Genomic DNA, 72,089 nt, shown 5'->3' on the forward strand with positions numbered 1-72,089 from the left:
TTAATTTCACAGCAATGGATGGAGAGTGGGCAGAAGTCAGTGAAAATAAATGAACTTCAAATTACCTAGCTCTGTAGTCAGAGGAAGAGAGCTGGGCTCCGGGAGGGAGGCAGGCAGTACCAGAAGAGATTCCCTGACATATTTCCTGTGAAGGGTTAAAGACTGAGCAAGATCCCTGTACAAAGAGAGCTTTAATCCAGCTCCAAGGGGACTGGGTGCTTCCTCTGCCCAGATCTCTCCCTGGAGCTGGCTCAGGCAAAGAATTAATTAGAGTAATGCTCAATCATGTGGGTAGGAAGACCAGCCAGCCAGGCCTTCCTGGAGTGGTATGACCTCCTAATATGGATGCTCTTCCTTGAAGGCCATTCAGAAGGCTCCCCAAGAGTACTGGGTATGAGCCAGTGACCTCAAGACTCTGCAGCGTAGTACCAGCTGAACCTCTCTTGGCCCTGGGGGTCACCAAACCTGGTGAGGAGTCAAATAAGTAAGGAAAGAATACCCAGAACTTTCCATGATGCCCAGCCAACACAGAAAAACAGTCAAGGAAGCTATGGGGCCAGAGAGCACCCAGTCTGACAATAACACATGAAGCACCTAGATCTCTGGGATTTGCTTCCAAGCAAGGACAGAAGAGTGACTCCCTTCCCTGGAATGTTATGGTCCAGAGAACAAGTTCTATGACACCTAACTCAGAGGTGTACTGAGGCTGTGTACAAGTCTGGATCAGGACCACCTCTATCAGGGCCAAGGACACTACAAGGGCAGCTGCCCTGGGTAGTCCTAGAATCAGCATCCCTGGAGGAGCAGGTGAGTCCTCAGCCACTGCTCCTGGGATGTGATCAGCTCTAAGCTCAAGGGCCCCTTGGGGTTGCCAGCAGAGAAATGTACAGTTGAAGGGGTGGAGAAGGAGAGGGAGGAGGGAGACAAGGAGGGAGGGAAACAAAACAAGGAGAAGAGGAATACAGAGAGGGAAATGGGGAACAGGAAGAGGAGAAGAAAGAGGAGGAAGAGGGGGGAATGAGTGACAAGAAGAGCCAAGGGAATTGTAAGGAGACTAGCAAAACACTCTCCTTGAACTATACTCACCAGCTAGACAGTTTTCTCTCAAATCTTCCAGATGCCAGCCTATCCAGATACATGAGTCCACATCACATGAAGTCAGGGGCCCCTAGCTTTGGGACCAGGACCTGTCCCTGATGCATGAGCTGGCTCTTTGAAACCTATTCCCTGTGGTGGGATGCCTTGTTCAGCCTTGATGCAGGGTGGAGGAGCTTGGTCCTGCCGCAACTTGATAAGCCATGCTTTGTGGATTCCCAAGGGAGACCTACCCCATCTGAATGGAGAGGGAAGAGTGGATGGGGGGGGGGTAGTAAGAGAGTAGGGGAGGGAACAGGAGGAGAGGAGGGAGGGGAAAGTGTGGTTGGTCTGTAAAATAAAATAAAGAAAAAAAAAAGGAGTCAGTGTCCCTCACTACGATTGGACTCTTGGCCATCTGGGCTCCTCGCCTTTATTTTATTCAGTGACCAGCCTTGAACCACAGAATCTCATGCCACAACATGCCATTATGAGATGACCTTTAGGACATTGCCTTGTGATTTGGGTGGTTTTGCTCTGGGGACTCCCTGGTATCAGTCACCCTGGCATGAACTGTATGCTGATGACTGACCAGGAAGTCCCCAAAAAATTTCATCAGGAAGGTGATCTGTCCAGCAGGAGGACACTGATCCATGGAGCAACCCATCTGGTACCCTAGCCCATCCAGGGAAGCTCTGGGAAGGTGGCATCTTCTCATCTGTGTCTAGGGTTCCTGGGAGGGCTAGACCTTGGCCAGGCAATTACCACAGCTGAATAATTCAAAGAGAGACATTGCCTGTGTTCTCTGTGGTAGGAGGCAGGGCAGAGAAGGGAGCTGTGATGCCTAATCTTGATTACCAACTTGATAAGAATTAGTCACTATGGAAACAAATGTTTGAGCATGAGTATGAGGAAATTTCTCAATTAAGCTGAGGTAGGAAACACACCCTGAATATGGTCAGTATCATCCAAGGGTCTGGGTTCTGGGGATCTCAAAAAAAAAAAAAAAAAAGGAAAAAGCGAGCTGAGCTCCAACTTTCTTCCCTTAGCTATCTGGCCTCATACTGGGTGTAACCAGCTGCCTCACACTCCTGTTACCATGCCTCCCCCACCACAAGAGACTGTGACCTTAAGCTTTGAGCCAAAATAAGCCATTCCTTAAGTTACTTTCATCAGTCACCTTGCCCTAGCAACAAGACATGTTAATATCACAGCATGTGTGAGAGAGACAACCAGTATGGGACAAAGGTGTTCCCATCACCAGTGTCTACCTACCTACTTACCTACCTGGCAAAAGATGACCGTCAGGAATTGGTGTCCAGGAAGACAGTCTCACGCCCAAGAGCAGAGATATCCTGGGGCTATGGTATCCTGCTATCCATCTGCCCCTTGCTTGTGGCTTGCTAAACATGTTTCACCAAGCTCCTGTCATCTAAATTTGTCACACAGACACTCATAGCAGTACCGACACACATAGACATTGATGGCAGAACCCAGACACACTGACCCTGACAACGGTACCCAGACACAAGGACAATGGGAGCAGCAACCAGACACTAATGACCAAACTCAGTCACACAGACGTGGACAGCAGCAACCAGACACTGTCGGCAACACCCAGACACACTGACACTGATGACAGCTCCCAGACACACAAACACTGATAACAGCACCCAGACACCCCAATGAAATTTGAAGAATCAGCATGAAGGAGAGTTCACACCCTGGCCCATGACCATAGCCTCCAACCACCTCCCAGCTGGAGGTGAGCCTTGCTTACCAGATCACACTGTCCAACCTAGGGACCCTCCATCCTTTTCCCTGAACCTCAGGACAGGCTCCACAAAACCACAGGGGTAAGTAGACTTACAGAGAATACCCTCTGTCTCTGAGTACTGATGAGGACCAAGGAAGGACCCTGGGCAAGGAGGGATGTTGCCCCAACATCCCAGAAATCATCCTAGACTGGCATCTAGGTGAACCGAAAGGGAACACAGAACCCCATCTGGGGTCATTATCTATAATGGATCAGCTCCATGCAGGGCAGAGCCACTGCCCCCAAGTACAGAGGATGTTCTAAGGGGCTCTGCCCACCTGCTTCCTTGAAAAGCCATCTTTGCTCTCTGGGCCCCTATTCTGTCACTGTAAAGTGAGGACAGCCTCTCTCTCCCACAGTTGTTTTGAGAATGAACCAGGGAACAGGGAAGAGCCCACTAGCACAGAGAAGGCCCACACATGTTTATTTTAAGAATCAGAGCGGAGCACTTTACCCCAACAGACAGCGGCCAACGCTGCCATGGGTCTGCTCATGTGATTCTAATACCCCACAGACAGAGCCAGGCTTGGAACTGGACTAGGTTGGAATTAGTGATCCCGTCACAGCCGAGAGCTCTATTTCTGGAAGGAAAAGCAGGAGATTAAGAGTGACTCTTTGCAGATTGAATACTGCTCTTTCCTCAGAACACAGATGGGTGGGAGGGGCCATGTCCGGCCGGGGCTGCAGGTGGCAGCTCACTAGAAGGGAGGAACAGACACTGGTGGCGGTGGGTGTCTGGACGTGAAAGGAATGGGAAGGTGAGCCCAGACCCACAGTGAAGGGGCCTCTGGAGGCGTGGTGGTCCCCAGGGGACGTCACTCTTGCAGACAATTAGGAAGGAGTCAGGCCAGGCGAAACAAGCAATTAATTACCACTAGGCTGGGAGAAGTAAGTCTCAGAGCAAACAAGCAAGATGTCACAATCTCACTGGGAGGCACTAAGCAATGAGCAGGGCAATGGAGTGGACAGGGGCTAGGGCAGGGGAACAGAGGCCGTGAGCGGGAATTGCATGTCAGGAGCAGGGGCCCACCAGCAAGAAAATGGAGGCAAGTGGGAACAGAAGGAAGGGGGCCTCACTCCAGGGAGCCAGTGGTTCAGCCTTCCAGGGAAATGCCACGGTGGTTTGAGCCAAGGCAGAGAGAGAAAAGAAGTAGGATTCATAGGGTTGACAAGAGGAGGTTGCTGTGGAATTCCAGTGGGATTTTTGCTGGGAAAGAGAGAGCACTTATGAGCACACACAAGCATGTACTCAAATGCATGCACATACACAAACATGCACCATACGTGGGAGCACACACAAGCATGCATCTGCGAGCATACACACACAATCATACACCCACATATGTTCATGTGCATAAGCACACACCCACATATGGGAGCATACAGAAGCATGCACCTACATGTATATACATGCATGTAACCATTTATGTATATACATGGGAATGTGGATTCATGTGTACCTCTCAAAAGCATGCATCTGTGTGTATACACACACACACACAAGCATGCATCCACATGCACCCACACACATATACAAGCATAATTCTGTGTTTACACATACATACCTACACATAAGTCTATCCATTGAGGCACACCCATAGAAGTATACTCCTGTCTCAACTCCCAAGTTAGCCTGACAGAGAAGGGCGGGGTGGTGGAAGTTGGGTGGAACTCTTAGAATCATGGACATCCCAAAGAGGGGACAGGATGTTGTGGAGATTGGACCCGTGCCAAGGGAGGAGACTTCAGAAATACGAACCAAACTTAAAGGAGTGATTGCACAAGCTGGAAGATGCAAGTGACTGGAGTAGAGGCCAGGCCCCTCTTGTCAGGTGGACAGGGCAGGGGGTGGACCTGGTGCAGGTCTCGACAGCTAATGCTGAGGTAGTCTGAGGAGAGCAGACAAAGGGAAGGGGCACACAGATGGCATCAAGCAGCTCGTGCCCCAGCGAGCACCTAAGAGAGGCTGCCCTGGGGTTGCAGGTGTGCCCTGGCATGGGCAGACTCTTTCTAGTTAGCCTCACCCCAGGGATGAGGGAGGGATAAGAAACCAAAGTGGGGAAGATGGTGATGCCTACCAGGATGAGCCTGAGGGTGTGGCTTTAGCAGAAGAGTTTGCCGAAGTGGGAAAGCACTCAGGGGGAGATGGCCAAAAGATGAGCAAGTGGTTTTAGGGAAACTGTAGCCCAAAATGGCTAAGGTCTTGTTCGAGGACGACCTACCTGCTGGGGTATGAATCCTTGGGGCCTTCAGGTCCCTTCTGGTCCTAGAGCTTGAATTGTCTTAATCCTTGTGAAAATTTTCTCTGGGGGCTCACTTCTCAGAAATTGACAGGATACATGGATACCTTCCATGCCCACCCTCCTACATGGTGAGGCTCTCATGCTTTCCTGCATGACAGTTCCTGGATGCTGGGATGCACAGCTGACCTCTGAGTCAGGTCCTTCCTCCTCACACCTGGAGACCACCTCAAGCCAATTTGCTGCAGCAGCATCCGGGATACTGACAGTGGCTCCCCAGACAGACAGGAGGCAACACGGGTAAGACCTGGGGACCCCATGACCCAGCCTCACCTGTGCATATGGATCCATGGTCTCCCAGGAGGAGGCTAGCCTGGAGACACTGGGGTCAGCTTCCACATGAGCTTCTGGGGAGGCTGTCCCTCCACTGCAAGACCCACCTTGTTGTGCTCAGAATTGCCACTGTGAGCTGTCAGAAGCAGCCAGAAAATCCCCACCCTGCTTCCTGCCTGTGGTTGCTTAGAGAGCAGAGTCCTCAGCCAGGTCACACTGTGTGACCTGCCTTTCCTCCTCAACTCTCCTTGTTCCTCCAAGCAGTGGAGCAGATGCAATACAGGTGGCAGGGCAAGGTCTCCAGGAGGCAGGGCAAGGTCCTGATGCTCTACACAGCCTTCTGGCCAGCCAGCTCCCGAACGAGGGCAGTGTGCGGCCCAGAGGAACCCAAACACACTTCTGGAAAGTCCTCATAGCCATTGGCATGTGTTCTTAATACCCCCTTAGCCAGGGACCTGCAGCAACTTCCGGAAAATGAATTGAGAGCTGCCAGCTCTCAATTCCAGCCCTTAGCTGCAGTAGCCTAAACTGTCAGGCTCTGCGAGAACTGTCCAACAGTGCCCCCTGGTGGCTACTCTCACCTCTGCCTCTGCGACCTGCCAGCCCTGGGTAGGGTCATGGACACCTCTGCCCTGGACAGACGTGCACAGCCACAAGGTGGATTAATTGGCACACAAGCTCAGTGGGTCTGTTATTAGCCATGAACAACAGTCATTCTCTGCTGACTCGACAATGCCTTTCTCCTTTTCATCAGAGTTCAAGATAGAAATCCCCAGCCTAGAGGAGGAGACTTGGGATGCAATGTTGTGAGTGCAAACTGCTGAAGGCATTGGTCAAGCACAGACCAGGCTGTGTGGGCCACCAGAATATAGTTAAATGAGTCAGGGGGCTTCTATGCATGGAATAACTCCCAAGTTCAAGACAGAGAAGAATTGTGGAGAAGGTAGAGGCATCAGGGGTTATGAAAGAGGATGGATTTGGGCAAGACATGGAGATATAGAAGATACAGAGACATAGAGGCTCTAAGAGTGACTGTCCCATTACCACATGACTGGCAAGTTGGATGGTGGCTTTGAGTTTTTCTTTACCCTGGGAATTTAGTTCTGCTCCAGAGGATAAGACACCCCAGCCAGTCCTGGGAGGCAAGCCTGAGTACACATGACCCCAACAGAATGGCCCTTGGCACTGAAGTTGTTGTCCCTGGTGAAGAGGTCCACTGTAGGATGTCTGTAGGTCACCATGGTGAGCTTCTCCTACATATCAGCCCAGTGAAGATTGGGGATGAGTTTTGGAAAGAAGTAGCAGGCGTAAGTGGTAGGGGGAAGTGGGAAGGAAGAAGAATTGGGAAGACAGGGAAGGTTTGGGAGAAAAGGGTGCTGATCGGGAGGATGTGGGAGCAGGACCCATAGAAGTGTCTGCATTTGGGATAATTGGGAAAGTGTCATGAGATCTAGAAAGTGAGCTAGCTGGTCCACTTCAGGAGTCTAGTGTGGGGGAGATGACAATCCAGAGCTCCTCCCTCCCATGGGTGAGGCATAGTTCCCCCAGAGGACTCCCCAGACAGGCCTTACATCACTGTGGGAGGGGGTCATTTGGTTTTCTTTCTTAAAACCTCCCCACAACACACTCAGCGAAGTAGCTGTGAAGTCCTACTAAGCCCAAGAGTTGTTGACAGTGAGGAGCCCTGGTCTCTTCCTAACTTTGTCTGTCACTCTCCAATGAGATGCCAACATGGGGACATTGAGGGTGGGGTACCAGAGGCTCAGTACAAAGTGTGTACACTGTCTACTAATCTCAAATGATGCCAAAATAAAATGGCTGTTGTAAAAATTTCCTACCGGCTGCCATACTGAGCTCTCCCCATTAGGGCACTCCTGTGCCCCTCCAGGAGACACCTATGCTCTATCCAGCTGCTTACCACAGCTCCAGCAGCCCCAGGGGCTCTACTGAATTCCCCTCCTTATCACCTCTGGATGTGTGACTCCACCATGGCCTGTCAGTCTGTGCATCAGGGACTCGTAGTGTGGTCACCACTAGCCTGGCCCTCGCTCCCCACACTACAGCTCACCCGGCTTTGGCATTGCGCAAAGTATTTAATAAATGTTTAATAGCAACAATAAAAGATCAACTTGGCAAGACTGAAGATTTTTGTTCAGGGACTTGGGGCTGTGCTCTAGGTCAGTAGTAAAAAGCAATTTGGCAGATGTAGAGGAGAGGCTGGGGCCACTGGGTGCTGTTCAGAGCCCTCTTCAGGGAAATGACAGAGACACTGATGGACCGGTGTCGTGTCCTTCCCAGGAAAGTCTCTCCCACCAGGACCTGAGCACTCATCTGGGATAGCCCATACCCCACATTCTCGCTTATTGAAGAGCGGCCACAGGCATGTATTTCCTACAGGATGGTTACAGATATGTTGTACATGTGGCAGAATGTAATGAGGTGTACAGCCATGTATCCTAGTCCCCGGGCTCTGTGGATACAGCTGCCTCTCCTGTCCACTTGCTCACCTTGTTCGCTCAGGCCTGGAGATGCCAATCTGGAGATCCCAGCCTAGGGGCCAAGGTAGGAGTATGGAAGCATCAAAGATGCAGTAGACAGCAACAGAGGGTTGTGCCTGAGCAGGGACGGAGGTAGAGCTTTCCCAGGACATGACTGTGTCGTACATCCAGTTCAAACACACCAGACAGTGCTCCAAACCCAGGAGAGTGGTAAAAGGGCTGGAGGCAAGATCCCGAGAAAGCTGCTTTCAAAACAAACACAGCACACACACAAAAAGCACGAATGAAATTTGTGTTTAAAGGTGATATTGGCAAAGATGAGTGACATGAGAGTTCTGCGAACAGAGGATGAGAATAGAGGGGGGATCAGAAGATCAGACACATTTAGCCAAATTTCACTGGAGAAAGCAAGCCAGACACAGTGTCTCACACTGGTAACCCTAGCACTTGGGGAGCTGAGGCAAGTTCGAGGGCAGCCCAGATGACATACTGAGTTGCAGAACCATGTAAGCTACAGAGTGACACCATGTCTCAAAAGAACAACACAACAAGCAAAGCAAGGACAAGAGAGAGAAAGAGAGAGGTGATAGCTGAATGAATAATGAAAGACACTTCTTTGAGTGAAGAATCTGCAGGTCGGGGCAGGAGGGGCAGGTCAGAAGCCTGTGGCTTCCGGTGGAACTTCTAAGTGAGGGTAAATCAGAAGTGCAGATGTGCCCACTTGTGGGCACAGAAACCAAACACTGATAAGGGAGGAAAGAAAGATGGCCTGGCACACATCTCAGAAATGCCAGATAGCAGGGGCCAATGCGAGACTCTCATGATGTAAGAAGGAAGGACCACAGTCAAGAATACCAAACCCAGCCCAAAAAGATGTCCACACAAGACAGAACAAGCAGATGTCTTAGTCTGTCTTCTGTGTCTATAGCACAACCCTCAAGGCTGGGTAATTACAAAGAGCCTCACGTAGGCTCATGAGGCTAAGAAGTACAACATCAGCCACTTCTATATTAGTTAATCCAGATCCTAAGAGCCAGGACTACTGAGAGAAAGAAGAGAAAGAGGCTAAGATACCTGGAGGCTGTGCCTCCAGGGTCCAGCTCCTCTTACTACAGCCCATCCCTCACCTCTTCTCTTTGAGGAAGGGATGTTCGGGTGTTCATTGGCAACTCCCAACAGCTTTCACCCACTCAACTCAGTTTACTGGGAAAAAAACACTCAGCAAAGGGAACTAGTAAAGAACAAAATGTGGACTGTAAATATGCTGATTGGCTGATGGCTAGGCAGGATTTTGGGGGCAGAGAGAATTCTGGGAAGGAGGGTGGAGTCAGAGGAGTCACCAGCCAGACACAGTAGAGCAGGACAAGTACAAAATGAGATATCAAGTCATGAGCCATGTGGCAACACATAGACTTATCGAAATGGGTTAATTTAAGTTATAAGAGCTAGCTAAACCCAAGCCTAAGCTATTGGCTGAGCATTTATAATTAACATTAAACCTCTTTGTGGTTATTTGGGAGCAACTGCTGGGACACAGAAAAACTCTACCTACAACAAAGGTACACTACCTGAGACTTCAGGGAAGACTAGACATTCTCACTCCACAGAGGCACCAACAGAGTCCACTTCTCACAACCCCCCCAATCCCCTCCCAAAACAAATTCATAACCACATGCAGAGTTCAAATTCTCTACTCTCTCTTTTCATAAATGGTAACATCATATATATTCTATGCTTTTCTGTTTTTGCTTAAAGTTCAGCATTGAGATATTTCTATGTCATATATAAAAAGCTTCAAGCAATATTCACCAGCTGTGGGGTTCAGTCGCATGAATGCTCTGTAATTTATATAATCAACTGCTATTGGTGGACATTTGGGTCATTTCTGGCAATTAACATTTACCAACCATGCTGAGATGAACAACCCAGCTCCTGGAGCATGTCTTATATGTGAGTCTAACTGAAGCCTTGATAAATACAAATGCAATCACAAAGCAAAAATGGAAATTCTAATAATGGTCAGAGAGGGTATTTAAAAACATCTCAGCAGATTCTAGAAGGTTGGGGAGAGATGTAGGAAGAAGAAGAAAAGTGTCGTTCCTGGAAGGAAAGTCATGTAAGGGGGATGCAGGCTCTCAAGGGTCTCACACACTGGAATGAAAACTGAATGCCATGGAGAGGAGATGTTAACACTACATAAAAATTCGGTAATATTAAGGGCTGAAGAGATGATTCAGTGGTTAAGAGCACTTGCTGCTCTTCCAAAGGACCCAAGTTCAGTTCCCAGAACCTATGTGGGATAGTTCAGAATGACCAGTACTGGGGATCTGGTGCCCTCTTCTGGTCTCTTTGTGCACCTGCATTTATGTGGTACACACACACACACACACACACACACACACACACACACACACACATTAAATATCACCTAAAAAAAAAACTCTAAAGGAGAACTCCTAGTGTTCTAACATCATCTCAGTGTTGGGAATGTGGTAAGAAAATACAGAGTGGCGGGTTTAACAAACAATGAAGACAATGGAAACCTATACCTGCACATAACCCTGTAGAATCCACCCCCCCCCATCCATAAAGCATGTGAAAAGCAAATCCAGCCTGTATAGAGCCAGAAAAACAAGGGCAAACCAAGCTTCTAAGAATGTAGAAGAGGGACAGAGGATCAGCACATGAATCAGGGAGTGTGAGAAGCATGGAGCACATTGAGCGTTGGCTGATATACACGTTAGTACATCAGCAACAAAGAAAAAGCACTTCTTGCTTGAAAGCAAATTTGCAGAGCTGGGGAGATGGCTCTGCCGGTCAAGGGCTTACCATGCAAGTGTTAGGACCTCAGTTCAAGCCCCAGCACCCATGAAAATAGTTAAGTGTGGTGGTGTGTGCTTGTGGTCTCAGAACTGGGAAAATGGAGATGGGATGATCCCCAGGGCTCTCTGGACAGACTGTAGCCTCTTTGGTGAGCACTATGCCAGTAAAAGAACTTGTTTCTAAAAGTGAGGTAATACCTCATGAGAAAGGACACTTGAAGTCAACTTCTGGCAGACAGACAGACAGACAGACATACAGACACAACACACACACACACACACAAACACAGCAAATTAGTAAAAGTAATGAGAAAGTGATGGTTGAAATACTGACAGGCATGCAGAGGACCAGACTTGCATAAAGTGAAGCAGATGCTTAAAAAATTGTGTTCTGAGATATATATACACACACATATGTACATATGTATGTATATATATATATGTATATATGTATATATACAAGTATATGTATATATACATATATGCATATACATGTATACATATACATGTACATACGTACATACATATATATATATGTATATGTATATGTATATATACATATATATATTGTATTGAAAAGGCCAAGATAGTGCACAGGCTCTAGGCCACTTACCTGGCTCTGGATGGGAGCTCTCACTTACTCTTTCAAATTCAGAGTCAATGACAGCCACCTGGACAGAATCTCATTATCACTCACTAGCCATGGATCTTCCACCCGGGCTCCTGTGAGAATCGTAGGGCCCCATCATGCTCTTTGTATATGGCAAATGTGTGATTCTCACAGCAAAAGCTTCGAGAAACAAGGGAACTCCCCCAAGCCGGGCCTGTGCTGAGACCTCTCCAGATGCTCCACTACAAGGCTGATCTGAGTGAAGAAGAGCACAGTAGGCAGGGATACAAGGGACCTCATCAAGTGTGACCAAGTCCACTCACAGCACATAGCCACTCTTCCCACCAGACGCTTGAGGACTTGACCCGTTAAGTCTTCAGAATCCACCAGGTTTAAATGAATCCCCAGGGGTTTCTTGGTCCTGGAGGACATGGGAATGGAGGGGAGGGGCTGGGGGGAAGATCGGGGTGTAGGCGGGAGGGGGGGAGGACAGGGGAACCCATGGCTGATGTGTAAAATTAAAATGCATAATAATAATTTTTTAAAAAAAGAAACAACTGTCAATTTTACAGGAACCGCTTGCAAATGCTAATTATCTAAGACCTTCTTCTAACAACTGAAAGTCAATGTTGAGGGCTGGAAAGATGGTTCAGCTGTTAAGAGATTGGGTGCTCTTTCAGAGGACCTGGGTTTGATTCCCAAAACCTACATGGAAGCTCACAACTGTCTGCAACTCCAGTTCCAAGGAATCTGATGGCCTCTTTTGGCCTCTGAGAGCACCAAGCACACATGTGGTGTTCAGAGAGCCATACAAGCAGGCAAAACACCCATACACACAAAATAAAATAAATAAATTTTCATAATGCGGAGTTAAAACTCTGCTAGCCAACATGTCCTGATAACAAAACAATAAAAATCAGAATTTATACAAAAAGAAGCATCAAGTAGATTGAGTACTTGAAAAGTTACACAAGCACTCCTAGATATGCCTTGAATCAAAGAGTTAATTGAGTAAGAAATGATAATGTACTACAGAGCTCTGGAAAGGAGGGCACTTCACACCCAAAAGAGCTGGACACAGGGAGCCTTGCAACACACCCTGCTTCAGAAGGAAGCAAAAATGAAAGGTTTGGGTGTTGAGCTAAACATGTTGTGAAAATGGCAACATGAACTCAAAGAATAAGAGCAGTTCATTTAATAAACATGAAAGCCCAAAAGATAAAATGTAAACAAACAAACAAAAAACAACAAGAAAGCACAGCTTAATCCAAATTCAATTCTTTGAAGTTAAATCTTTGTGAGTTAATTACAGGATGGAGAAGGAAGGGAAGTGGAAGGGGTGGAGAGAGACACTGCGGGAATAACGAGTCAGACTGAAAGTGATCACATGAAAAGAAGATTGTGGGAATTGTAGGGAAATTGTATGTCTAACTCTATAGCAACGTATTTATAAACTCAGAGAAGCAGATAATTTCTTAGAAATAGAATAAATTATCAAAATATGTCCCGGGAGCAGTGAGATGGCTCCACAGGTAAAAGTGTTTGTCATATGAGCCTAGCCACCCACGTTTGATCCCTAGAACCCACAGGAAGGTGGAAGGAGAGAAATGACTACAGGACTGACCTCTGACCTTCACACACGAGCCATGGCATGCAATTCCCCCACATACTATTACTTAATTAATAGTGTCTTGAAATAATGTGTCCCAGAAATGGAAAACTGGCTCATCTAATTACCATAAAAATATTAAAAATCTGATCAGCCACTGGAAAAGATTGCCAAGATTAGATGAATTCAAAGAGAATGTCATGGAATCTTTAAAGGAATAACAGATCAATCTATGTCATTTCTAAGTCCAGGACTTAGAAAGCACTTAGCAATACCCTCCTTTGAATTTTTCTGACTATAGCTTGAAAACGAAACTGAAAAAAGATACACTAAAGTTATTAAAACTGCCCAAATCCTTCATGAATAGAGATACAAAATTCTATTTGAAATTAGTGCCAGTCATATTTACCAAAAATAGCCCTAATAACTTATTATGACCAAACACAGCTCATGAGAGTGGGTCATTTGTGGCCCTCCAGGTCTCATTAGCATGGACTTAACTCATGGCTGCATCAGGATACCATCCTCCACAAAGTCTGATGACTAAAGCACCTTTTGAATCTACCATAACAGAAGCAAGAACTCTAAGTCAGAATTCAAACACACAGAATAAAGGTGTCCCCTGAAAAGACAACTGTAGGGCTTCCGCATTGGTGAAGGTAGGGAAAGGCATTTGGAAACTCCATGGTGTCATAGTGAGTGCACAATCAGTGTCAGCATGCACCAAGGACCCTAGAAAATGCTAAGTACCTGTGCCAAGAGAGTGTGCACCTGCTGCAGCATGCACAGCTGGATAGCTCAGCTCAAACATGTGTACAAGTCAACTGTGGCCCATCAGCTTTGCAAAGGACAAGAGAGGTCTGAATGACGTGGTGGGGAAGGCTCTCTCTGTCCTTCAAAATATCAATAATAGCTTGCATTCTGCTGTTTCTCCCTGAGTTAGAGAGAGGACTCTTTCAATGAATGGATTTTGTTCTTCAGTCACAGAACTAGTGGAGCTGCATGTTTGGAGCTAAGATCATTTCTACTGGTCCTTCTTTGGGAACTAATCAAGAAGTTTGGCCCATGGACTCAAGGCACTGATTCTATTCATGTCCACACTGTGCAGCTGGCATTTACAATCTGCACACACTCATTTAATCTCAGACTCTGGGAGTAACAATCTTCAGAGACAATGAGTTCTCTCACTATGGACTGACCCTGGCAAGATCCCCCTGGACCTCTGGTGAAGTCCTAGAATGGCACCCACCATGCACATTGGAAATGAACATTCAGAATCCTGCTTTGAACTCATTATTCCTATGCTGAATAAACATTTTGCCTAAAGACTTGCATTTTCCATGGTGGAGGTCAAGATGCTCACCTTTCTTACTTGCTCAGGTTTGACTTGTCACATAAACTGGGTCATAGTGCAGCAGGTTTGCTGTCACTCTCCCCATAAGAGGACCATGACTCCTTAGTGACTCCCATTCACAGTCTGATTCTGGCCGTGTTGGGGAGATGTCACACACTCTTTACCATAGGGGTTGTCAGCTCTGCAGCATTTGTTATACAGCTCCACAGTGACAATGTCACAAAGCCTAGCCAAGTGGCCCCATCTGATCCCTCAACCAGAGGACTTGGGTTGGAATAGTATTCTCTCCTGTTATACAGTAGGAAAGAGTACCCCAGGTCATCTGAAGGACTGGTTACTTGATCACTCTACTGGTCCTATGAATTAACCTCATTCTCACACAGAGAAGTCCTGGTTCTTCAGGAGCCTCCTCAGAGCCCAGTTGAAGATGGCATTTCTGCCCTGGTTCTCAGCCATCACTGAAGATTCCAGAAGTAACCCCAGGTTTGCTGCTGCCAAGTCAAGTGGAGAATGATGAAGTATTGATCCCGCCCTCACAGAGAGAAGAGAAGACTGTGTTCCCAGTTTGTCGGTTTTAGAATGGGCAGTTGACTGATGTCTTGGATCAAAGAAAAGCTTGCAGTCTAAAAAAAAAGAAGGGTCTTAGAGGGGCAGGGTGGGAACTTTTGCAAACACCAAGATGATTGCAGCATCAGAAAGTTCAGTAGGCTGAGGAGATGGCTCAGTGGGTGAGGTGTTTGATGTTCAAGTGTGAGGGCAGGTGTTCTGTTCCTCAGCATCCCTGCAAACACCAGATGGGCCCACCTGAAATCCCAGTGCTCAGGACTTGGAGATTGGGGTCCCTGGATCAAGCTTGCTAGATAGACAAGTTGAATTGGCCACTCTCATCTCAAGTGAGAAACCCTGCCTCGGTGTGTAAGGTGGAAAGTGATCATCAAGGAAGGTACCCAGTTTTTACCACCTCTGGCTTTCACAGCCACACACACGTGTCACACACACACACACACACACACACACACAGAGAGAGAGAGAGAGAGAGAGAGAGAGAGAGAGAGAGAGAGAGAGAGAGAGAGAGAATGAGGCATGCTGATTTGCATGGTTAAAGAAAGATCTACAGTAGTCTCGTTTCTGGTTTTGAATAGATGGCTTATTAAGTGTTTAGCAAACAAAGGTAATAAGCTGAATAGCAAATAGCAGATAGAAAGAAGCAGCAAAGTGCCACCACAGGCACTCATGACACACAGCAGAAGTCAACTAGGTAAGGTCCAACATCCAGCAGAAATCAACTGCTATCCTGTTGAGGCAGCAGCTGCAGTTCCCCATAGAGAGCCATGGACAGAGCAGAGAGTCCCCTCAAGTGACGCTCCTGAGTAACACAGCAACAGAAAGTTAGCAGCATCAAATTAGGGACTTACAAACATCCAACAGAAACCAACTGGGGAAACTGAGACAGCCAGTTGGAGTTCCGGATTGATAGAGTCCTGGTGGAGGGTCCCTTCTTTCCTCTCCATGGATGAGCTTCGAATTTCCAATTATCCCCAACGCAGTCATCTTTTAAAATTATTTTTATGCTTTAAATTAGCATGCAAGGTATATAAACTCATTATGGCATTTTTAAACCAAGTGTGTTTCTGTGGCTCTCCTTCACCCTCATCTTCCCCATCTCCCACAACCCCTGATTCCCCAAAGTCTCTTTCCCTCTTTCAGGTCCCATGTGTCCTTTTGCCCTCACTAAACCACAAGCGTTTTTATTCTGTGGGACAAACGATAGTGACCTCAGTTGTAAATAGTTTGCTTTCATGTCCTCCTCAAGGACACAGTGCTTCTAATGCCCTCGTCTGCTGCTGCTTCCCATTCTCTGTTCTACAGAGGTAGGAGGCCACCCTGCCCCTGGTCAGGGAGATAAAGAAGAGCCTCCTCACTCCCAGAGCCCACTTATAACAAGCTCAAACAGCAGCTGATATTTTATCAGTTTAAAGTACAAAACACTTGCATGCACAGACACACATACCACGCACACATACACATGAAAAAAAAAAATACTCAGAAGGAGGATCCAGCTAGCATTTTCAACAACTTCCTCAAGGCAGAGAATGGTCTGTCATGAGAGAGTACAAAGTCCAGGCACAGACAGGCTGCCTCAGTGTAGACCTTGAATGTCTCAAAGGGGCTCAGCCCTACTGGGAGAGAGTTGAACCTTTAAGGGATAAGGCCTAGTGGGAGAAAATTATATCTCTGAGTACCTGGAATTAGGATACCAGTATGTCTCTCTCTCTCTCTCTCTCTCTCTCTCTCTCTCTCTCTCTCTCTCTCTCTCTCTCTCTCTGCCTCTCTCTTTCTCCTTTCTCTCCCTCTCTCCCCCTCTCTCTCCCCATCTCTCATTCTCTCTCTGCCCCCCTCATCTCTCCTTCCCTCCCACTCCCTCTCCCCCATTCCCCTTCCTCTTGCCCTCCCTCACCCTCTCCCTTCTGGCCTAAATCCTTGAGGTGTAAGCTGCTCTACAGCTCCACAGGTCCCAAAGCATCAGAGCTGGATCATCATGGATCAGTAATCGTAAAACAAAAGAAGTCTCTGTTCCTTGTAAGTTGATTTTCTCAAGTACTTGTCACAGTGATGAAATTTTGGCTAAAACACACAAGGAGCTTTTAGGGCCCCCAGGAACTGTGACAGCCCCTACTGGAAGCCAAGAGAGAGACAGAACACCTGCTTCCCGCTCTAGCCTGGGCCAAGAAGCAAGCCAGCAATCCGAGACCTTATCACCCACCAGTGATCAGTTGCTGCACCCTGGGGAGATCTTAGAACCTACTCTGCCTCTGGGAGAGGAGCTAGGAGCATCCTGGCAGGAAAAATATTAGAAAAATAACCACAATTGAGACAAGGAGGAAGCAACTGGCACATTGATCTGACCCAATGATGGTGACTGGCTCATCAGATTCATGGTGTAAAATCAAACAAGCTGAGACGGAGACTATCTATCTAGTCTATCAACTACAGCATACTGTCTTAAGAGAAGACAAAATGAGATTAGAGATGTGGAGAGGTCTCCATGGTATGAGAAACATAAGCTCCATCATAAGAGCACTGGAAACCCAGAGTAGCAAATGCAAGGCAGATTATTTTATGATTTTGCAAAGCCAGTTATCAGTGTAAAATGTCAGGTTTGCTGGTTGAGCACAGAGATTATAGGGTTTATATAATTCTAATGCAGACCTCTTCCTCACTTTCCCCACTAGCTGAATAATCTGAATGGTTAGATCTTATATGTCAATGGAGTCTTGTCTCTTCTTACCACTCAACGTGTCTTTTTTTTTTCAATGAAGACCATGTGTGGGCTCATCTATATGTCTAACATACTGCTTATCTTAAATCTTATCAGATGTGTGACTTCATCATGTCTATAGGCAAGTCTGGCTATTAATCATAATTTTCTACTCAAAACTTTTGGTTTAGGGTATAGCTAGAGAGAGGTGCAGATATTTCAGTGTTTTCTGTTTATTTGTATCTGAACCTAAGGTGGCTCAAGAAACTTTTGAAAATGGAGTCATTTTATTTTTTATTTTGACGATGGAAAGACTGTTCCCCATATGCCCTCTTCAGTGGGCTGCAGGCTCAGCCCCACAGATCCTGTCTGTTCCATTGTCTCTGGCTTTCATGGTCTCCTACTAAAAATCAGTACTCCTTACTTTTCCCTTTGTAAATCAGTGGGTCTCTTCCGGCAGGTAAGGGTCTCCTACTTACAGGCTGTGTCTGACAATTTGCTGAGTCTTCCTATAGGGCCACAAGTGGTCTTGTCAATCATTTTGCATTTTACTGGGTTCAAATTTCTTGAACATTTGGCTTGATTTCTTTTTTCTTAGTTTCAGAAAATCTTTCACCCATGTGTGTTGTGAATGATTATGCATGCTCAATATTCTGTCACACAAAAATAAAACTTTCAGTTGTAGCCTGATTGTCTTTTGCCCTTTCAAAAAAAAATTTATCGCTATGTCACTGTGTGTTTTAATCACTCGATATTTAATTTTCAATGACTTATTTTTGTTTAGTTAAAATTCTTTTCTGTATTGACATGCTACTACCTGATCCACTGAATTCCTAGTTCCCATTTTTAAATTTTCCAGTAGAGGACTCGGGGAAAATCGTCCTCCCAAAGACCATCCGGAAAAGGCATGGGAACGCTCCACTTCCCCACAGACTGCAATTTCTTCCCAGATATTGGTTATTTTCTTCAATTTTCTCCATTATGTTAATCATGGTCTGAAGGCATTACCTACTCCATGGAGAAATCCCTATGTGTCTTCTCACTCTGAAATTTTGCCCACTTGGCATGATCTTTGGGGGACTTGCACCTTCTCAGTTGAATTCTACCCACTCTGCATAAAATCGAGAAAGGCTTTTGATGCTGTCTTTGAGTTTATCTCCTCTTTGTTAAGCCAGCAGATAGACAGAGGGAGGCTTTCATTCTAGGTTCAAGGACTCAGGCAGAGAGCCTTTGCCTCAGTTGCCCGGTCTGGTTGGTCCATTTCTACTGTAGTTACTCCACATGAGCAGCCTCCTCGGGGGATGGAGTGGAACCCTGAACAATCTGCACCTCGTTTCCTGCTTGGTGGGGTGTGAAGCTGGTGACTACACAGACTTCAGTCCATCAGCAGTGTTCTTGGCCCGCTCATTCCTTTTTCACCGCACACATACATAGAGAGAAAAATAGGTGCAGCGTACTCCAGACTCCCTGCCTGTTGTTCCCCAAGAGGCTCTCAGCTGCTTCAATCCCCAACCGCCCAGAACAAAGCAGTATTCTTCTAAATGTCAATGTCAAAACTCTTCCCCATCTTAATGGTTTTATTGAGACACGGCTCCCAGACCCTTTAGAACTGTGTGGCTCAGTGGCTGTAACGTATTTGCAGAGCTGTATAGCCATCGTCACAGCTGTTTGGTGGCATTTTGGTCGTCTATCTCAGATGTGCTAACCCCACTAGTAATCCCGCACATACGTCAAGCCTCCTGCACCGAGCATGAGACTGTCTATATCCCGTCTCAATAGCTCTCACATACTCAGTGTCCATGCTCACAGGGGTGTATGATCGCTTGTAGATGATGCTATGGGCACTTGCATACAAACTTTTGTACATGCTTTAGTTCTTTTTGCTCTTGATGGCTTATCTGTGAGTGTATGGCTGCGTAATACCGCATTCTTTGGAAGAGCTGCCATGCTGTATTCCAAGGCAGCTGCAGAGTTTTCCATTCCTGCTCACAGCATGTGTAAATCTCTCCCCATCCTCCAGGTCACTGTCATTTTGGCTATAGCAACACCAGCTCCTGCAGGATGACAGCTCATTGGTTTCATTGGCACTCCTGAGAGCTGATGAATGACCATTGTGTTTTTTTAAATGTGCTTTACTACTAGTCAAATCTTTGAGTTAATGTCTGTTGGGATCCTTTGCCCATTTAATTATACCATATGCCTTTCGTTAATGAATTCTGTCTTCTGTATATGTTATTTACAATCTTTTGTCCAACATACAATTGGTAAATATATTCTCTCATTGTGCTGGTTGTGTTTTCAACCACTTGGTGCCCTTTGAATAAACTGTGCTGGGTTGGGCTGCGGTCCAGTGGTATAACACTGTGGAAGCATACACAAGACTTTAGGCTTTATCCCAAGCACTCACACCCCAAAATTGAATTGTGATAATGTTCAGTAACACTTGTTTTATTTTGTTGTTTTGACTACAGATGTCATATATATACATATATATATATTCAGACCCATCTTCTCTCCTAAGAGTTTTAGAAAGAACTTTATCCCCCATGTTTAGAGTTACGCTTCATCTTTATTTAATTTTAATGTAGTATTAAACATGTATCCCATTTTATTTTTTTGTATGTATCTATTTTCCTCAGCACCATCTGTTGGAAAAAGAACATTTATTCTCATTAAAAATTATTGATGCCATGTGGAACTCAGCTGACCACAAATGGGGCTGTGACCTTCAGGCTCTCAGCCCCACCCTGGATCTCTGAATGGTCCTATGGAGTCATCATGAAAATATAGAGTGTGCTCTGAAGCTTTGTAGTCAGTTCTGTAGTTGGGAGTGCACCCTCCAGTTCTGCTCCTTCCCAATGGCCTGGTTGCTCTGGAGACTTCCAGCAGCTTCATGAGTATTAGGATGAGATTTTCATGAAATTTTTCAGAGAAGCCAGGTTGGATTTTGAAAGCGTCTGCATTGACTATTAAGATTAAATACAGAAATGTCGCCATCTGGAATGGTTGGGATTCGTTGCTAGTTTGACAAAACCTGAAGTCACTTGGGAGGAAGGCTCTTGGAATGCAGGGATGCAGGTGCTGATTGAACTGAGGTGAGAAGACCACCCACTGTGGGCGGCACCATTCCCTGGCTGGAATCCTGGACTGTACAAGCAGAGAGGATGCCATGTGACCAGCTACTTCAAGCTTTTTACATCCCGATTTCCCTGCCTTGATGGGATTCCCTTGAACTGTGAGCCATAATAAATATCTCTTTCCACTGTGTCACTTGTTGCTTTTGTTGACATATTTTATCACAGTGGCAGGAAATATCACTAAGACACAATCATAAAAAGTCTGGATCTGGTTCATGAACATGGAACCTTCCCGTCTTTAGGTTTTATAATGTTCTTTTAGGGGCATTTTATTTAAAAGGCATTTATTTTTTTTTCAAGCATAAATTGTTTAGTTCATTCTGTTCAGTGCATTTCCTTTTATATGAAAGGGTGTTTTGCCTGCATTTATGTATACCACGTGCATGCAGTACCCACAGAGACCAGAAGAGGATGTTGGATTCCCCCTTGAACTGAAGTTACAGATGGTTATGAGGGTCATATGGGTACAGGGAATGGAACTCTGACCCACCATTCTTAAGCCTCCCAGCATTTTGATTTTGGAGCTGTTATACATGAATCATTTTCTTCTTTTTAAACTTTTATTAAGAACTTGATACACTAGCTCTGCATGTATCTCACTCACCTGTTCATCTACCCAACTCCTCCCATGTCCATCCTTCTTTAATTATTTAATATGCACATACATATGCATGCATATATGTGTGTGCATGCATGCACACACACATGTATTTGCAACCTACTGGATGAATTAGGCATTGCTTATGTACATGTGGGAAAATCTGTTCAGCAGCTTGTCCCTAGAGGAAACTTATTCTCTCTCTCTCTCTCTCTCTCTCTCTCTCTCTCTCTCTCTCTCTCTCTCCAACAATACAGAGATTCACAACTGGTCCAGATGAAGAGACTAAGTGACTGTCAAGTACCTAACAGCAATGGATACAACTGCAGTGTAACCCTACACTTAAATCTCAGGGAAAACTATGGAAGAGGTGGTAGAAAGAGCCCAGGGCCCAGGCTGTCTACTGCTAGATAGTGTCCCCTAAATTTGACAGGGAAAATGCATCTATGAAATCTCAACAATATGGTTTCCTGGACAAAAACACCACAAGAGCAACACCAGTTGACATGCCAGTATGGTTGAGGGAATTTTCACATGGTCCCACCACTAGATAATGTCACCTTCTTAACTTTGTCTCTGGACTGGTCTCTAAAAGTGTATGGAAACAAACAATTACTCTATATTGACCCTGGACTTTGCCATCATTTCTCAGTCTGAACAGGTTTTTAGTGGATGCTGTGAGATTTTCTCCACATAAAGTCTTGTCATCAGAATCCAGAGAGGTTTTTCCCTGCCTTCAACAGCAGTGGCTTTTATTTCACCTTGCTTTCTGTTTTTTCTGGTGAAGTTCCGAACACAGGACTAGATGGAACTGGTAAGCTTGGTGTCTCAGTTAGCATTGACTATCAACTTGACACAGTCCAGAGTCACCCAAAAAGTTGAGTCTCAACTGAGAGATAGCCCAGATAAGACTGATCTGTGCGTGTCTGTGGGAGATTGTCCTGATTGATCATTGATGCAGCGGAGCCCAGCCCAGTGTGGACAACACCATTCCCTGGGCTATATAAGAAAGCCAGCTGAGCATGATTCTGTAAGCCAGCCAACAAGCAGCATTCCTCCATGGTTTCTACTTCAAGTTCTCGCTTAAGGTCCTGCCCAGACATCCCTCAGTGATGGACTATGGCCTGGAAGTATAAGCCAAATAAATCATTTCCTTCTCTATGTCATTTTTGGTCAGAGTGTTAGATCACAATAGAACACAAACTAGAACATTGTGGGCATCCTTGTCTTGCTTCTAGTTACAGGGTGACCTTGGTTTCTTTGTGGCCATTAGGTATGGTGGCATTGTTGGTTTTCAGATGTTTGTCATAGGGGAGGGTCTCCCTGTTGCCCCCCTTTGTGGATGATCTCATCCTGCAGAGGTTGAATCCTGTCTATTACTTTCTCTACACTGTCTGAGTTATATTGCTGACACTTGCTGATTTCATTGATTTGACATATGATTTCGCTTAACTGATTTGTGCATGCATGTCATATCATCCTGGCATTTCTGCCACCACCTCATCTTGGCATGTAAGTCTTTCCATGTTGCCAGATGTGGTTTGTTAGTACCTTCTCAAAGACATCTGAATCTACATTTAAAAGAGCAGTGGTGATGTTTTATTGAGATCAGGGTAGTGTTGTCCTCCTGGAGTGACTGGGAACTGTCTCCTTCTCATCTGTGTCTTGGAAGAATTTGTGAAGAATTGCTGTTAATTCCTGTTGACATGCTTAGTAGAATTCATCAGTGAAGCCACAGAGGCCTCGGCTCTCTTTATGGATAGTTTTTAGAATACTAATTCAGTGTCCTCCCACATTTTCATTGCTCTTGAGTCGGGAATTTCCATCTTTCTAGCAACAAAGGGCACTAATTTGCTGACACACAATGTCTCCCATATATTCTCTCTCTCTCTCTCTCTCTCTCTCTCTCTCTCTCTCTCTCTCTCTCTCTCTCTCTCTCTCTCTCTCACACACACACACACACACACACACACACACACACACACACACACTTCTTATTTCTGTGCAGTTGGCATCACACCCCTCCCTCCCTTCAGTCTTAGTATCTTCAATCCTCTTTCTCTCTGACTTCATCAGTTTGACTAAAGATCAGTTGATTGTGTGGGTCTTTTGAGCAGGTCGATGATTGGTTTTTATCAGCCTTCTTTTGTTTTCCTGTTCTCTGTTCCATTACCCTCAGCCCCAGCCTTCATCATTTCCTTCCGTCTGAGTAGGCTGGCTTCATTTTCTCTCCACTTTCCCAATATTTTAAAGAGGAAGCCTGGGTTATTGATCTGAGATTCTTCTTCTTCTTCTTCTTCTTCTTCTTCTTCTTTTGATATGGATGGTCTCAGCCTTCAATTTCTCTCTTGCCAGTGCTTTTTCCAGATCCCATATGTTCTGTTAGGCTAATCCATTCATTTCTACATTTTCTCATTGTCTCTGTGACTCTCCTTTCCCTCGCCAGTCATTTTGTTGTTTAATCTCTAGATGCCGAAAATTCTTGGCTATACCTTGTAATTTTGCTCCACTATGGAAAGGGAAAATATTTCCTATGATGATGGTCAGGTCGATACAGATGAACTTAAGGCTGGTCATGAGATCCATCCCGGAGACCATTCAAATGACGAGTGGGGTGGGGGCTGCTTTTGAGTATACTGTTCCACAGAGGTTGGAACGCCTTGTGAGGAGATGGCATTGCTCAAAGTCTATTATTTGTTCACCGTCTACCTGGTTGTCCTATATGGCTGGAAGTGAGCTTCTGCCTTAGTCCACTTTTCTTGCCACTGTGACAAGCTTCCTAACGAAAGCATCCTAACAAGGGGCAGGTTTGTTTTGGTTCACAGTTCAAGGGTGGAGTTCATCATCTGGAGAAGGAGTGACAGCGAGAGCAGTTACAGCCGTGGTGGCAGGAGAATGGGGTGGCTGGTCACATCATGTCCACAGCCGAGAGCAGAGAGAAATGACTGTCTATGCTCGGCTCACTTTCTCTCTCCCTTTTTTTAAAGATTTATTTATTAAGCCGGGCGGTGGTGGCGCACGCCTTTAATCCCAGCACTCAGCCTGGGCTACCGAGTGAGTTCCAGGAAAGGCGCAAAGCTACACAAAGAAACCCTGTCTCAAAAAAACAAAAACAAACAAAAAAATTATTTATTTACTTAATTTATTTGTTTGTTTATTATGTACACATAGATGGTTGTGAGCCACCATGTGGGTTCTGAGAATTGAACTCAGGACCTCTGGAAGAGCAGTCAATGCTCTTACCATTTGAGCCATCTCTCCAGCCCCACTTTTTCTCTTTTTTATTTAGTCCAGGATCCCAGGCCATGGGATGGTGCTTCCCATGTTGCAGGTGGGTCTTCCCACTTCTTAACTAAACCTCTCTGGAAACACCCTCATAGACATACCCTGAATGGTGTATGCATAGTGATTATAAGTCTAGTCGAGTAGACAAAGATTAACCACCACAGCTCCAGCCATGTGAGTGTGACATCCAAACACATCATCTTAAACCATAACAACCCACCCTTGGTCTCTAAAGTTTTATTTTCATTTCATAATGCAACATGCACTTGATCCTTCTTCCTATAGTCCCTACTATAAGTCTTTAACAGTCCCAACACTGTTAAAATATCTAGTGTTTCTCCTTAGACTCAAGTCAATCTCTCAATTGTAACCCCTGCAAAATAAAACAATAGGGTTATGTACTTCTGATATAGAATGGCACAGAATTAATATTCCTGTTCCTAAACAGTATGATGAGTGTAGAGTAAAAACAGATTGGATCAACGCAAGACCCACACCAGTCAGACAACACCAAACCCTACAACTTTGCATTCAACATTCAGGGTTTGTGATGGGATAATCCTAGACTGGCTCCCCACTGGGCCTGCACTTTCTTTGGTAGACAAACCATATCCTTGATATCTTCAGCATCCTGGAGTCTCCACTGTAACTTGGGCTTCACCTTTATAAGACAGGCTCCTATGGCTCCCTTTCAGAGAATCTGGCCCTGTCACACCATCTTTTAGGAAGCTTGGTGCACACTCACTGGTGCATCTTTGAGGCTTTTAAAACCCATACAGTGTAGAAATGCAGCCAAGGTCTGCGGCCAGCTAAGATGCAGCCTGGCCCCTTTGGACCACAGTTGCAATGCCATCTGTGTGCTGACCCTGTGGAAACACTTCCCTAAGCCAACCTAGATCTCTGCAAAGGTGTTCTAAGTTCGGGCCATCAGATGAATTTTTCTTTTCGCAAGGTACAGCCTTCTGTGGGTGAGGCCTTGCCCTCCAGGTGGCTTTTCCACTGCCCCAGTGCAGACAGGAAGGTTCTCTTTGATGGCACTAATCTCTTGTTAAAATGACAGCTGCTTTCTCTGAACCCTCTTCATCCACTACTCTAAACTTACTTACACTCCCTTCCCAGGCAAGCTTTACCTTTTCTCATATCTTTCTGCTCTCTCTCACTGGGGTTCTGAATAAGAGCAGCGGTCAGTAGACGTGCCTCAGCCTGAAGGCTACCCCTAATTGAAATTCCTTCCACTGAACAAATTGGCCTTTTCAGCATCAGTCAAGTCCTCAGGACAGGAAGAGAATGTAGCCCGATTCCTCCCCAGAATATGATACAAATAGACTTCACCCAGGTCCTAGTAGAGTCTCATTCTTCTTTGTTTTATTTCCAATTTTCTGAATTATATCCTCTCCCTCTCTCTCTCTCTCTCTCTCTCTCTCTCTCTCTCTCTCTCTCTCTCTCTCAGATGACAACTTTCAGGGGTCATTTCTATCCTTCTGTCACGTGGGTCCCCAGGTCAAACTGAAGCCATTGGGTCAGGTGGCAAGTGTTCACCTGATGAGCCATTTCCCTTGCCTGTTTCTTCCCTCTGAAGCCCCATGAACTAGGCCCCCACAGTCTGTATTTCTCTCAGCGTTCTAGCCCTCCAAGCTCCCACCAGAATGGTCCATTCAGCTCTTGAAGCATCCTAGGGCTTCTCTGGTCTGCATCTCCTGCAACCCAGTTCCAAAGGCCGAAGAATTGCCTGGTTCTGTCACATGAGTGATCACGATTATTACAGCAATCATTACAGTTCTCAATACCAATGTTCTGCAGTTGTTACTGTGGGGACTAGCTTTGTCAGCTTTACACAACCTAAGATATCCTGGGAAGAATCCGAGTGAAGGACTGTTTAGATCAGATTGGCCTGTGAGTGCGTCTAGGGGACGTTGACTCAATGAATTCATTGATATGAGAGGATTCAGTCCACTGTGGGTGGCACCATTCCCTAAGCATGAGATTCTGAACTGTGTTAGCTGAACACAAGCAAGCAAGATATTGGACATGCATGAGTTCATGTCTCTCTGATCCTGCCATTGGATGTGACTCTATGTTACTCCCTTTACTTACCCAGAGTGAGGGACTGTAGCCTGGACTTGCCAGCTAAAAAAAAGAAAAAGAAAAAAGAAAAAAATTCTCCCCTAAGCTACTTTGTGCCTGCATACCTTATAGAGCCATAAACAAAACTATAACCATTACTTTTCTTGCTGCTATGATAACACACCTGAGCAAAAGAAATGTAAGGATGGAAGAACTTTCTGTGACCCTGAACTTAAAGGTCTAGCCCATCATGATGGAGATTGAATGGTAGTGAGACCACTTTTATCTGTGCCAGCAAGAGCCTGAGGCAGCTAGTCAAATGGCCCTCACAGTCTGGAAGCAGAGAGACACGAATACTGATACTCAGCTCACTTTCTCCTTCAAATTTAATACAGGACTCCATCCCATAACATTGCACTCCCTACATTCAAGGTGAGTCTTCCCAGTTAAACATTTTCGGAAATGCCCTCATAGACGCACATGGAGGTATGTTTCCATGGTGACTCTCAATCCAGTCAAATTGATAATGAAAATTAACCATGGCAGCTACTAAAGGGTCCGATAGTTATTGGTCAATTATACTCCCAGTCAACCCAGTCTGGCACTGCTCCACATGCTTTAGGAATACATTACAAGTTATTTGCATGTCTCTAATTGTTTCTTCTTAGTAGAGTTGGCTGTTTATCTTTGCAACACATCCCTTTCTCTGGTGACTGTTTTTGTCTAAAGTCCATTCTGCCTGGTATGAGTGCAGCCCCTTCCACGTCTCAGGTCGCTCTGAGTGGCACATCTCTTCAACCCTCTAAACACATCCTCTAAATACAGCATCAAGTTAGATCCTGTTTATCAACTCAGGCTGGCTCCATCCACCTTTTTATTATAATGTTTAATCCAGTGACGTTTGAGGAAAATATTGACACCCATGGATTAATCTCTCCCACTTTACTTTTGTTTTCTGCATGCCTGGTTTCTTCATTCTTCCTCTCTTCCTTTTCATCTGTGTTTTCACACTAGGTGAATATTTTCTACTGAAATATGTCAGTTCTTATAGTAAGACGGCCGGGAAGAATGATAGCAGAGAGAGCTGTGAAGAAGTCTTGGTTTTCTAAGCATTATTTCTCTAACGGCTACTTTGGTCTTTTAATTAACTTCAATCGACAGAGTTTAGTATAGACTTGTATTAACTAAATTCCATTGGCATAGATATGTTCATCTTCCACAGCTCTATTCTCCGCTCTGCTTCCTGTATTCTTGCTATTATAGCTGGATGTTACCTATCCAATAATTCAATGGTGGATTTTTTTTTTTTTTTTTGCTTAAATGGCTTTTTGTCTCTTTAAAGAAGCTGAGAGGAGAAGGTACATTTATGTCTATAGCTAGTTATAGCAACCTTCTGATTTAATATTTCATTTTCTGATCTGAGCTGCTATATGACATCACTCCACAGTCCAGCACAGCTTAGCTTCCTCACTGCCAGCTTCACATAGACTTTGCTTCTGTAAGATGAGCTCAGCCATAGGGTGCATGCTGGTCACCTGTCTATTGGTTATAAGTCAGCTAAGGAAATAAGGATGCCCTGATGTCCCTGGTTTCCATCAGAGTTGAACGACCATAGAATCACCAGTTTCCTGTATCAGGAGCTTCCTGTGGTGTTTCTTGTTTGGAGGATCAGGGAGCAATACATCTCCCCAGTTCGTAGTGACCTAGTGTGATGGTCTGTCCTAGTTTGATAAACGCCAAGACCAAGGACAATGTGGGGGTGAAAAGGTCTATTCCAGCTCGCAGATTATAGCCCACTGTTGAGAGAAGTTAAGGCAGGAACCTGGAAACAGGATCTGAAACAGAGACCATAGAGGAATGCTTCTTACCAGCTTACTCTCCATGGCTTACTCAACTTGCTTTTTTAGGCAACATGCTCAGGGGTGGCATTGTCCGCAGGGGGTTGGCCGCTTCCCCAGCAATCATCAATTATAAAATGCCCCCACAGACTTGCCTGAAAGCCAATCTAATAGAGACATTTTCTCATTTGAGGGTCCCCTTTTCAGATGACTCAATCAATTTGATAAAAAAAAAAATTAATTAGTCCATGGTTACTATTGACTGCCAGATTCATAGGATCTAACATCACCAGAGAAACAATTACATGAGTCATTAATTATCTAGACTGGGTGAACCAGTGTGGGAAGATACACTTGACATATAGATGGTCCTGGGGTCCTGGAGTAGATAGAGATGAGAAAGTGAACTGAGCATCAGCACCCATCTCTCTCTCTCTGCTCCCTAATTAGGGTTTTCATGTGACCCCAAGCTCCTGCTGCTGATTTTCCCCACCATGATGGACTGCATCCCCTCAACTGTAAGCTGAGACCAGTCCTTTCTTTCTTACATCATTTCCCCCCTCTGGAATGAGCACCCAGAAATGTCTTTTCTTCACTTTCATTTTTTAAAAAGTCATTTTGTAGCCATCAAGTAATTGGAGAAAATTTTCTTTCCCTCCCAGAATACTGGGTATTACCACCCCACCTTCCTATGTCTTCCATTAGTTCACAAGGATCTGAGTTCAATACCCAGAGCAAAGTGTGGTAGTGTATGCTTGTAATCCCAGGGTTGGGGGTTCGAGACAGGCAGAGCTCTAAGGTATGCTGGTCAGCTACCCTGGCCTAACTGATAAATTCTAGATTGGTGAGAAACTCTGTCTCAAAAAAAAAAAAAATTGAGATGTATAGCCAAAGGCTGAACTTTGGTTTCCACATGTGTATGCTCACACATCCATGTGTACCTGCACACATATGAATACACTCATACATAATAGGTTTTGATGAAGATAGTGAAATTGGGCTGGAGAGATGGTTTAGCCCACTTACTGCTCTTGCAAAAGACTGGGGTTCAACTCCCAGTACCCACACTGTTTCACAACCACCTCTAACTCCAGTTCTAGGGGATCTGACTCCCTCTTCTAGCCTCTCTGAATACTGCCTACATGTGGTACATAGATACACATTCATAGACACAAAATAAAAATAAATAACAATGAACTTCATGGAGGTTTCAGCTTGCTCCCACTCTCCTCCTGATCTTCATCTACCTCTGTATCATAACCTGAAAAGCAAAATCCTTGAAACCATGGGATTTGAGCAAACCAGAAACCTAGACGCATCAAGGGTAAATAAAGAGAAGGTTCACCAGCCATGGTCCTACAGGGTTGTTGCTGGTCCTCTGGAAAGCCACTGAAAAACTGCATTCTGAGGCTGCTTCTTCTGTGACATAACTCGGGGCTCACTCTGTGCAGACAATAAGGCACCCAGGGTATTTGCGAAAACCACTGGCAGCAATGATTAAATAGGGAAGCTGTTGGAGGCAAGTTCTCCAGCTGGGGCTAAAGAGAGACTTCCAAGCCTTTTACAAAGAGCTGGGGGGAAGACAGAGAAAGTACCAGCATATTCCTAGGAACCTACAAAGCCCTGGATATGTGTAGGGCAATGATATCCCCAGGGTACTCTTAAAAGGCCCTAATTGCTCACCTCTGCCTGACCTTAAGGTACTTTGCAAAAGAAGGATGAAGGCTGAAGCAGTTATAAAGTACCTGCTGGTGTATTAAGAGTGAGCCCAGCAGGCTGAGCAGAGGCAAGAGACTCATTGGTGGTACAAGGCTGTGTAGAAATCTCAGACTCACCATTAGCTGACCGCTAAGCTAACAAAGAGGAGCAAAGACTGGTGGTCACAAAGAGAGACAGAATAAGCAAGAGTAGCCCAGGAAAGCCCTCAGCAAACGGCAGCACCGACTGTGGAAGTTCGTCTTAATTATCAACTCAATTAGATTGAGAAGCATGTAGGGGATTGCTGAGACACTTTGGGGTACCTGGGAGGTCCTCTTCAGAAAAGATCAGGTAGCAGGGACTCTCCCCTGGTCGATGCTCTGATGCCCTGTGGAACAGGATGGCATAGGGAGTTCTATAAAATAGGAAAGTTCTAGCTGGAAAAAACTAGGTCACTGAGGTGGGAAGATTGAGAGGCAGACCTTGTCCGGGGCCGTCTTGAATTCCTTTCCTGTTTCTTGGGAGCCATGAGAGGAGCTGACCTGCTGTGCTCTGCCTTTCCTGCCTAAATGGACTTAATCCTTTGAATATGGGAGCAAAATAAGTTTCTATCTATCTGTGTTCTATCTATGAGTGGGAGGGGAGCATGGGCTACAGAGGGAGTTCAAGACCAGCCTAGGCAACTTACCAAGGCCCTGTCTCAAAAGTGAAAAGGAAACACAAGGCTGGGGGTACAGCACTACTGTAGCTTGCCTTGCCTGTGCAAGACCTGGGGTTCCCTCTCTGGTACAGAAGAACAAAGTGATGTAGAAAGCTGGTGCCTGATTGTGGGGTCTTCACTGTGAATGCTTGACAATGTGGTTCTTACGCCTTTTGGAACTATCTATAGAGAGATTTTGGAAGAGTTTAGAGAAATGGGCTGGAGAATCTCTGAGATGCAATGATTGGAGGTCAGTGGGTGATTCTGGTGGGAGCTAATGAGACCAGAGGCCTACAGACTGAAGACCGGGTTGTTACTGCCCTCCACTCCCATGTCGACGCGGACTGTGTTGGGAATTGGGCTACAGGTTCACTGTTCCTATAGAACACCTTCTTAAAGCTGATGAAGGAGGGAAAGCTTTGTTTGGAGTCACAGATTAAAGATTAAGTACATCCTGCTACAGAAAACACGCCCACAGGAGCAGCTTGGTCCCAAGTACAGCAGCTGGTGGCTCCTATCCCAGGGGATGAAGAAGCAGAGAAAGAAATGTGGCTAACCATTACTCTTTCCTCTTCCTTTGTTTTTTTTTTTTCCTTTCTGAGGTTCTACCCCATTGGATGATGCTATACATATTAGAAGTAGGTCTTCCCCCAATTAATTCTCTCTGAAAATACCCTCCGAGATACATCCAAAAGAGTAACCTACTAATGCCCTAAGCATCTGATAGTCCAATCATGTTGACAATCAAAATTAATCATTACAAGGCCATTCATGGTACACCCCAGCAAATACCTTATATATGTTTTGTCCATGTCCTAAGGGTTTTAATGAGGCTGAATTTGAATGTAATGGACTAATTAATTTGATAGGGGGAATTTCAAGATGGCCTAGCATTTATTCTGTGGCACAAATGTTGCTTGGCTGCTTTCAGCCAGGTTTATACTGACAATTGAAAGCATTAAAAGCCAAGTGGAAAGGTTTGAAAAATGTGCTGTTTGACCACAAATGTGCTATGTTTAAGGTTGCAGGCAAAGGGACATGGGTGCTATGTAGGTGGGAAAAAAAAATGAAGTGGCAATGGGAAAGACGCCTTCAGGGCATCTGAAGAATTGGCAGAACCTCTTCCATTACAGGATCAAAAGTATAAAGGTTTTAATTCATCTAAAAGACATCACTAAACACCCTCCATGGCACTTCGTATACACAGAACCATCTAGACAAGGACTTTCACAGGTTCAGCCTTTCAGAGCCCAGGCTGACATGACACTCAAGCCCCCAGCAGACCTTGGCATTTTTGGTATGATACTGGCTTTGTAGACATGCAGAATGCAAGAGATGCAGGATCATGAAATCACTCAGATTTCAAAGGAAGACCCTGGAATCCAGGCCAGTTGTGGTAGGGCTGGGACCCCTAGAGGCCCCCCCTGAGGTGCTGTGTGTAGCTGTGAAAGTGCAACTGAGGCTGCAATGGAGGCTCTAGGTTGTGGAACAGCAGCTGTGAGGAGCTGCAGGCCAGGAGTGGCACCAGCACACAATAGAAGCCACGTGGGCTGCAAAGGGTAAAGCCATGGGGACAGGATGCTCCAGATCTGTTAGAGCTGATGCTGACGCCAGATGTGTGAGAAGCCACACGCGGACTGACTGATTTAATGTTTTCTTTGCTTGGTCCTGTCCTTGCTTTGATCCAGTCTTTTCTTGGTATGCCCCTATTCCTCCCTTGTAATGCGAACATTTACCCTGTTCATTGCATTTCAGGAGTATGTAACTTTCTCTTTCTTCCTTCCTTCCTCTCTTTCTTTCTCTTATTTTTCTTCCTTTGTTTATTTCTTTATTTTATTTTATTTTATTTTATTTAACAGGTGTTCATAGCTAGAGATTCCCTTGAATCTCAGAAAATACTCCAAACTTAGACTTTGAACAATTTTGGCACCATTAAGACTTTGGGGACTCTAGGAGATGAACTAATAGGGTGCTAATGGACCTTATTGGACCAGAAATATAATGCTGTGGCTTAAATATTCGTGTGTGTGTGTGTTTGTGTGTGTGTGTGTGTGTGTGTGTGTGTGTGTGTGTGTGTGTGCCGAACATTTGATCACCATCTGATGATGCTGTTTTGATTGGTCCTGGAAGTTTTAGGAGATGGAGGCTAGCTAGAGGAGGAAGCTTACTGATGCTATGCCTTTGAAGGTTGTCCTTGGTCCTATCCAGTCTCTGTCCCTATCCAGTCTTTTCTACCATAATTATGGCAGAAAAGCAAGCTATGCCACATGCTCCCACCACCATGATTCTCTACCTAACTATGGTCCCAGAAACAATGGAGCCTCCCACAGTGTATTAAAAACTCTGAAACTGAGCCAAGAGACAACCTCAGTTAAGTTCCTTAAGTTGTTTACATCAAGTATTTTTGTTACAATGACAAGAAAGTTAATTATAATAAAATACATGATTGGGGGGGGGTATCTTACTGACAGATTAGCTCCATTGTATTATTTTGAATGTTCAGATTGTCCACAAAAATAAAATCATGAGATGCACACAAATAAATAAATAAATATACTATTTTGTTTTCTCTTGCTGCGATAAAATACTCTGATCAAAAGCAACTTGGGGAAGGAATGGTTTGTTTCGTCTTACACTTCAAGTCACAGTTCATTGTTGGTGGAAATTGTCTTAGTTAGGGTTTTCTGTTGCTGTGAAGAGACACCATGACCACAGCAACTCTTATCAAGAAAACATTTAATTAAGGGTGGCTCACTTACCGTTTCAAAAGTTCAGTCCATTATGATCATAAAGGGGAGCATAGCAACATGCAGGCAGATGGGGTGCTGGAGCTGAGAATGTTACATCTTGCAGGCAACAGGAAGTTGACTGACTGTCACACTGAGGGAAGTTTGAGAAAAAGAGATCTCAAACCAACCACCCACACACACAGTGACATACTTCCTCTAACAATACCACACCTCCTAATAGTGCCACTCCTTTTGGGGGCCATTTTCTCTGAAACCACCACAGAAATCAAGACAGGAACTCAAGGCAGGAACTTAAAGTAGAAACTATGGAAGAACACTGCTTGCTCACTTTTTGCCTCATGCTTAGCTATATTTTTGCATACAGCCTGGGATCACCTTTCCAAGGAACTGTGCCACCCACAATAATCTGGATCTTCCCATATTGGTAAATAAGCAAGATAATCCCTCAGAGACATGCCTAGAGACCAACCTGAGATGCTTAAAACTTCCTCATTTGGGACTTCTCTTCTCAGTTGACTCTGGGCTATGTCAGGGCTAACCAGGACAACAAATAAATATCTTGGGAGCTACTTTCCATTCATGTGGTGGAAATTAGTCAATAGAACCTGTTCCTGAGGAACAGCAGCAGCCACTGACTCAGTAAATGAGGACTTTAAATCAGTTATTGCAAAGATTTTCAAAACTCCATAGGGAAACATGTCTTTAAAAGAATTAAGAAAATGGGGAAATTATGTCTTCTCAAACATAGTAGTGATGTCAATAAGGAGAGGTTGACTCCCTTTTACAAAGGGACCAAATAGAAACTCCAAAGTTGGAAACACAGTAACTGTCATGAAAACATTACATCTGTGAAGCTGACAGAGATGGTAGTACATTGTTCACTAGCCCTCCAAAGTGTGTACCTACTCAGTGGCTGACCACACTGCGGTGTAGTCATAAGTAACTTTTTGTTTATTGCACTTAAATCTCCCATCTGAGACCATATGACCTTGGGAGACTGTAGAAAGCTAACCTGGTAACTGTGGTAAGTGTGCTTACAGCACCAACACTGATCATATGAGGAAAGGGTACATCCCAAATGCTCTCTGTGCAGAAAGTGGAGGACCAGCAGCAGGAGCAAGAAGCTGAGGGCTGCAGTCTGACCCACAAGCACCAAGCAGGAGCAATCTGGGAATGGTGTGAGGCTTTGAAACCTCAGAGCCCTCCCCCAGTGAGGTACTTTCTTCAACAAGGCCACACCTCCCAAGCCTCCCCAGACAGAGCCACCAACTGGGGACCAAATGTTTAAATGTCCAAGACGATGAAAGAGACTCTCATTCCCAGACAGCTGGGGAGGGCCAATATCATGAGAACTTCAAACAGATTCCAGGCCCAGAGAGACAGGCCAGCCTCCCTGTTGGCTGGATTGAGGATGTCAGGGGAGAAAATAGGACCCTTTGCACCTCAGTCAAAGCCTGGGGCTATGGTTTGAGCGCTGTCCTTTTCCTCCTACCCAGCCCACAGTTATAGCGCTGGTGAAGGGTAAGGCACAGCCCCTCACTTCTCAGAACCCTGAGTGGCTGTGAGCTTGTTCTGAATGACAGGTACACAGTGCTCCAAAAAGCTAGTGTGCAGTGCTACATGATGTCATTGTCCCCACCTACACGCCTCACTAGGGCCACCAGGACTACAACACTCCATACTTGGGTCCCTGTGAGGAATAAACCAATAGCTTCAGAGTGTCTACCAAGATCTGGAGGTGGCTGGAACTCTGATGAAACCCTGTGTCTCTTCTGTGTCTACCTTTTGTGGAATGTTCTTTCAGGCTAATTAAACTCTGACTTTCAAATCCCACCCCCTAAAGTGGAATAGAGGTGGGGCTGATTGCCAAGCACCCACCCTGGCATCAGCAGGGTGTGCAGCCTGCATACTCCACAGCAGCAGCCACTCCACATGTCTACCTCTGCTCTGCATCTGGTTGACAATAGCCCTGTGGCTTTGTAAGCCACGCTGAGGAAGAGGCCCAGCTTGGTGCTGTTTTCTGCTCATGGGTACAGGAGAGACTTTCTGCATTCTGGGGTGGTTCTGGGGGGGGGACAGAAGGGGGTGTATTCCCATCAGCTGTGGCTTCCCACAACAAAGCCAAGCTGCTTTCAGCCCTCAATACTTTGAGCTGCAGCTCATATAGAACAGGGACACTTCTGAGGCTGGTTTTAACATGTTCTGGACAAAGTCATTCAGAGGCAGCAGTTTAGGGTGAAGTGTGTGGACCTGGTGACGCTGAGGAGTGAGTGGAGAGGATGAGCACTGGTGGGGAGCCTGGTAAGTTAGTGCACAGCAGGCGTATGTACCTCTAGTCTACAGTGACGGACCTGCTCCAGTTTGCAGTTCAGAAGCTATCTCACTAAGTCAGAGCAGTTCTCAGAACCTGCTTTGAAACAGGAAATGTACAAACTGGGAGATTCAGATGCAGGCACCTGCATAAGAAACTAGACCCACTGCTGACTATTTCATTTCTGGAAATGCATAAAGATAAAGGCTGAAGTTTCCTGTTTGCCTGTACTTGGGAATCTAGAATCCCAGAGGAGGACATAGGACACAGCAAGATGATGGGTCAAGGGCTTTGCTGTTTCTCTTCAGATATCAGTGAAAGAGTAGATGAGCAAAAAGATGAATGAAGGAGTGAATGAGCATGGGTGAGTGGAGAAAGAGTGAGAGGGTGAGTGAATGAGTGAATGAATGAGTTAATGAATGAAAGAACGGAGAGAGTGAATGGATAAGTGAATGACTGAAGGAATAAGTGGATGAGTGAGCTGATGAGAGGGTTAGCAAATGAATGAATGAGCTAATGGAGGAAAGAATGGAGTGGGTGAATGGATGATTGAATGAATGAGTTGACGAGAGGGTGAGTAAGCTAATTATGAGTGAATGAGTGAGGAATGAATGAGTAAGGGAATGAATGAATGGGTGAGCAAGTGAACGAGTGAGTGGGTGAATGAATGAGAGTTGTACGGATCAGAGTCCCATGTAGGTGCAGAGGGGCTGATGGAGCAGCGATGCCTGGAGTCAAGTCTTGGGAAGAAAAGTTGGAAAAAGAGATTGTAGCATTTGGCTCCACCCATCACCCAGAAGTGGGCCAGTAATTCAAGGCTGCTCTGAGCCCTGAGGCAGGTAGTAGGGCTAAGTTCTCATCCCCAGCACTCATTGTAAGAGCCAATGTGGTGGCATCGGTAACCCCAGAGAAAGGCAGACACTGATGGATCCTGGGAGCTTGCTGGCCATCTAGTCTAATTGAAATGGCAAGCTCCAAGTTTGGTGAGAGACTGTCTCAAAAAATAAGAGAGCAGTTGAGGAGTTCATCTGACGCTGACCTCTGGCCTTCATACACGTATTCAGGGATACATTCACCCCCATGCATATGTACAAACATACATATACATACACAAAATAGGTAAGAGTCATCAGCGTGCCAATGGGGGCCTGGAAACTCTCGGGCATTAGGTCAGAGCCTGAAGGCGGTGGCCTCCCTTCCCGCCGTGCTGTAAGTGATGTGAAGTAGATAGGACAGTGTGGCCTGCTAGGGCAGGAAGAGGCTTGAAAGGAGAATTATGGAATGAGCCCTCCACAAGACAGTGCGCACATAGCCTTGTGCGGCAAGTAGTGTTCTCTACAAGACGGCCTTGAGATAGAACTCTAATCAGTGGACAGTGGGGGCTCTGGGGAATTATTCATCTGGGTCTGGTAATATAGTCAGAGTGCATGGGACTGACCCAGGGTCACCAATAAGGAATCCTTCATGAACTTCATAATTTGAGGCCAGGACCCACCTTACAGCCATATGACTGGGGACAGGATATCAGAGCCAAGCACCACCTAGGTGGACCTTTGCCAAGCAGACTCCATTCTCCTCCTTTGCTGATGGGTATTTTGCTCTGCAGAAATAGTGACCATAAAGACAAATACTGTGACAGTGGTTTACAGAAAGGATCTACACAGTGAGCTTCTAATGCCACCCCAGCCCTTCTGCCTGCTTATCAAGGTGGTCACTGAGTGTCATGTATATGGACTTGTACAAAGCTGGCACATTGTGAAGTCAGCCTGGGCAGCCGTCACGACACCTTATGAAGGAGACACAGCAGCAGCCACAGCAGGGCTAGTGTGGCTGTGACACAGATCATTTGCAGATGGTCTTCTGGGCAACCCAATGGCTCTTTCTGACCCTCAGTGAACCTGCCTGGCAGGGTGCTTCTCAGAATATGTTTGCAGAGGGCAAAGCTCAAGTTTTAGAGTCTGGCATGATGCCACTGGCCACAATGGAAGGTCAAGGGTAAAACCCATTGAGCACCTGCTGCTTACCCAGGTGAATCACTGGCCCTTGAGGCAGGACATGGTGGGTCAGTCATTCATCTCAGTGCCCGAGACTCTCTGCTTAGGCGCACGGCAGTCAGGGTGCTGAGCTTTCTACCAAGACCACTTGTACCAGTTTTCAGCATAGAACCACCCTCCAGGATCTGGTCTCCTCAGCATCTGAGCCAGTCCCTCATTCTCCTCCATCCCCAGGGGATGACTGGTGGACCTGGCCTGTCTTTGGTGAGAGCTGTAAGGTCATTCTAGTCAGAATTTACCTTTCCTGATATCTCCTCATAGTGATTTCCTATCTCCTGCCCCCATGTGCTCCTTGGCTGGGATCCCTACTTTCCCATGTTATATTTGGAGATTAGCCCATCTCTTCCTCCCTCGGCAAGATTTCATCTCAGTGGTCCACACACCTACTGGTGCCTCTGTGCTTTGACAGATGTCATTGAATCACCTTCCTTTATTGCTGGGGCGCCAGGACTCAACACAGACATGACATAGTGGTCCTGTGGCCCATGAGCTGTGGGCAGGGTAGAGCTGACCTCTCTATTTGGGCATTGTGTGATAGAGGAAACACAAACATATGAGTAGACAGGAGTCAGGAGATTTTTCTAGATAGAAGGCATGCAATTCAGAAATAAAACAATATATTTTAGAAACCTCTAGAAGTCCTTTCATGTTAGAGAAACCCCAGTGTGAGTGGCATGAGCCAGTGAGGCGCTGTGAGGGTCTGACTGAACCCTGATGATATCTGATGTGAGACAGTATCACTGATAATAGCACATGGCTACCCCAAATGAAGTGGGGGTATTTCTCCAACACCCCAAATCTGGACTTCCCTGATTGCTTGCCACAGACTATTGACCTGGAAGGAATTATGTGATCTGTCGAGCCAGGAAGTGTCCTTTTTCAGGAGACTAGCCACCACCTGAGACAACTAATGCTGCCATAAATCCCAGCCAATCACATAATGAGATTTAATATTTGATGTCAGATCATTAGAATATAATGAATTTGCCACTTTAATATTGATGAATAATCAGTCCTATTAAGGCAAAGGGAACAAGATTTAGGGCAAAGAGAAAATTAATTGCTGGGTGATGGCACCGGGCATGGCTCCCTCCTGAGCCACATTTAATCTCCCCTAGAGAGACTGATCCAGGTGTCTGGACTGTGTTGTCACAGGAGGACTTTTTCCCTACAGAAACTGGACCCAAGTTGAAGGACAGCATGGACCCTCAGCACAGGCAGACTATGTGTCCCCCAAACTCATGTTGAAGCCCTAGGTCCAGTGGAATAATGTAATTACTGCATTGCTGTGACAGAACTCCCAACAAAAGCAATTTAAGGAAGGGTTTATTTGGGTTACAGTTCAAGGGTACAGTCCATCATGGCAGAGAAGTCAAGGCAGCCGGTAACAGTAAGTCCACAGGCAGGAAGCAGAGATGAATGCTGGTGCTCAGCTCGATTTCTTGTTCATGCAGTCCAAGACCTCAGTCTGTGGGATATGGGATGGTGCTCCCCACATCAAGGATGGGTCTTCCCTCCTCACTTAATAAAATGTAGAGCATTCCTTGCAGATGTGTGCATAGGCATGTCCCTGGGTGACTCTATATCTTGTCAAGTTGACAATCGAGATTCACCATCACAGTGTTTGGAGATATAGAAAGATATATATCAGCACTGGTGTTCTGATAAGATACCTCTCTGAGTCAATGTCCTATTGCTATGAAGAGACACCGTGACCACAGCAACTCTTATAAAGGAAACTGTTTAAGTTGGGCTTGCTTATAGTTCAAGGGTTTAATCCATTATCCTCATGGCGGGAAGCATGGCGGCATGCAGAGAGACATGGTGCTGGAGAGGTAGCTGAGAGTTCTACATCCAGATGGCAGGCAGGAGGAAGAGAGAGATACTGAGCTTGGCTTGAGCATTTGAAACCCCAAAGTCCACCCCCACCCCAGTGAAACACTTCAACAAGGCCACACTTTCTAATCCACGTCAAGTAGCACCACTCCCTAATGACCAAACTTCAAATCTCTGAGCCTATGGGGGCCATTCTAATTCAAACCACCACAATACCAGACCATTCCCAGCTACCTGAGGATCCAGAAGGTAGTGTTTGTAAGCCATGAGAAACCTTGCCAGCAAGTCACTTGCCCTTGAACCTCCAGTGTCTAGAATGAGGGAGCACCCATATCTGATGTTTCAGTGGCCTGTGGTATGTGTTACTGGACTCACATTGACTAAAACAATCAGCAACCCCTGTGAAGCTTGTTAATTTGCATGTGCCTGGGGGGTAAGTCTGAAATATGTGTCTTCCCCTAACACCAAATGAAGTCTAAACATTCACAAATGGAAAAAGGAATGGGGGTGAAGGGGAGGGAGAAGGGGGACAGGGGAGGGGGGTGTTGCTGCTGTTTACTCCATTTACTCCAGCTAAAAAGAGAGTAAGAAGCCAGGAAGTATGGTCACATGTTCACACAGGTCAGAGCTTATCATACTCTGCAGCCAAGCCCATGCCCAGCCCTTGGGACCCTGACAGGGGAGGAAAAGTCAAGCTAAGAACATCTCCAGCCATCCTGAAGAGGTATATGAGAGGAAGAGGCAGCTCACCTGCCTGTTGAGAATTGGGCACTCCTGGGGACAGGGACCAGAGCCAGGAGCAGCCTAGCCTGGCTGTGAGCTCTTAGGGGGAAGATTAAACTAATCAAAGCAAGGAGCGCCAGGAACGTCAGAGCGCCAGCCTTGAAAAGCCTGTGGTAGGGACACACCACTGTGTTTTTCTGCTGTGGGATATGCCCCAGCAGAACCTTTGTGTTGAACTTCACATAGCAATAGCAAAAGGGGCCACTGCTCAGCTTGGCCTCTGGACCTGAGACCATCTAGGGTCACACTCGGGCAGCTCTGAGAATGATCTAGAAAGCCTGAGGAGTGAGTTCTGCCAAGCAGCCAGACAGAAAGTGAAGCCATTTCCTCTCCTGGTGGGAATGAAAGTTATCACTTCTAATCGCAGTTGCCAACTTTGAAACTACCCTTCACATCCCAGTGGTCACCTAACAGCTATCAGCACCCGAGCCTCCCTGCACTCTTGCTTCGGCCTAATTACCCAGCTCAGTTTCCAGAATAAACAGCCAGGGGCGTGCAGCAGGCCTTGATGCCGAAGCCTGTGACTAATACGTCGAAACACCAGTCTAATCAGAGAGCCAATTAGTCAGCCCAAGCAAGTGCAGCAGCTAAAATAAACACATTTGCACTGATTTACAGGCAGAATGCTCCAAACCCAAGTGGAGTTGCTGCTTCAGAGTGGGTTGATGAAGCTGGTAACTGCGTGCAGTTGGGACCTCAGCTGGTCCCAGAAACCTAACTGCATCTACAATGGCCTCCTCAGAGCCAATTGCTGAGTTATCAGGTCTCAGGTTGAGGTGCCTAGATACAGCCTGTTTACAGACTTTTCCAGCAAAATATCAGATATTAAAGACTTATCATGTTGCCCTTTTAGGCCCTGTGACTTCCATCAGGCAGACCACGCTGGGTTGCCAGCCTGTGCGTTTGTCCTGCACTGCCAGGACAAACCACCATGTTGGTGGCTTTGTACAATACACAGTGGTAATCTTATAATTCTTAAGGGCTAGGTTGGGTTCAGGCAAAGCAGCTTGTGGTCTTCACTAAGGCCAAGGTCAAGGTGCTAGTTGGGATACACGTCTGAACACTCCTCCAATGTGGACCAGCCTCCAAACTCCCTTAGGTTCAGGAACAATCTTCATCATGGCTCAGGTCTGAGGACAGGGTCCTGGCTGGCTGGCTACTGCCTGGTGCCCTCAGCCCCAGTACCTCAAATCCCAGGAAGGGCTCTATATTTGGCTATATCTTCATAGCCAGCATGAGAAAGCAAGCAATATGGCATAGTGCCTTCCCTGACTGTGTCCTAGCTTGTAGAATTCCCCTCCACAACTCATGCTGCCTGCCTTCTCCACATCCTCCTGTGGAAGAGGTCACAGGCTGTGCTACACTGGTAAGGTGATAAAGTGATATGAGCATGAAAAATGAAACCCCTGAGTGTGCCCCCAGAGCCACCACAGACAGCACAGTGACAAATATTCAGCTGTATTCCAATTCATGTTTATTTTCAGAACTGGGTTGCAGCTGGGGCTGGTCCAGGGCCATAGATTGGCAAGCCCTGTTTTAAATCTAATTTTTAAGGGCTAAAGATAGGGGTCAGTGGTTAAGAGCACTTGCTGTTCTTTCAAAGGACCAGAGTTTTGTTCCCAGCACCCTTATTAGATGATTCACAATCTCCTATAACTCCTCTTCTGGCCTCTGAGCTCACCTGCACACAGGTATGTACACACACACACACACACACACACACACACACACACACACACTAAAACTCATAATAAAAAAATTAAACCCTCCAATGGGGTAAAAAGTAATTCCAAGTGTTTGAAATTTTGAGATTGATCGATGGACAGAGTTCAGCAAACAGAGTGAGTTACCAAAGGGCTGTCTCTTCCTTCGTCTATCCACGGCAGTGGCTGTGCCGGGAGGGGACAGACAGATAGTCCCTGGAAGTACTGCCAGGCTGACTCAGCCCCCATCCAAGCACCAGCCCACATCACCCAAGAATGCCATCACTAGCGCAGGTGCTTGTCAGCCGTGTTCCGTGGACCCTCAGCATCCGAACGTCAGTTAATTAACGGATTTACACCACCCGCCAGGAGTTCCTGACTCTTAGCAGGTGTGGGCAGCCTTGGGCTGGGGTGGCTGAGAAGAGAGGCTGCCACTTGGAGAAAATGAAGCCTGCTCCCTCTCCGTGCCGGGCTCAGCACCCCACTTCCCCTCCCTCCACACACATCCTAAAGAGGATCTTCAAGCTCCGGTCTCCCGATGCTGGTTTCCTATTCATCGCAGCCCTTGTCAAAATGTTCTCGCAGCTTCCAAAGCCTTTTACCGCCTGTCAGATATGTGACTGGATTTGAGTCCCACTGTTCAGTTAATGGCTCCTCGCCCTCCTTCATTCCCTGGGGGAGGTTTTTATTTAAGTTCTGAAATAATAGGTTGAATTTGAATCTTTTCAAATGACATGATTTATTTTTTCCTTCTAATTATTATTGAAAAAAGCAAAACCACAGGTGGGAACAAGGAGGGGGCATGGCCAGATGGCAGCCCAGGTGGGCACATGTCCCACCCTGGAACCTCTGTGTTCCTCTCTAGGGAAAGGACTGATGAGCGTAGGTTTTGGGGATCACAGACAGTGCTGGCGTGTGACAGTGACAGCCACCTATACAAAGGGTGTCTATGCTCTTGTTCATGATGACCATGTCCCCAGAAGAGGGGAGCCCGTCCCCTCCTAGACTAGATTCCTTATGTGCATGCATGCACCTGACCTAGAGTCTCTGGAAATGCAGGAATCATCCACACCATCGCCAGTTAGAGAACTACAATCACTTTCCCTTACATTTACCCTGCTGGGGAGCCTCTCCTACAGAGCCAAGGAGAAGTCAATGCTTACAGATAAGTCACCCAGTCCTGGTTGCAATGGTATGGAATCATCCATGGTCTACAGAGCAAAGGCTATCATTACCGCAGAAATACATGGGACCCATGAAGAGTCACCCAGGAGGTTTAATGATAAGCTGAGAGTCACCCAAGTAGAATAATGCTCCCATTGAAAACATGCTTTGTTGACTTTTGCAACTCAGTGACTCATTCTCTGAAGGGATGAACTGTACACACCTTGGGAAGGGCCCAGCTGAGGATGACATGTTGATTCATCAGCCAGGGACTGAGACCCTGAGAAGCAGGCACCATGGTATTACAATGGAGAACACCACTCTGTCCACCTGCATAGCCCAGCAGACTCTTCAGGATCTGTAACTGTAGCACCCACCTCCTCAGCACAAAGGTGTGTGGACACTGGGGATGCTCCAGGAAGACAGGACTTTATGTCCCTGCTCATGACACAAGAGTTAACCTAAAGTGTGAGACCTGGTTCTTTCCAGACTTGACTTCATACAGGGTCAACGTTTGTTGGTTTATTCACTTAGTAAAATGTCCATGAAAGTCTGGACAGGAGCCTACAGGTACTCACATCCATGATGCTCAGGTCTGGTATACCAAAGTGTGTGTGTGTGTGTGTGTGTGTGTGTGTGTGTGTGTGTGTGTGTGTGTGTAGCCCATCACTACATGGAGCAGGGAATGCTGAGTCAATGGTTATAGTGTTCAAAAATAATGACAAGGAAAATGACGTCAGTACATTTTTCTTAGTTCTTGTTCGTGTGTTTTGTGTCTTCACCTATATGTTGTTTCATATTTTATTATTATTTTTTAAGTTACCTGTGGATTTGTGTGTCTTTTTATAGTTATGTGTGCATGAGCAAGTGTCTACAAAAGCCAGAAGAATGTGCTAGAGTCCCTGAAGCTGGAGTTACAGAAGAGTATGAGTGGACCAACATGAGTTCTAGGAATCGAACTTAGGACCTCTAGAAGAGGGTACATGCTCTTCACAACTGAGCCATCTCTGCAGCCCCTCATCTCTACACAACTTTTAAAATTGTTTTTTGAAATTTTTTAATTAAGGGGCTGGAGAGATGGCTCAGAAATTAAGAGTTCCCAGCACCAACATGGTACAGCTCACAACCACCTATACATTCAATTCCAGATGATAAGATACCCTCTTTTGGCCTCTTCAGGAACTTGCATACATACACTCAGACACACTCATATATACATAAAATTCTTTTAAAACTAAATAGTTTTAAAGTTTTTCATTAGCATACAAGATGCCTTGTGGGATTTTCACACAGTTTTGGTTGTGTGCAGTTCTCTTCCCCATCTTCCTGCCCCCCACACACACCTGTACACTTGTTCCCAGCATTCCCTATTCCTCTTTCATGTCACGTGTCCCACTCCGCTCCCACTGGGTAACTCTCCTTGCCCTCTCTCACAGGTCCCCTTTCTGGTTTCCTGGCCTCTACCTATGCTCGCTCCCACATAAACACACATATATAAAAATCAGAAGTTAGGGCCCTCCCTTGACAGAGAGTGTGCAGTATTTGAGAACATGCAACATTTGTCTTGCTGAGCCTGGATTACCTCACGACATGATGCTCTGCTTTTAAGACAAGGTCTTGCTGTACAGCTTAAGCTGCCCTGGAACTTGTGATCCTTCTGCCTCAGGCTCTCAAGTGCTAGGATTACAGAAATTCACCACCAAACCCTGCCTATTTTTGAGCTGCAGTTGTTTGAATCCAGTGTGAAGGTATGGGAGGGACTGTGTGTATGGAGGGTTCATAATTCAACCAACCCTGTGAGCCCTGTGAGCCTCTGCTGAGAGGAAGTAGGGTTGCCAAGCCCTGACAAAGGGCACCAAAATTGTGGGAGGGGGTTAGAGGGATGGCTTGAGGAAGGTCTGTGAAGTAAGAAGTGCAACTGGTAAGGGGTGGCTCGTGTCCGATCCTCAGTGTGTTATGAAGAATAATAGGAGCAGACGTCCAGACAACCAGCGTATTTGCCATACAATCCTAGCTATACATGCCTTCTTGCTCTTGGGCAGGGTGGCAAGATAATGGGATCGAAATGTCTAGATGATTCCGTCTCCACAGCAGGAGTTCCTGATACAAACAACTGCTGCTCAGCTCAGTGATGACCTCAATACCCACTGTGGGTCAACATCACCCTGGATATCCTGTCCTACCAGACATCACAGGACAAGCACAGCAGAGGGCCTTGGCTCCCCTAATGGATCATATGACTGAGAAGAGCTCATTGCTCTTGCCCAGTGTTTAAAGAGAGGGCCATGCCACACATTGCACACCCTGAAAATATAAAAATTCAGAGTCCAAAGCATTTGCTTTCACACCATAATCATATGTACACATACACACACACACACACACACACACACACACACACACACACACACACGTGACATAGCTGAACATCCTTTTTACTCATCTGCAATCCCATTTATTTTCAGTACTAGCAGTTGAATCAAGGACTTCAGATATGGCAGGAAAGTCCCCTCTACTGAGCTACATTCCAGCTCCTTGTTTTTAAAATCTATCTCTCTCTCTCTCTCTCTCTCTCTGTCTCTGTCTCTGTCTCTGTCTCTGTCTCTGTCTCTCTGTCTCTGTCTCTCTGTCTCTCTCTCTCTCTCTCTGTCTCTCTCTCTCTGTCTCTCTCTCTCTCTCTCTCTCTCTCTCTCTCTCTCGTGTGTGTGTGTGTGTGTGTGTGTGTGTGTGTGTGTGTGTGTGTGGTGTATGTGTGTGTTCATGGATGTGCATGAATGTGGATGGCTGTGCACATATGTGAACAGGTAAGTGTGGAGGTTAGCATCAGATATCTTCCTCAATTGCACTTCACTATTTTTAAAAACAGGGTCTCTCAGTAGCTTGGGATCTCTGATTCTGCTGGGCTGGCTGGCCAGCAGATGCCAGGAATTCTCCTGCCTCCTCTTCCCAAGCACAGGCACATACCATCACTCCCAACTCTTTTAAAATACAGGCTCGTGGGATCAAAGTCAGGTCGTTATGTTTGCACAGCAAGGACCTTACCCACTGGGCCATCTCCCCAGCCCTGAAGGCAGCTCTTTTGAGGCAATATTGACATTGGCATTGACATCCAATAGTTTGCGCACCCAGAAGGTGTCACTTTGCTGAGCATTGACCTGTGTACCCAACAGCAACACCCTCTCTTTTCCTAAAGCACACACAAGCACATCTCTACGGCTTCCTGCTGCTCTCATGTCCTTCCCTGGGCACTGTTGGCTCCTCACCTCCTGTCTGCTTTCTGCCACTGTGTGTCAGCTGATATTCACTGCAACTCAGCAACAACAAAAGCACACCGTGTGTGCTCTTTTACGTCTGCCTATGCTCTCTCTTGCTGTAGGGATATTCCAAAGCTTTGCTGATCCTTTCCCTATTGATGGACTCGAGTTGCTTGCACTTCAAGCTATTACAATTAAAGCAATAATGAATATTCACACACAGTCTTCTTATTAACAGATGATATGATTTTTAAATCATTATTTTATCTTTGAGATCATATATAATTACATTTTCCCCTTCCCGTTCATATAAACTCTCTAAACTCTCCCTGCTCTCCTTCAAATTCCTAGCCTTTTGGGTTTGCATATATATAATCCTAAATATAGCCTATTCAGTTCATATAATGTTACTTTTGTGTATGTTTTCAGGGATGATTGTTTGGCACTGGACAACTTATTGGTGTACTCTTCTCTAGAGAAAACCACCTCTCCTGCTCCCAGCTTTCCTCAGTTGCCTACAGTTCTTGGTGTAGGGTTGATGCCTCCAGGGCTTTTTCAAGTCCAGTTTGGCATGTCCATTGGGGTTATCCTTGTTCAACTCATATTTGGGCAGTCATGTTGGTGAGACTTTATGGGTTTAGCTTCTGACATTACCAGACAACACAATCTCACAGCAAACTCTCTGATCTTTGTAGCACAAATTCTAATTGGTTTTAATAATAAAAACCCAGAGTCAGATATAGGGGTAAATGCTGAAAGACCAGAGAGACAAAGGAGCAAGCCACAGCCACCTTTTATCATGCCAGCTTCTCAGCATCTAGTAAAGATGTAGTTTCCTTTTTCCATGGTGCTGTCATCCATCTGCTGAGTTTGGGTTTAGAATTCTTGCCTCTCCATTCACAAAAGAGACTGGAGTGTATGTGAGTGAGTGAGTGAGTGTATGTTGTTTTGTTTTTAGACTTATTGATTTTATTATATATGTTTGAATGTTTTACCTACACATATGGTGTAAACCACATGGATGTCTAATGCTTGAGAGGTCAGAAGAGGGTGTCATATCCCCTGCAACTATAGTTACAAAGGGTTGTGAGGTACCATGTGGTTGCTAGAAATCTAATCCAGGTCCTCTTAAGAACCTGAAGTGCTCTTAACTGCTGGTCCCGCTCTCCAGCCCCACAGTCTGATTTTTATTGACTACAATGTTATAGGTCATTTTGTAGTCCAGATGATTCTGGGCTCACAGAATGAATTTTCTGGAAGACTCTATATACACTGGTGATTATTTGCTCCTTAAATGTTTGGGAAGAGGTGATCATTTTCCAGTGAATTTGGAGCAGGGATTTCTTTGCAGGAAACTTCTCTTCTTTTCTAGCCAGGGATGTTTGCTTCACCTGTTTCCTCATGAGTGTCTCTGCTGTGCTGTTTACTGAGGAGTGCCAGTCCTATGTAAGGTGTCGGATGTACTGACACAAAGTCATTCATATCACTACACTACTGTCCTCTCCACTGTCTTAGTGTCCCTAATGCTTCCTATATTGTCCCAGGTAACAATCATTTTCTCTCTCTCTCTCCCTGATCAACATAGCTAGAAGCTTATCAATTTCATCGATCTTCTCAAAGAACCAGATTTTCTGCTTCAATTGTTTTGTGAGATTGTTTTTCTGCTCTCTTCCATTCCACTGGTTTTTCACTCTGGATTTTGTTTTCTTTTTTGTTTACCTTCTCTAATTTTTGGGGGGCATAGAACTGAAGGTTAGTGATTTGAGATGTTCTCTTTACTTTTTAAGTTATAATTCCTCCAAGCATTCCTGTGATGATATCATATTTTTTTTTTCTACTTCAGTTCATTTACACATCTTATATTTGGTTTTTTCTGTTTGGGGGGGGTTGACATCAGAGCCCCTCACATTTAAACAAGATCCTAGATTGGCCCTGAATGTGTGACTTTCCTGCTTCTGTGTCTTGTCCCTTGTAGCTAGGCCTGTGAGTACCAAGCATAGCCAAGATGCTTCTTACACTGCGCTTTCATTTACACTTTTTTTCTGAGCATGATCTGTAAACCTTAGTTTCTAAATACAGGGAGATTTTTCTGAAGATCTCCCTGTTACTAATTTCTAATTCAATTTTATTGTTATGCTTTTGTATGACTTAAATCCTTTTAAATTTATCAGACTCATCTTACAACTCATGAGACAGTCTCCCTTGACAAGTACCCCTGTGGACTCGAGGGCAGTGTGCATTGCACAGCTGTCTGGTGGAGTGTTCTGTAAATGTCAATTAGGACTAGGTGGTTAATGGTATTGTTTAGAATTTCTGGATCTTTACTGATTTTCTGTCTACCTCTCCTATGCATTATTGAAGCATGCACATTTAAAGCTCTAATTATAATTGTGGGTTCTCTATTGGACCTTATAGTTCTATCAATCCTTGCTTCATGAATTTTGAAGCTCAATCCTGTTGTTAGGGGCATTAATGTTTAAGTGGTTGGTGTCCTGTTGACACATTAATTATTTTTCATTACAAAATGACCTTTAAATTACCTATCCTACTAATTCTAACATATTTGTTGCTTTGTGACTTTTTTGTTGACTGACTTGTCTCTTCATTGTGGGTCCTGTTTCCCTGAATGTCTGACTGTTGTTCCTGGTGGGGTGGACACTGTGAAATTTGCCTTGTTGGGTGTCTTAGTTCAGGTTTTTATTGCTGTGAAGAGACACTATGACCACAGCAATTCTTATAAGGAAAGCATTTAATTGAGGGGGCTCACTTACAGTTTTAGAGGTTCAGTCCATTATCATCATGGTGGGGAGCATGGCAGCGTGCGGGCAGACATGATGCTAGAGGAACTGAGAGTCCTACATCTTGTAGGCAAAAGGAAGGCAAGTGATAGTCACACTGAGCAAAGCTTGAGCAAAAGAGACCTCAAAGCCCACCCTCACAGTGACACACTTCCTCCAACAAGGTCACACTTCCTAATAGTGCCGCTCCCTTTAGGGGCCATTTTCTTTCAAACTACCACATTGGGTAATGACTATTTTCAGATTTCTAAAACACTGTAGAGCTTAAAGTACACTTAAGTCACCTGGAAATAGGTTTGTGTTGTAGGGACCCACTTTTAACATTTGCTCAGCAGAAGGGGATGGTGCTCAGTCCAGGGTTAGCTCTACCCCCAGGGCAGACCCTTCTGTGTCTCTGCTTGGACCTTCAGGAGTTCTCGGTTCAGTTTAGCTGGGGGAGGACACACTCCTCTCCCCTTTGTGAGCACTGGGCCTGTGGACTTTTCCTGGCCTTGGTCAGGGTCTGTGTATCCTAGTAACACTCAGGAATGTGGGAGAGAGACCCTCACTCTGTATGTCACCCTGCCATTTTGATCTCCCTGAGAACTCACAGATTCTCAACCCAGATGTGCAGTGGGTACTATCTGGGGTCTTTCTGGTGGCAGAGGGGACTATGGAGGCTTCAGATTATCCTGTGTGTTATCGTGAACAATGTCAGGAACCCTCTTTTATATGGTTTATCTACTGGGGGTTGTTTCTCATGGAGAGACCCTTCTATCCCATGTTTTGGAGAAGCAGAAGTCTGTGTGCAGAAAACATCAAACAGCTCTCCTCCCTTGCTTCTGGGAACTCCTCTGAGTCCTCTCCCAGCATCAGCCGAGAGAACCCACTCTGTTTTGTGCCTGTGTACTAGATGGCATCATGGCCATGGCCTGACACCCATTGAGCTCCAAACTAGACCAGGATTGCTGCTCCTTTGCCTTCTGTCCTCTAGGTCTCTGGCCACACCTGGTCCCCCTCTGCATCCAGGAGCCAGGTGACACCTGCCTCTTCTCTGCATCCCCCAGTGTCACTGACCTTCATGCACTCTCCTCGGCTGCCCAGCCTGGGGACTTCAAAGTACGCACTACAGGCTTCTATTCGGTTCACTGAGTATTCCTTAAGATAAATGCAGTAATGTGCTTGGCTAATTATGTGCTAACGGCTCTGCAGAGTGTGTGTATGTGGTGAGGGAACTAGGGAGCCAGGGCATGGGACATGTTTGTAAGAAGTCACTGACCTGAAGGGATTTTTGCAACTGTCCCGAAAATTAAATGTTCAACACACAATCACCAGCAATGTGAGTGACCCCAATATCAATTCTTGAACTAATCTGCCACAGGAAGAAATAGTGGTGCCCAAACTTGGAATTGCTCACTCTTCCCTTTGGAAGCATTCCAGGAGCTCAGCAAAACAGAGATTTCAGGGTGGAATCTCAGCCTGCTTCTGGGCTGAGTCTGCAGATGCTGCAGTGGTGGTGGGCAGGGGGTGCCCTGGCTGTGGGGCTTGGCTAAGTCTCCCTCTTCCTAACTGGCTAACCTGTCAGGATTCCAGCAAGAGCAAATGGCCCTGCTAGCAAAGCAAGACAGCACAGAGAACGCCTCCCCTCTGCTGGAAGCACTTCGTCTTTCCTCTTTTGATTCTCCACCACGGGCTCACACTACAGCTTTATTATAATACATTTTATACACAGCAGTGAGCCTTCGTTGCGACATATGCCCGCTTTATATATACATGCATAAAGCATATTTTTAAAATCCTTAGTCAGAAGCTCATAATGCAATATTAAAGCCAAGCCATATTTTCACCATACATTCATAAAAAAGCATTCAGATCTTTGGAAATGTTATTAAGAACTCTGACTCCAGGGTGTGGGATGGCACAGAGCGTGTGAGTGTTTTGCCAAAGCAGAATAGAGTGGAACTAGACCCTGAGGCATGCAGAGGCAGCAGTCCCCGGGCCTCTGGAGAAAGGAGTTGGGGTGGAGATGTGAGCAAAGCTTCTTCAGGGACATTTTTTTCCATTGGGCAGGGCTAGCTGCAAGGCGGGGGAGGGGGCAGGTGGGAGCACTCTGCTTCTGTTTAGAAAATGAGATGTCACATCAGAAATTACATGCGGTTATTTATAATCAACAAGAGAGTACCAGCCTGGCAGGAAGAAATTGAAACAATACCTCCCAGTAACCCCAGCCCTTAGGATCAGCATTTGGTCGTTTGGAAATCCCTGTGAGCTGGGAGATTCAGACTGGTACAAATTGTTGGCTTTGTGTCCTAGGTCTAAACCCAGCAGATTTATCTTGAGTCTGTATTTGACATTTTACATTATATTGTAACCAAGGGACCTGCACACAGATAGGATGGCCGCTTCCCCCCAGGGACAATCAATGCCAGGAGCCAACACCCAGTTAGTGACTCACTGCCTATGGCTCCTTTAGCTTTCCGTTATTATTTTTACTTAGCATGGTCTCGTCATGTGAGATGACCAAAGACATTTTAACAAAAGTTCAGAATGCAGCTCATTTGGAAGGACTGCGGTGCTCACGCCTGTATCCAGTGACTGTGCAGCATGCCAAGCAGACACACACCCTGCCCTACCCCACTCAGTGACAGCAGAGCAGCTTTCGTGAGACAAAGAGGGGTTGATGAGACTCAAGAAGTCATGATGAGCACACCTGGTGCCACACACCCACAGTGTAAAAGTTTGGGACAGGATCCTTGGATCAGCCAGAGTGACAGGCAAGAAAAGCATCCCAGGTGCTAATTGAGTATCCAGAGGTATGGGGAAGGGCACTGCCCAGCTGTCCACAGATCATCTGAGGAAGAGGGAATGATGTCCAATGATAGTAGTCTGCTTTGGTGATGGATCCCAGAGGGACTCTATACCCTCTTTGAAGCTTAGATTTATTCTCTGCCCAGTGAGCACACTGAAGAATCCATGTCTGTCTCTTTTGGGAATTATCCCCCTTTTATGGAAAAGCCCAAACTACAAACATGGGTGTGATTCCTCAGACAAGCAGAAGGTTGGCAGTGTGACCACATGAGGAGTCTGACCAGGCACTGACAGGCCAGCAGGCAGAGGAGCATGAGTGTGTGCGTGTGGCCGTCAATGGCTCTGGAACTGGTGATCCAAGCCCTCTAGGCTGTGTGCAGATGCTGGCTGGACATACCAGAGCCATTTCAGGGTCTGTATGAATGGAAAGGGAGGGATGGGCACTGAGGATGATGGAAAAAAATGACTAAGTCAGTTTTACATCCATCTCTCTTGAGGATCAGAGCCATATGATACAGGATCTAATGGGTCACATGGACTGCAGGGTACCAGTGCCACTACTTCATGGCTGGGTCTATGGGCAGTGTAGAGAGGCTACAGCTGGCTGGGTTCAGTGTGGACCAGAAGTGACAAAGGACTAGAGTGTAAATGGCCTCAGACACAGCCACACAGAACCATGCAGATTCTCTCTCTTGGCTTTTTCTCCTATGACCCACAGCATACAGAGCCCCTGTCGATTAGAAGGCAGAAGCTGAGGCCTGTGCCTCCCCACCCTGCTGCAAAGGGCACAGCCACCTTCTATTCTGTCATTTCTGAGCCTCTCACTAAACGCCAAGGGCAAGCTTGAGAAACGCTTTCATAGAGTTGGTCTCCACCTGATCTCCCTTGGATTCTAAGAAAGGAGGGAACAGATTCCTGCTCCTCAGGACACAAACACCCACCTAAGCAGACTCAATTAAAGCCAGGACAGAGGTTTTGCAGGCAAGCAGTGGCTGAGTCCCAGGATCCCACCTGGCTCATGTGGAGCAGCTGCCAAAGTCAGCGCCGCAGAGGGCACAGCACCAGCCTAGCTGGCGTTGATGGGAAAAACGCTCTGTGTAGTAAGATGCCTTAGTCTCTTCCTCCCTCCACCCCAGCCCTGGGATCCCTGGGGACCATCAAACCCCCAGCAGCTCTGACTCTTGTCTGCAGGGACCACAGCACAGAAAAAGGCCTGTCATGGGCATCTGTCACCTCTGATTTAAGGAGTACGGGCATCACTGCCACATCATGGCTTTTTCTTACCCTTCCTTCAGGTTTCTGCTATCAGTTGATCAGACTATCAGAAGACAACACAGCATCCTGCACAGCTTTGAAGGGTCTGGAAGCAATCCAGAGCAGCTCTCCCTTGCAAAGGGAGAGGCAATCCTCTCCAGGGGTTCGATAGTCAGAAGTGGCCCAGTTATCTGCCTCTCCCCAAGGACCAAGGGTGCCACCAAGGGGTGGGTGGCGAGGGTTTGGCTCTCTCCCTGTCCTTCGATGTGGAAATTAAAATAGAGTCAGTGATGGAAGGCAGAATGCAGCATCCCTCTGGCTTCCTGCGTCCTGCAAGGGATGGAAACACTCGTCCCCACCTCTGCCAGATGAGGACCAGATTCAAAGCCTGGAGGGTAGACTGTAATAGACCTCTGCTCAGCTAAGTGGCTGAAATGGGCAAGAACAAAATGCTGGTGAGAGGTGAGGCCTGGCCTGCAGAAGTTTGTGCCTAGGTTTGTTTCCAAGTCTATTTTAATTACAGAACTTCCTGCCCATATTAGTGTTATATCTCAATTCAATTAGCAGTGAGATTGGTAAGGGCAGGTGGCTACTGGACAGCAGCCAGCTCTAAGCAGAAAGCAGAGCATCAGAGTGATGAATGTTTCTATCTCCCCAGAAAGGCCCGGAAGAGTCGGAACGGTCTGGCTTGGAGAGTAGGGCGGGGTGCTGGCTCACATGTGCAAAGGCCAAGGACAATGACTCAGTTTCCTGCAGGGCACTCAGACAGGATTTTTCACCTTAAAGAGGACACCATCTCTCCGGGGTCTCACTTGCCAGGGTCCAGGCCTGGCAGGATCTCCAAGAACAAAGCATTCCCATTGTTTTTGGAGACCTAGGGGAGCCTTTCCCTTTCCAGGCAGAGGAGGAAGACTAGAGTTGCAGGGCAATAAGACACAGTCCATTAACAGAAAATAAGCGATACAGGGAGACTCACAAAAGGAGAGATACCTCCCAGTGAAAAGACATGGAGGGGCACCGAGACCACACGGGTCCACCTGGGAAGCACAAGTAAGAGACGTAGGATATACCTATCTGAACAGCTATAGTAAGTCACCTGGCCAGTTCTAAGGTTTGGTCAGCCAGGTGTCCAGAATCGTATAGCCCCATGTCAAAGAATCAGAAAACAGAAAACCTAAAGCATAGTCCACAGGAAGCAAAGCTCACCAAGAATTCTGCAGCCATTCTTTCCTTGCCAGGAGTAGAAAGCAAGGTTGATGAAGCCTCTGCTGGCAATTATATTTCCCATGGCTCTGATACAGCCCATCCACACCTCTGTGCCCCATATCCACTGCTCCAGCCTAGCCTCCCCTGCTTCTCCAAACTCCTGGGACCAAAGGGACACATTGTCCTCCCCCCCTAAATGGAAAGAAAGGTAGCAGTCAAATATCATCATACTGTGTCCAGCACTACTATAGACGGTGAGCCCACAGTGGCCAGAGATGGAAGCTGTCTAGGGACCTGCATACAGATGGGTGATGAGCACTATGAGCTATCCACATGGAGAAACACAGCTCAGGCTGCTACAGAGTGATGACCCTTGAAGATAAGCCAGCCATAGAAAGGCAGTCCACATGAGCCCCTTACCTAAAACCTAGAATATAAACTACAGAGACAGGAAGGAGCCCTGGTGCTGCCCAGGCCTGGGGTTGAACAATAGAAGTTGTTTAATGGACAGTTTTGTGTTTAGAAAGTACAAAGGGTTCAGTCAGGAGGGGGAGTGGGGGTGATGCTCACACCATGTGGTGGACTAACTACCAGTGTGAATGCATATAAAATAGTTAAAATCATAAATTTTATTTATGGTTATTTTAGCATAATCTTAACATTTTTTATATTGACATTCAGCCTGATATATCAATGCTTTCTTTTTATATATTTTTATTTTAATGCATATTTCTGTGAACCACCTTCATGCAGAGGCTGTGCAGGCCAGAAGAAGGTATGAAATCCCCTGGGGCTGGAGTTACAGACAGTTGTGAGCCACCACATGAGTGCTGGAAATTGAACCCAGAGCCTCTGGAAGAGCAGCCAGTGTTTTTAACCCCTAAGCTATCTCTCCAGCCCTCTTCAAGCCTGTTTTTTAAATGCCTTTCAGCAATTCTACCTCTACCTGACACTCTTCAGTGCGATGTGAAAGTCCTCTGGTCTTTAGAAAGCTCCAGCTTTGCCCAACTGGCACTTCTGGGATCCCCGGCCTGCCCCAAATTATGCCTTGTTCTCTCCTTCCATCCTCAGGGAAGAACACCCCAGCTCCTTTCCTGCATCTTAACATACAACATTCTTCTTGCCTGGGAGCTTTGTGGGGCCAGGATGCCCTGGACCCTCAGGAGGTGGAGAAGCTAGAGGTGCAACAGGTCAGTGCAACATGGAAGGGTGCTCAGACAGTACTCACCCAGGCTGGCTGATATTTCCAGGGCTGAGGATGGCGGCTGTGTGTCTGTCTGGGACCTAGTCTCAAGCAAAGAGTATATCTATAGATGCCCACTGCCCAGGCTGGAACCATCCAGCTCCCATTCTGCTACTCCTGCCCTGTAGTCCTGCACAGGCACTGCCCTGCTGTGTTGTGATCAACACTGTTCACACCCACATGGGGCAGACAGGGTGAAACCAGGAGCTGTACAATTATTTACCAAAATGCAGATTTCAGAGCTATGATTAAGGAACAGAGTCTAAGAAAGAGGCTTGTGGGAAACTGACACAAACCATTGAGCACTCAATTGCCTCTGATTGTCAACCCCCAGTGATGTGTGTGCCCGTGTACACCTGTGATGTGAGTCAGGGACACAAAGGCTCATAGCGGAGTCCCAGGCTGCTCTACTCCCTAGCCGATGGGGCTCAGAACCAAGCTGGTATCTGGAAGGCTCCTGGCAGAAGCCCAAGACATCGCACCCCCTCATCCTCATCCTGGGGTCTCATAACCAAGCTGGCGTCTGGGCAGAGCCCAGGCAAAAGTTTGCAAGCCCCCTCCCAGGTGTCTGGCTTCTAGGGGAACAGAGCATACCTTATAAGGAGGAGGAGGGAGCTGTGGAGAGTCCCTGGGCTAAGAGGGGCCATGGGGAGATGGAGACTCTGTGCACACAAGCCTGTTTCCAGGGTGAACCATGAGCAAGGACAGCCAGCCACACACTCACTGGTGCCATGGTATCACCATGATGATCAGATGTGCAGGTAGGGGTAGAGAGGCTATAGGGCTGGCAGAGAGCCGACTGTTGACCCTGAATTTCTTGCCTCTTGACTGGGGTTTGATGCATGAACTGTCTCTTTTTCTTGCTGTCTACCTGTTTACTCAATGAGCAGAAATGGTGTGCTGGTGCAAATACCTTGTTCAGTTTCTTCCACAAACACCTGCTGCAGAGGTCTTGAGCTTTGTCTGTGCTGCTGTTTGTTCCATGGCAGCACATTTCCCACCGTCTCTCTTTCTCAGGCTCTGCCTCACGTTACTCACCTGGAGAATGGGAAGCTGTGGCTATATCATCGTCATGTAGCCAGCTTTCTGATGGGAATATGTGTCATTTGCACACAGTCACCATCACGAGCCATGTGCCATGAGCACCAGTCACCTTGCCTTCTACACATGCACAAGCTTCTATAGACAATTCTAAAAACCACTGGGCAGAAGGGACTGCAGGCTTCAACATTCAACAAACACATACCTTGTCCCTGAGATATCTCTTCTCTCTGGCTTTGTATCTTGATTTCTTCACGGAATCTTCTCTGACCGATTTGGGGTATTCTCAACCTTCATATACTAGGGAGTTCCTCATCATGTGTTCTCTTTTTCATCTTGGTCTGTGTATGTTGAGTATGCAGGACACACACTGAATGAATGAACCAAAGAGATGGCCCAACTGGAGTCTTGTCCACAGCCTCTGAGGAAGCACATTCTTCCAACCTCTTATCATCCTGAATTTTATGAACCTGTTGAGTTTTGTCATTTGACAGAGGCCTTATTGTTTCTAATTAGGATGTTTATTAATAGACTGGTTGGTTGCATTATGCCTTTATTGGACATTCATATATATTTGTGCAAATTTCCTAGTCATATCTCATTATTTTTGTTAGCTATGATTTGGAGGAGGTGCTAGAATTAATGTCATAAGGCATAGATGGATAGATGAATGATTGATAGATAGATGGATAGATGATAGGTAGATAGATAGGTAACAAGTAGATAGATCACAAATAGATGATAGATGAATGTAGAAGGATTTTTCTTTGGACTTCCAGCTCACAAATAACAACACAGAGTTTGGCCTATAGTTTATGCTTGTTTTTAAGTAGGTCTTATAACTTAAATTAGCCCACTTATATTAATCTACATCCTGTCATGTACTGTCCATTCTGCTTCCTCCATCTCTCCTCACATCTCTCTTGTGTACCTAGATTCCTCCTCCTCTTCCTTTCTCTATCTTGAATCCCGCTTATATCTCCTACCTAGCTATGGGCCATTCAGCTTTTTATTACACCAAGTATAGCAATATATTTTCACACAGTGTACAAATATCCCACAACAGATGAATGGAATGGTAAAATAGATGATAGATATTCCTAGATAGATGATAGATAGAAGATAGATAGACAGACAGACAGATAGATAGATAGCAAATAGATGATAAATATATAAATGATTTATAGATAATACAGATGACAATTGTTTGATTATAGATAAATGATTAATAAATAGATGATTGATTGATGATATATGGTAGGTAAATTTCTAGATCATAGATCATAGTTGATAGAAGTACAGATAGATGATAGATAGATAGATAGATAGATAGATAGATGATAATTGATGGAGATAGTAAATCAATAGATTATAAATACATATATAGAAAGATAATAGGTCATAGATGATTGATAATTGATTGATAGATGACTATCTAGAAGGATAGATAACAAACAGATATAAATTATTAAGCCAAGAAATTGGTAGGAACCAACCAATTCAATATTCATATACAACAAAATTAAAATGGATTTATAAGCTATACATTTGATTGTGGTTATGTTAATGATTTTCTTATTGTCTTTAAATATTTTCAGAGGGGTTCCATATGCAATAATAACTATAATAACTAAAGATATTTAAACATTCTGGAATCAATTAGAAGTTATCAATTGTGTTAAGAGACAGTGAATATTTTAAAGGTATTTTAATCAGGTTTTAAAAACATGCTTCCTGCCCACTTGGCCTGCGTGGGTAGAAGACAACCACAGACCTACCTGGCATCAGATACCATTATGGTGAGTGAAAACATGGTGGAGAAAGAGAGATGGGGGAGAGGCAGGAAGGTTCATGTGCTGTAGAGAAAGGCAAATCTGAAGAGGAGAAGGCAATGGGGAACAGGCTGATATGGATGGCCTGCTTGCCACTTAGGACTATAGTGAAGTCAGGGCTGGAGCTGCTGCCAATGCCATGTCTGCTGTAGTTAGGCTCTGCGTTGCTGTCCATGGCTCCTGTTACCACCAAAGGCCTTGTGTATGCCCAGGATCTGGGCCACCACCTGGGGCCATGTTGGTGACCAAAGGCTGTGCCATCACAGGAGCCATCCTGATCTGATTGGCCTGTGCTGCTACCTGGTGCCATGGTGACATCTGGCCTGAGCTGCTGCCAAGGCTGTCTGGGTCTGTGGCCCTACTGCAGCCAGGGTCTGTGTCAATGCCCATGGCTCCTATTACATTAAAGGCTATGCAGATGCCCAGGGTCTGGGATGCCACCTTGGTCCATGCCGGTGTCCAAGGGCCATGCTGGCACTGGGACCATGCTGATATTCAGGTCCTGGCTACTACCAAGGACCATGTCTGGGTCCATAGTCCTACTACAGCCAGGGTCTGTGTTGATGGCCATGACTCTTATTGCCACCAAAGGCCAAACAGATGCCTGGGATCTAGACTACAACCTGTGGCCATGTTGGTGTTCAGAGACCACATTGCCATCAGGGCCATGCCAATCTGCATGGCCTGTGCTTCCACCTGGAGCCATGGTAACATCTGGGCCCAAGCTGCTGCTGAGGGTCAATGTCTGGGTCCATGGTCCTGCTGCAACCAAGGTCTATGTTGATATCCATTGTCCGTGTTACCACGAGACCCATGCAAACCATGCATGTTGAAGTCTGAGGGCCATGCTGGGGTAGCTCCCCCAATTCACTGCCCCTCACAGGAGAGCTGGCCCCACCCCTTGCTGGCCCTGGGAGAGCTAGCCCTGATGACACTATCCAGGAGAGCTGGGCCTGCCCCTCATGGGAGAGCTAGCTCCTGCATTTAGGAAAGTTGGACCTATCCCTCACCATGGCCATGAGGGAGCTGGTTCTGCCCCTTGCCCGAGGGGATGGTCTCAGTAGCCCAGACTGACCAATGCAGCTATGACCCAGGCAGGGCTTTGAGTTGGTCCATGTCAACATCTATCCCATCTATGACCTGCTAGGGCACATGAAGAGACTGGTCCTGGGGAACCATAGCTGTAGGACCTCTGTGACTCAGGGTAACAGCAGGACTTTTGGTGAAGGTCCAGTATTGATATTGTATGAGAAACCAGAAGTCTTGAACCTGACCAACAACTCGTGACATAATGAACATTTGCAAGTAAAGCTGTTTGGACAAAAAGGTACACTGCATAACACCACAGTTCCCAATGCCATAAAGACAAATGAAGAAGTGATGGAGAAGCAGGAAAGAGAAATGAAATGGGTTTTTTGTTTGTTTGTTTATTTGTTTTTGTTTTGCTTTTTTGTTGTTTTTAATTAATTTTTTTAATTTTATTTTTCTTTCTTTTTAAATTTTCTTTTGGTGGGGATGCTACAAGGGAGAAGGGTGGATATGAAAAGACTGAGAAATGAGTGGTACTGAGGTGCATGATGTGAAATTCCCAAAGAATCAATAAAAAAAAAAATGTTAAGAAAATAAAGTAGTATCAAATTGCTGAAAGACATTTAAGGAATTGCTCAACATCCCTAATTATCCAGTAAATGCAAATCAAAATGACTCTGAGATACCACCTTACACCTGTCAGAATGGCTAAGATCAAAAGCACAGAAGACAGCTTATGCTGGAGAGGATGTGGAGCAAGGGGAACTCTCCTTCACTGCTGGTGGGAATGCAAGCTTGTACAGCCACTTTGGAAATCAATATGGTGCTTCCTTAGAAAATTGGGAATCCACCCCCCCCCCAAGACCCAGCTATAGCACTCTTGAGCATATACCCAAGGAATGCTCAATCATACCACAGGGGCATTTGCTCAGCTATGTTCGTATCAACTTTGTTTGTAATAGCCAGAACCTGGAAACAACCTAGATGCCCTTCAACTGAAGAATGGATAAAGAAAATATGGTACATATACACAATGGAGTACTGCTCAGCAGAGAAAAACAATGACATCATGAGGTTTGCAGGCAAATGGATGGATCTAGAAAAAATCATCCTGAGTGAGGTAACCCAGACTCAGAAGGACAAACATGGTATGTATTCACTCATAGGAAGATACTAGATGTAAAACAAAGATGACTAGACTGCTACACAACTCCAGGGAGGCTACCTAGAAAACGGGATCCTAGGAAAGACCCAAGGATCACCCAATGACAGAGAAATGGATGAGATCTACATGAACAACCTGGACGACAGTGGGAGTAATGAAGGGCAAGGTTTGAGGGAAAGAAAATTTAGGGGAGCAGGAGATCCCAGTTGGATCAAGAACAGAAAGGGAGAATGAGGAATAACAGACCATGATAAATGAAGACCACATGAGAACAGGAATAGGCAGAGTGCTCAAGAGGTCCCCAGAAATCCACAATGATATATCCTCTGTAGTCTGCTGGAAATGGTCAAGAGAAAGCCTGATCTGACCTAGTCTGGTGATCAGATGACTAAACACCCTAACAGTCATCTTGGAACTCTCATCCAATAACTGATGGAAGTGGATGCAGAGATCCTCAGCCAGGCCCCAGGTGGAGCTCTAGGTGTCCAACTGTCAAGAAAGAGGAGTGTCTGCAAGAGCATGAATTGTTGAATCCAAGATTGGAAAAAGCACAGGGACAAATAGCCAATCAAATGGAAGCACATGAATTATGAACCAACGGCTGTGGAGGCCCCAGCTGGATCAGGCCCTCTGGATAAGTGAGACAATTGAATAGCTTGATCTGTTTGGGAGGCACCCAGTCTGTGGGACCAGGACCTGTCCTTAGTGCATGAGCTGACTGTTTGGAACCTTGGGCTTACACAGGGACACATGCTCAGTCTGGAAGGAGGGGACAGGACCTGCCTGTACTGAATCCACCAGGTTTAAATGAATCCCCAGGGGTGCCTTGATCCTGGAGGAGATGGGAATGGAGGGGAGGGGCTGGGAAGGAAGTAGGGGTGGGGGTGGGAGGGGGGAGGACAGGGGAACCCATGGCTGATGTATAAAATTTAAAACACATAATAATAAAGAAAAAAAAAGAAAGAAAAGAAAGTAGTAGTTCTGAACCTTCCAAAAACAAAAAATAGAACAGAACAGAAAGGTGGTGTTTTCCACTGAAGTTTCCTCTTAATTGAATCGTATCCTATGAACTAACAACATCAAGACCAAGTCCCCTTTCTCCTTGTGAGGATAAGTGAGCCTTTCATGGCTGTTGGCAATGAGCAATCAGATGCTCCTTCAGGAACCTATACAGATGAGGATGTGTTGGAGCCTCACAGTCTCTGTTCAAATGGGTCCCTTGAAGACATGAGAGAATGGTTTCAAGAAACAGACCCCAAGGTGAATCATCAGTAACATTATACACCCAGGTTGGACCTGAAGGCATGTTCAAATGCCATCTGTAGCCAATCTACACAGCAGACAGTCACGATGGGCCATGGGTCTCATTCTGCTCACAGTGAAACCTACAGCTTCATTTCCTAGAGGTGTAAGGAGGTCCAAACTGGGGTGAGCACATACAAGTCATTTCAAAATAGGGTTCTCGAGGGCCTGATGCAATGGTCAAAGATGAGATGACTTCTGCTCACATATCTACTGGTGAAAACTCCCTAATGACTTCCACATGAAAATTTGAGGAGTCAGGATATAAACCTGTAACAGCCTGCCCCAGCCCCCAAGTGTCCTTCCTTCAAGATTCCAGAGATATTTTCTTATCCCAGCCTGAAGCCCCAACTGAATATTACTTGGATCTTTTTGTAACCCACAAGAAGATGAGTCACTGGGTCTCCTCCCTCTTCTCTGTTTGTTTTTCTCATGCCCCTAGTGGCATGTGAGAATTTCTAACATAAAACAAGGAATCTGAGGAAATGTGTCCCATCTAGGTTGGCTTCCCCAAGAAGGCAAAGTTGTTTTCACATATAAAGGGAATCCATTACAATTATCATTTACAAAAGAAATGTTAAGATAGCTTTGGGGCACCTCAGCAGATGCAAAAATAATCATTGGAAAACTCAACAGCTGTTGTATTAGACACTTGCCTTGTTGCTATGATGAAATACCTGGTGAGAAGAAACCTACAGGAGAAGAATTAACTCTGTCTTGTGGTTCAGGGGATGCAGCCCACCCTAGTGGGGAGGCAGGATGGCAGGACTAACTTACAGCTTCAGCTGCAGCTGCAGGAAATTGCCAGCTTCTGGGAGGATCTGAAAGCAGAGAGATGAGGGCTGGTGCTCATCTGACTTTCTCTTTTTCATTCAGTCAAAGACTCAGCCAGTGGAATGGAGTCACCCACATCCAATGTGTACCTTCCTTCCTCAGTTAATCCTCCCAGGAAACGGCACCATAATGTGTCTCCTAGGTGACTCCAAATCCCATCACATTCACAATGAAGATTGAGCATCTTGACCATTCATGACAAAATCCTAAGCCAACTCTCAAGATGGGCACTTTGTCTAGAAAAAGCAAAAGTGTAGACAGAGTGGCCAGACCAAAGCATAGAACCCAGCATGCCTCCTGCCTTGCTGCAAACCAGGGGGAAGCAGAGATGACTGCTCATCCCCTAGTCCACAGCAAGTACATACAGCCAAAACTGCAAGTGACTCAGTAGAAGGAGAAGGTGGGGTCATCTGAGAGGAAGGCTCAGTGTCCAAAGAATTTCCATTGTCTTCAGCTACTACTAAGGCACAGCTTAAATAATAATCTCAACAAGTAATAGGTGGGTCTAAACCTGAACTAGGAAACAAGCAATCCCTACTTCACACCAGACACAATGACCTCATGAAGAGGTCTTCCATCTGGTGCCAGCCATAACAGATCCCATGTTCCCTGTAGCAGCTATGCTATCCCTTAATTTACCTGCTTTGTCCATGTGCCTTAGACAGGAGTTAGTTACCAGCCCCAGTTCTCTGCTCTGTCTGCCCATCTCTGCTGCTGCCTCTTATCCATTCCTTAATGTCTGGGCAAGTTAATGTTGCTGTCTCATGGCCAAGAACACAGAAAACTCATGATAAACCTGGAAAGCAGGTAATAAGAGCCCTATAATCTTTTCTAAATTGCTTGGGTCGCCAGGTGATCCCCCACCTCTGCACTGCATGTTCTGGTTTTTGGCTCTTCACTCCTGGGTTTAGATAGTAGGTTCCATGAATTTTATCTTGTTGGGTGCCAAATTATTTTAGAGGTGACAGATGGGACCTCACTAAGTGCAATGCTGGATATTTTTTCCATTCCTTTTTTTGTTTGTTTGTTTGTTTGTTTGAGTTTTGTATTTTTCTCTGAGATGCAATTGACTTACAAACTCCAGGACACACTAGAATGTTGTAGAGGCTGGTTCTAGAGTTCTTATCACAGAGGCAAGATCTTCCCTGGCCACTCTACCCAGAGTCCTGTGAACTTCAACTTTCCAGCTGGAATTTGGAACCAGTACTATTACTACCCTGAGTGAGCAAGTATCATCTGTCTTTCAAAATCCCTCCTCCCTGCTTGGGTGATCATCATGGACTTGCTTAAGTGCTGGAGGGAGACCCTCTGCAGGCTCAGACTTCTCCCCTTGAAGCTCACACTTCTAGATACTCATGATCTGTGGATTCTAGATGCTTGGCTTCCTCAAGGAATGAGTTCATCTTCTTCATATCAGGTTCTACCTGATTCTCATCCAACTCACCCTGCCCATAGCCTGAGGACACTGGAGACAAGAGCCAGGTATATTTGTGAGACACTTAAAACATGGTGTGTGTGTGTGTGTGTGTGTGTGTGTGTGTGTGTGTGTGTGTGTGTGTGTGTGTGTGTGTGTGTGTGTGTGTGTGTGTGTGTGTGTAGGTCAAAAGACAGTTTGCAAGAGTTGGTTCCCTCTACCATGTGGGTTCCAGGTATTGAACTCAGGTTATCGGACTCAGTGTCAAGGGCCTTTGCCCACTAAGCTATCTCTCCTGGCAATTAGGTCAGATTTTTGTCACTGTACCAAATGTCTTACAAAAACAACTTCAGGAAAAAAAATGATTCATTTTGACTCACAGCTTCAGTAGTGTTCATAGCAGCTGGGTCTGCTGTGTGGAGCTTGAGGTGAAACAATATCACATCACAGTAACAGGACCATGATGGAATAACATCATAGCAACAGGTCCATGATAGAATAACATCATAGCAACAGTTCCATGATGGAATAACATCATAGCAACAGGTCCATGATGGAATAACATCATAACAACAGGACCATGATAGAATAACATCATAGCAACAGGTCCATGATAGGATATAACATCATAGCAACAGGTCAATGATAGAATAACATCATAGCAACAGGTCCATAATAGAACAACATCAGCAACAGGACCACGATGGAATAACATCATAGCAACAGGTCCATAATAGAATAACATCAGCAACAGGACCATGATAGAATAGCATCATAGCAACAGGACCATGATGGAATAACATCAGCAACAGGACCATGATGGAATAACATCAGCAACAGGTCCATGATGGAATAACATCATAGCAATAGGACCATGATGGGATAACATCATAGCAAAGGACCATGATGGGATAATATCATAGCAACAGGTCCATGATGGAATATAGCTACTCACTATGGCAGTCAGGGTGGAGAGAGAGAGAAAGAGGCTAGGGGCCAAACACCTTTAATGGTACACCCACAATGACCAACTTCCTTCCATCAGACAGACCTCACCCTTTAATTTCAGTCATCTTCCATAATGCCATCAAAGTGTTACTCCATCAGTGTATTCTGTCCCTTGATGAAGTCAAAACCCTCACGCCTCAGTCATTGCAATAACACCATCTCAGTGCATAAACTCCCAAGGTCATTTCTTTTCTTTCTTCCTTTTTTTAATTAAAAAAAAAAGTTTTTCATATAATATATTTTGATCATATCTTCTCCTCACCCAATTCCAGGTCTTCCCCACCACCCAACTTCATGCCCTCTGTCTCTCTTTTTAAACACAAAGCAACAACAACAACAAAACCTCTACAAAAACAAAAATCAAAAGGAACAAGCAAAAGACCAGTAAGAACAAAAAATTGCCCAAACAAAGAAAAATAAGATCAAAAGTCCACAAAAATACCACTGTGAGTTTGTTTTGTGCCGGCCAAGTGCTCCTCAAGGTTGTTTCTGAGTCAAACAACAGTGGGAATACCTTAGAACTCGGCTGATCTCTTTTTCTTTGGGGGATAATTGTCCGATTTCCAATGTTTTGAAAACTGTGTACCATCTAATGTCTCTGTCGGCTGCTTGTTTATTTATTCCTTTTCTAGGCAGGATGGTAAATCTCCCCGTTTTTGTACCTTGTCTCAGTACTGTTTTAACTGAAACAAGTGTCTGTCAACCACAGAATGTATAAATACAGTACACATACATACAAATAGAAATACATGAGTGAAAACTCTTTATCTACTCAAAGTGAATGAATCCCTCAGAAAATGCACATTTGAAAACAGGGGTCAGGTCAGAGAATTAAATATAATTCAGGGTGGCAAAATAAGGAAGTGTGTTGTTGGGGGGAGGGGTGGGGCATCTGTAGGAGACTCGTGGTGTCAACACAGAAGTGGAACGCTGTTTTTCAGCCTGACTGCAGGGCAAGGAGCGGGATTCTGAAGAAAGGGCATCGACGGCTTCAGTGCCCTGCAGACAGTGTTTGTTAGGCTGAATGACGGGCAACACGGACATTTGTGATCAATATCTGAGACACTACTTAAAACCTCATTGCTGTCGTGTGTCCATATAAACACTTGCCGTGTTATCCACTCGAAACATTGCTTTAAAATTCAAAAGAATTTCTCCGAAGGAAATTTTGCTCAAATTGGAAGAAGACAAAAATTCACCCATTTGTTAATTAGAGAAAAATCCTAAAATAAATCCATTTAATGGCTGATGTTAATAGGAAAATAAAATTAAAATGTGTAAAAAAAATTCTAAGTCATAAAACACAAAATGGCTTAAAAACCAAAGATCGGCATGAAATGGGATCCATGATGAGACATTACCATCTCAGCTCATGCCACCACATGCCTGTGTGACCTGGGTTCCTATCTGACTGTGTTTTTATGTCTTCCTTGTCCCGCATGGTCACGCTCCTACACCATCCTGTCCCTATACAGTGTGTGAGGGAAAAACAAGAAGAGGAGGGATACATACATAAAACCACAGTATGGGTCACTCTAACCTGTGTGGTGGTGTACTTGTTGAAACCAACAGACACAAATGAAATCAGAAAGGTCCTAAGCCATCAAGAAGGAAGAAATGTATTTTAACTTCACAGGAGAGATTTTGAAAATTAAATAATATGCTATGTGCATTGTTCAGACAAGCCACAGTTCAATAACCTGTGACTCAGTTGGACAGAGAGTGTCTCTGTCAAAGTACCAGCAGAGGCTGATGCCAAGACAACCAGGCCTACCTAAACACAAAAGCTTGGACTGGAGAGAGAAAATTCCCCTTATTCAACACTGATTTAAGATCAGAATTGGTGTCACAATTATGGTTTACTAAGAAAATGACTCACCTGAAAATTTGGGGGTGGTATCAAAACTTTACTTGGGTTAAATTTCATTGCTTTTATAACTATCCTCTTCTTTTAAAAAATGCAAAATAAAATGAGCATAAAACCTAAGAAATTAGAACAAAACCGACTTCCAACCAACAGAAAGCAGGAAGAATTTAATTAACTCAGAAGCAAAGAGTACTGGCTCGGGAGTGGGATGCCGTGGAATAATTAAGTCCAGGAGTCTTTGCTCAGGAAAGGCCAATCAAATGGAGGCATCCCGTCAATTCTAATTAAGAGCAGCAACTCAGCAAAGAGATGTGAGATACAGGGAGTCCGCAGGCTGAGGGGGGCTCTATGTTATTTACACACAAAACACGTGTAACTGAAATTGGCCATTAGAGGGGCAGATACAAATTGCACAAATTATCCAAGAAAAAAGCCAAGTCTGGTGATAGCAGTGGGAGAAGATTCTTAATGATGATAGCTCAAGAACTGCTAGCTGGGGACCAGTTTCCTTCTTCAGGCACAGACCTCAGGTATGTCTGCCATTCAATGTGGGAACACGTTGAATGGCCATCTCTTCATGGCCATCTCTCCATGGCCATCAACCCTGGGCCTCAGTCTGGCTCCCGTTGCTACAACTGAATACCACAGGCTAGGTAATGTAAATGAAATAGAGGTATTCTGGGCAGAGTTCTGAAGGCCCAAGAAACACAGGATCAGGCAGCCATCCAGTGAGTTCAGCTGGAGGCCATTGTAGAGTCTAGACTCTATCAGCACAGAGCTTTGTGTGGGAAGACTGAAAGTTAGATCCATCCTCCTTCTAAAGTCACAGCCCCTTGGACCAGAGCCCTATCTCTCTGTCTCATTTAACCTTGATCACCTCCCTAAAGCCCCGGATCTTAATGACACATAGAGAAGTAAATTCCACCTTGATTCTGGTGGGGACATGAAGATCACAGCATCTGATGAGTCTCATTACCTGAGGAAATCAGGGGGTTCTGAGCCATCCACCCACACTGCCTCAGTTAGTTCTCTATCACTGTGATAATAGTCCATAATCAGGCAACTCAGAGAAGAAAGAGTTTATTTGGGCTTACAGTTCAAGAGGGTTAAGAGTCTGTCACAGTAAGGAGACATTGCAGGAACCAGCATCCATGGTGGCAGAAGCAGGAAGCTGGGGGCTCACATCTTGAACCACAAGGGAGTGATTCAAGTTGAATAGAGGGAGTGAACTAGAATGGTGCCAGTCTTTAAATTGACAAAGCTGCCCCCAGTGACACACTTCCTCCAACAAAGCCACAGCTCCTAAGTCTCCCTAAATGGCACCACCAACTGTGGACCAGTTATTTAAATGCTCAAGACAGTGGTGGACATTTCTCACCCAAACCCTTACACCCACCCTGCTTTTGTGAGCACACAGCACCTCCCCAAGGCTCTGACAAGGGCCCTGGAAGCTGACCATCTGGAACCTGACTCTGTGGGAGTTAGGATGTGCCTGTCACCCTCATGAGGAGGGGGGGGGGTCCAACTGCTCAAATCCACCCTGTCTAGACTCTGCGTGGCCCCCATGAAGAGTTCCTCATGCCCAGAGCATGTCACCCTCATGACCTCTTTGCAGCCCCAGATTCTGAGTTCCTCCAAAGTTGCCACTTGAAGAGAACTCTGTTCTTTGTTAGAATGTTTTATGTCTACTGAGGTTCATCATATTTTACAATTTTATTCAAACTACCTGGTTGTAGTCTATGTTCACTATTTGATTGTATAGCTTGTACCTTTTTTCTTTAAAAATGTTTAATGTGGCTGTATATATTCAGATATATGCTCGTATGTGTGCAGACACATGTCTGATGTCAAGTGTCTTCCACGATTTCTCTTTATTTGTTTATTTTTTTGAACCTGGAGCTTACCATTCCAGCTAGGTTGTCTGACCAGCAAACCCACAGACTAGCCTATCTCTTCCTCTTCAGTGCTAGGATTCCAGGTGTGCACACTGTGCCCAGCTTCCCCCAAAAAAACACACAGTTTGTGGGAGATAAATGTCAGTTCCTCATGTCTCTGTACTTGCATGAGTACTTTACTGACTGAGCCAGCTCTACAGCATCTATTTCCATTTTTTTTCTTACTGAAGGATACATACACAATCATTTTATTTGAATGATTTATACATACATATATGGATACACAGATATATAGACAGAACTGAAGACACAGCAGAGATAAAACCTTAAACATATTTCAACTCTGTCTGCCAAGGCATTTGCAAACCTAGCTTAAATAGATTTTAAAAAGAATGCAAAAACCAGCTCTAAAATGCATAAGGAACTTGAAAGAACTACTACTGACTGAAGAAATTTAAATTATAACCAAGGACTTCCCTCTTCAAACACTCTGGAAAAGACTACAATGAAATGGAAATCTACCAGACTTCAAAGGACAGACAGTTCCTGCAACTGGCTTTTCCAGAACATGTATGTGGAATCATAGCTTATCATAGAGAGAAAGCGGGTAGCCACTTTAAAAAGGGGACAGTGGACACTTCAAAGGCAGCATGTCTGCACTCATCTCCTGCTGCTAGAACAGAGAACCACAAGCCTCGAAGCTTCAAAACAACACAAATCTGTTGCCTTGTAGTTGAAATTCTGAGGGTCACAAGTTCAAAGTGGGTCTAGTCAAGTGTAAATCACGGTGTGGGCAATACTACATCCTCCTGGGTGCCAGGGAGAATGCACTTCCCATTCTCTACAGCCTGTAGATACGTGGCATCCTTCTGATGTCCACCATCTTTCAGCTAACCCAGCTGTGGCTCAAGTCTTTCCTGTCCATCACTCTGTCTCCCTCTTCTACTTTTAAGGACCATGGTGCTGATGGAAACTGGATAAGTAATTAGTAACTGCCGTTCTATCTCAACCTGGGTTCCTTTCTGTCTCGTAAGATGCATAGTCACAGATTTGAGAAAGAACAGCCTAAGCATCTTCCAGAAAGTGTGATTATGCCTAGTACATTCCACATCAGGACCTTCTGTATCTGCCATCATTTATCAGCAGGTTCAACAGAACAAGACCCAAAATAACTTGGAAAATATTCGAACTATACCAATCATGGGCAGACTTATTTTCTTTTCATTACTCCTTAAACAATGAAGTGAAGCATCAATTTATAAGCCATTTTACAGGCATTTTGGACATTACAAACAATCTAGAGATGTTTAGAATACTCAAGAGGGTGTGAAGAGGCGACTCACAAATGCCATGTCATTTTATACACAAGGCTTGAACACTCTGGTCCTGGGACCAACGTCCTGTGGATATAGGAGGATAAATTCACTATAGTCTTTAAAAAAACACATTTCTATATACTCAAACACCTCTGTATATTTACATAAGCACATATAAATTCTGTGCCTGTCTGTTCTGTTTGTCTTTCTCTCTGCGGGAGGTTTATGATTTTAATTTTTCTGTGTTAACCTCTCCATTGCCTGACATATTCATTCATTCATTCATTCATTCATTCTCTCTCTCTCTCTCTCTCTCTCTCTCTCTCTCTCTCCCTCCCTCTCTCTCTCTCTCTCTCCCCCTCCCCCCATCGCTATGTGCCAGGAACAAGCTGAGAGTTTAACTCAGAACACTCCAGAAATAATGGAGACCCTGAAATCTAGCAACTGTTACTGGCTCCCACATGAAGCCGTGCCCTGCGTTGACACCCATGGCAGACGCTCCTGGCAGGATCCTGGCAAGCATGAGCACTGCTCCCTTTTGCGCTTTCTGGCACCATGAAGGGAACTGCAGGTAGGAGGCTCTCATTAGGAGCAGTCTTACTTAATTAATCTTTCATTACTGGGCAAACCATGGGAAGGATGGGCTCCACCAGGAAAACCATTTGTGGCCCTTGTCAATTTGCTCACTCTGCGAACAGTCCGCCCGCCCAGTAAATCAAATGCTCGCAAGTGCAGTGCACACGGCAAATAATTAAACTGTCCATAAAGGCTGCTGAGGTCTTCACAGAGCTTAATTGTGTGTGACTCAGCAGCGAGGCAGGGTCTGCCGGAGCCAAGAGGTGATCCGGCATTAGCCAACTGCCTCCTCTGCCGGTGGCGCTCAGCGCTGGCCTTGCCCTCTGAATGTGGCTGCAACAGACACAGCCAGTCAAAGTTGCCCAGTGAAACTGTGGAAGCCACAGTTTCCAGGTTCACCCAAGTCCATAACCACCTATTTCAAGTTTGCTCCTGCAGAAGCTCCTCTGGGACCTTGTGACAACCCTGTATCAGTGGCCCCCTTGGGATTGTATTCAAATTGTGCATATAACTGCAGCTGCCTGGTCCACTCCTCCATCTTAAAGAAGGGGTGTTTTGTAACCTGGATCTCACCTTTACTTCATTCCTTTCCTGGAACCTGTGAAGTCTGTCCTTCTGCACCTGCCCCTTGCCTCCCTGCCTCCTGCCGCTGTGTTCTTGATCTGTAGCCTCTGGCATCATCCACAGAGGACTCCTTGTTTGAGACCTCTCTAAGTCCTCTGGGATGCATCC

This window comes from Onychomys torridus, chromosome 16, assembly GCF_903995425.1.
Source record: "Onychomys torridus chromosome 16, mOncTor1.1, whole genome shotgun sequence".
NCBI lineage: Eukaryota > Metazoa > Chordata > Mammalia > Rodentia > Cricetidae > Onychomys > Onychomys torridus.